This window comes from Somniosus microcephalus, chromosome 26 (genome assembly GCF_052327205.1).
Source record: "Somniosus microcephalus isolate GS21.2 chromosome 26, FLI_Smic_1.0, whole genome shotgun sequence".
In the NCBI taxonomy this organism is placed as follows: domain Eukaryota; kingdom Metazoa; phylum Chordata; class Chondrichthyes; order Squaliformes; family Somniosidae; genus Somniosus; species Somniosus microcephalus.
Genome location: NC_141012.1, coordinates 35,564,379 through 35,636,467, shown reverse-complemented (window position 1 = coordinate 35,636,467; position 72,089 = coordinate 35,564,379).

Genomic DNA, 72,089 nt, shown 5'->3' with positions numbered 1-72,089 from the left:
GGCAGTTGCCATGACTCCTTCATACTGCACCAGTCTAGTGTGCCTCCGCTATTCAGTCCGCCAGACCAACTTAACGGATGGTTACTTGGAGACAAGGGCTATCCCCTGAGGACTTGGCTAATGACGGCATTGAGGAGGCCAGCCAACGAAGCTGAGGAGCGCTACAACTCCAGCCACATTTCCACCAGATCCATTATTGAGCAAACCATCGGTTTGCTGAAGATGTGCTTCAGATGCCTGGATAGATCAGGTGGAGCCCTGCATAACTCAGCAGCCAGGGTCTCCAGAATCAGTGCTTCTGACATGTCTTCCTTTTTCCTCAACTGTGGATTCCCCTCTACCGTGGTTGACATGGCCCTTGACCGTGTCCGTTCTATTTCCCGCACTTCTGCTCTCACCCCTGCCCCTCCCTCCCAGAACCACGATAGGGTTCCCCTTGTCCTCACCTTTCACCCCACCCGCCTCCACATTCAACGGATCATCCTCCGCCATTTCCGCCACCTCCAACGTGATCCCACCACCAAACACATCTTCCCCTCACCTCCCCTTTCAGCATTCCGAAGGGACCGTTCCCTCCGCGACACCCTGGTCCACTCCTCAATCACCCCCAACAGCCCTGCTCCTTCACCTGGCACCTTCCCGTGCAAGCGCAGGAGATACAACACATGCCCTTTTACCTCCTCCCTTCCCACTGTCCAGGGCCCCAAACACCCCTTCCAGGTGAAACAGCGATTTACTTGTACTTCTTGCAATTTAATATACTGCATTTGCTGCTCACGATGCGGTCTCCTCTACATTGGGGAGACCAAACGCAGATTGGGCGACTGCTTTGCGGAACACCTCCATTCAGTCCGTATGGGTGATCCTGAGCTTCCGGTCGCCTGTCACTTTAATTCACCGCTTCACTCCCACTCTGATCCCTCTGTCCTCGGGCTATTGCATTGTTCCAATGAAGCTCAACGTAAGCTCGAGGAACAGCACCTCATCTTTCGATTGGGCACTTTGCAGCCTGCCGGACTCAACATTGAGTTCAACAATTTCAGATAATTATCCCTGCCCCCATTTTTCATGCAGTATGATTTTTGCCATTCCCATTTGCAACATTTTATCTTTCCTGCCTCTTACAAAAGTACAGGATGTTCTTTCTATTTCTTCCTCCCCTCCTAACGCCCCCCCCCCCTGTCTCTGCACCTGCTTAATATCTGTTACATCTCCAGCTTTTTCCAGTTCTGATGAAGGGTCCCAGACCTGAAACGTTAACTCTGTTTCTCTCTCCACGGATGCTGCCTGGCCTGCTGAGTATTTCCAGCATTTTCTGTTGTTATCTCCAGAATCATCGTGGTTTGCTGTGCACTTCACAACATGGCACAGCGTCGTGGCTTGCAGATTCCTGAGGACCAAGTGGCTCCTCACATATCCTCCTCAGATGAGGAGGAGGAGGAGAGTGAAAACAAACATCCTACAAAGGCCCATCAACCAGCGGCAGCATTACGCGAGAACATTGCTGCCCAAGATGCAAGGAACGCACTCATCCTGGCCAGATTTGCTTAGCCTAGTCAATCAAACACTTTTGCCTCGCAGCTTCTTACCAGAGCATTGACATTGTCCAAGAACCAGAGGATTCCTAGCACACTGACCACCATACTGACAGTTGCAAGTATTCCTAAGGCCTCAATGTGGAAGTCCCAATAGCAAAATGACAGACGCCACAATTGCAACATTTGTCATCAGAATTTTTATGCACAATTACGACGTGATGGCATTGTTACACTAAACACAAAATTCCACCCAAGTGACTACCCTGTGACTACTTGTGCTTTATCTTCCTCTTACGCGTGCTGCTACGTAGTGCTTCCCCTGTGGCTTCAGCAGATGTGGAGGCCCCTTGCTCACTTTCCTGCTGCTCCTGTCTTGACATCTTTGGTGGCCGTTCTCTGGGGTGGCGAGCCTGTGAGTGCTCATCAACAGTCTGCTGCTCCTGCAGCTGTGCAGGGGTTGAGACATCTATCTCACTTGGGTGTGGACTGTGGTGGGGCTCTGACCGAGGGCTCTGCAGTGGCATGGAAGTGTGAGCGCTTGGAGAGGAACCCCCATTTCCTTGAGGTCTGCCACCAACCTCCCTCTCATGGGTCAGGTCCCCCTCAGCGCCTGCAAGTGGCTGGAGAGCACCTTGCTACACATCAGGGGGGCGATGTGGACCCGTATCTGCAATGGCAGTCCTACTCAGAAGGACTTCCATGAAGGTCTGGTTTCTCTGTTCAATAGATGCCCAACGCGCCTCAAGAGATGTCATTCTATTCTGAACAATGACCATGTTTTCCATACCCTGGCGACTAAGCTCCTCCATGGCCGGAGCCCTCCTTTTCTCTACCGTAGCCATCCTCTCCTCTACGGTAGCCAGCCTTACCATGGAGGTAGCAAGTGTTTCCACGGAGGTAGCCATCCTTTCCGTGGTGATGCGTTCATGCACCAATGACTCCATAAAGGCTCTGCTCATGTTCGCTATGGACTCCTCCATTCGCTCCACACTCGCAGCGACCCTAGAGACAAAACCTGCCAGAGACTCCTGCATCTGTGCCTGGAGTTCCATCACCTCTGATCTTATGATGGACCCAGAGGCAGAGGGTCGACATACTGCTGAGCCGAGCTGGCAGAGTCCTGCGCCCTCCGACTAGGACTCTCCACTGCTGTCCCTGTCTCCACAATCTGCTGATGCTCACTTGTGAGCTGTGATACACCTGGTGACAACTCTACTCTGTGTCCCGAAGGTCCCACCGAGGTGTGAGTGCTGGTGCTGGGAGCGCTTAATTCTGGTGACACTGCGCCCTCAGAGGTTGCAGCTTCCTCTGAGGAGCCTGGCTGCTCAGCCTCTTCTTCAGGCTAGGGGGGACGGATGCTTGTGATGGTCCTGTGGGGGAGTAAAGGAAAGAGTTAGAGATGTGATTCAAAGGCTACATGCACATAGCTTTTTGCAGATGCTCATAAGTGCATCTGTTACAGCTTCACAATCATTATCAGTGACTCATGCAATGTCAAAGAGAGAGATGGGAAACTTTTCTGTCACTAGCTTGCTGTGTTGCACACGTCTGTCCGTCCCCCACGCGCAAATCATCCTCAATGCCCATAATTTCCAGGACGGCCTCCTCCCAGGGGGTCAGGTGGGCTACTGATGGTGGCCCTCCTCCTGTCCTGGCTCGCTCTCTTTTGTTGTAAGCGCTCTTTTCCTGCAATGAAGGAGACAAGTGGAGGTTGAGTGAGAATGAAGAAGTGAGTGTAGAGATTGCCTAGCATAGATACTTAGAAGGAGACAAAGATGGAGTGTTGTCAGTTGTGTTCAAAGCATCAGAGTGATGGGGAGTGTGAGGGCTGCATGGTCGAATAGTTATGTGAATGTGAGCATAGCGAGAGGGGGAATGGGTAAGGGTGCATGGATGTCAGTGTCAAGTGGGATGTGGAGGAAGAGATTGCTAAAGCTGAGTGCTGGTGAGGAAAGCCAATGGGGATCAAATTGAGGGCGATGGGAAATTCATTCTCACTTTTTCAGTGCGCTGCAGGTCATGAAATCTTTTCCTGCACTGTATCCAGTTTCTGCGGGTGACTCCCAAGGAGTTGACCTCCTCAGCCACCTGCATCCACACAGCCTTGGTCTGAGTGGGAGGCCTCTTCCTCCCTGATGAAGGGAACAGGACCTCCCTGTTGGCCCTAGCCCCATCCACTAATGCCTGCAGTGCCACCTCGTCAAAGCGAGGAGCTGATCTGGCCCTCCCGCTTGTCATTTTTGCTGCAGCTCCCTCACACTGCACAGTCAAGAAGCTTGCAAGTCTGCAGAAGAAGCAAGGCTTGCTGTGGACCTTAAATGCAGTAGCAATGATGACGTAATTGGAGGGGACTTTCAGTCATGAAAAACCCATTTGCAAAGGCTTCCCACATGTTGGAAATCAATTGGCCACTTAAGTTAAAATTGCATCAATCTCGCACATCCATTTAGATTCGTGTGGGGAAACACGAAATTCGGATAACACGGCACCATCCCGCACCTGAGTTAAAATCCAGCCCAATTTATTTGAACTCAAATTTCAACTTCCCACACTGGATAAGGAACTGCACTCTGGAAGTTTGTTTAAACAAAAAAGAAATTGTGCGAAAGAAAAATCACCAAGAAAAGAAATTCGAGTACGTGGTATGATTTTGAAAGTGAATCCTGACAGAATCTCCAGCAAATCACAGAAACATTAAATGAACTATTTTTCTGGTTGTAGAATGATTTTAAATATTTTAATTTAAACAGTGAGTGCTGAGATGTTGTTTTCTTCTTTTACCAATCTTTATACAAATGTAGTTGAAACCTGAGATGATTTATAATGCTGGAACATTGTGTGAACACAAAGTAGCTCACAGGCAGACGGGAGAGGTGCGTAACCAGAGTGTCAAACAGCAAAAACAGTTCAGTGTAGCTTACTCAAGCAACTTTCAAGCTTCAGCAACTCATTAATTTCACAAAAACCAATAGTACTTAAAATAAGCAGGCTCATGGACTATTGCAGCTGAAATCCATTTAGCATTGAATATCTGGAAACCTCACACTAACCCCTTCTGAGCAGTGTGGGTTTGTATTGTTTTGCTTCAAACTAGATTGACAGAGTGATCTAGAAAGAGCCTTTCCTCAACAGATCTTTGAATATGTGTAGACTGAAATACAAGGAAAAGAAGAAATATTAATTGGAGCCTTTTTTGGAAATATTTCTTGCAGAATAGAATATCAATAGGAACATGGGAATTGCTAGATGAAAATAAAAACAAGGTCCATTTATTTTGCTTTCTATGATCCTGATAATTGCATGATGCAATGGTAACATAGAAACATAGAAGATAGGAGCAGGAGTAGGCCATTCAGCCCCTCGAGCCTGCTCTGCCATTCAATGCGATCATGGCTGACCATCCAAATTCAGTACCCTGTCCCTGCTTTCTCCCCATATCCCTTGATCCCTTTAGCCTTAAGAAATATATCTAACTCCTTCTTGAATATATTTAATGAATTGGCCTCAACTGTCTTCTGTGGTAGAGAATTCACCAGGTTCACCACTCCCTGGGTGAAGAAATTCCTCCTCATCTCAGTCCTAAATGGCTTACCCCTTATCCTTAGACTATGACCCCTGGTTCTGGACTCCCCCGCCATCGGGAACAGCCTTCCTGCATCTAGTCTGTCTAGTCCTGTTAGAATTTTATAAGTTTCAATGAGATCCCCTCTCATTCTTCTAAACTCTAGTGAATATAAGCCTAATCGACCCAATCTCTCAATGAATTGTTGATTAATCATAGCGATCAATCTCCATCAATTAGTCTACAACAGACCCCATGATGCAAGGTAAACCCCAGTGATGGAGAGCTTTGGGAACCATAGGTTCAAAGTCACCTCTTCCTCCCGAGCATGCTACACTTACCACATGTCAATTGAACAGTCTGACCAGTTTCTATAATAAGGACATCCTGAAATAAGAAACTGGGAAAATAAAATCAAGTGTTGGAAATAGCATCGTAGTCAGCATCGGTGAAGAGTGCAGAGTATTTTTAAGAAGCACAGATTTTAATTTTCACTTCAGTCATTTCAGTGGTTGATTCTTATGACAAAAGGCTGCAAATCATCTTCGAAGGAATCAACTTACACCAATCACAAAGAATAGGACATTCATTTTAAATTTGAATGCTTTTTTCGGGCCTTTTTTTTGCCAATTTTGTGCTCATCAAGGTTGAGTGATGGTTACTGCTGGTTGGCTACAGCGTGTTTCATAGCTGAGTCTCCAGCACTGTGTTAGCGTCGCCCCCTCAGGCGAATTCTACACTTTAACTTTCACTCTGTCACTAACCTAAGTGCGAGTGGGAACGTCCCTTTCACGGTAAATTAAATAATGGCATAAGCAGTGAAGTTGTAGCGCGAACGTGTCTCAGCGGCCAAAGCAGTACAATTTTAAGAGCGGGATATTGCAGGAGCTGAGTCTGGCCAAATAACCTTGAATATGCTGACACTACCCCTTAAAACCTGTGGCTGATTTTTGACAGTAAAACTATATATTTTTAAATCCTATGATTCTATGCCAAGCAGAGTTGCCTTTAATAGGATTGTCCGCTTAAATCTGTGATGGCAAGTTGGGGAAGTTTCTTAGATGCGCACTGAGTTTGTCCCATCTTGATTCTGGCTAGCCTGTCTCATTCCTCGCTACAGGTATGAGCCGAACACTGAGGCAGGTCACAAGTACAATTTCCTTGGCTCCATTTATTTGCAATGAGAAGAAAAATGATGTATAAACACACGTAGCATCCATTCAATGGAGAATTAGGAGCTAAAGTTTGTGCCCTGTGAATGAAAGAAAGACTTGCATTTATATAGCGCCTTTCACGACCACTGGACGTCTCAAAGCGCTTTTCAGCCAAAGAAGTACTTTTGAAGTGTAGTCACTGTTGTAATGTGGGAAACACAACAGCCAATTTGCGCATAGCAAGGTCCCACAAACAGCAATGTGATAATGACCAGACAATCTGTTTTTGTTGTGTTGGTTGAGGGATAAATATTGGCCAGGACACCGGGGATAACTCCCCTGCTCTTCTTTGAAATAATGCCATGGGATCTTCTACGCCCACCTGAGAGAGCAGACGGGGCCTCGGTTTAATGTCTCATCCAAAAGACGGCACCTCCGACAGTGCAGCTCTCCCTCAGCACTACACTGGAGTGTCAGCCTAGCTTTACGTGCTCAAGTCCCTGGAGTGGGACTTGAACCCACAACCTTCTGACTCCGAGGCGAGTGTGCTACCCACTGAGTCACAGCTGACACTGAATGCTCCATTCTGGCCATCATTCGAGGCACTGTGAGCTGCAATCCTTTTATTGCATTTGGGTTCCCAGCCAAAGGACCAGGGGCTGTGGTATTAAAGGAAGTGGTGTCTAATTTTGTTCAGCTGTGCAGAAATAATTATTCTCAGAAGCCGAGTATTTGGGCCTGAGCCACGAATATGGGCACAATGCTCTCTGCACTTGCTCCAAACATCGTTCTTGATACAGATATAATTTGAATGGCAATGGTGTAGTTTTCATTACCACTATAGTATTTTTCACCCAGTTCATAGCCCTCATTTACAGGTTAAATTGTCCCTTTTGTTCCTGGAATTTGTAGGTATCCGAGAAAGGAGTATGTTTTCATCAATGAAAATCGAAGAGTAGGATCAAAATGAAAGCACTTAGTAAATTTCACATTATCTGATGAACTGTAACAAAGGTTCAATTATACACTGTACTTACTGCAGCTGAACTGTGTGTCTACACGTATGTCTGCAATAAATTTCTGCAGTAAATCCTTCCAGTGCATTCAACTGCAAAATGTGACGCAAGGCTTTATTCCATTGAAAAGCTGCAGATCTTTCTTTGATTGTCCAAATAGGTCCATTAGAGTCTGTAAAATCAAGCCCAAATCGTTCCCTCAAGCACACTTCCAGATCCCAGTACCATCACCAAACCTTTGATTTATTCTGTGCTATAAATCAATAAGGACTTGATGGAAATACAGAAGTGTTTAACTCTGAGTGTCCAGAATTGCCCTTGTAGATGGCTAAGCATGAGTACCGTAAGAGAATGTTGCACACGTGAGAGTTTTATTATTGAAGCACCTTTCACAAGTGTAACAGACTTCAAATTTGAGTTCTCCAGGTTTGATCGAATTACAGTGCCCTGTTCTTTCTGTGGTGAGCACTGTGAATAAATGTGGTACCCTGTAGTGGTTGCCCAGTCTTCCATTGTTTGAACAGAAGCAAGTGACAGTAAAGTGTTTACTTTTGCCATCAACCACCATCTCCTCCAAAAACAACAAACTGGCTAAATGTATCTTTCCTTCATGCAGTGATGGCACACCAATTAAGTAGCATAGGTTTCCAGCCCTGACTTCATACGGAGGATACCCTTCATCATGCCGTGTGGCACTAACACTGTGCTAAGCGGGATGAATTAAGAGCAGATAGGTGCTGTGGGCCAAGAGCAGCCACAGAATTGTATGCCAGCACAATCTCCAACATCAAGGCCCAGCATATCCCACATCCTCCCTCACCATCAAATCAGATGGCCAAACTTGGTTCAGTGAGGAGTGTAGAAGAGCATGCTGAAAATACGGCGCCAACCCACTGAAGCTACAACACAGGCCTAAATATTTGCTAAAATGTTTCCATTAGTGTGATAAGTAAGTATGGTTTCCTCTGCAAATTCTGCTCTTCCTTCTGGAACAAATCTTCCAGGTTTCCACCCAACAATGGGAAGGAATTAAGTGACTGTCCACAGTGGAACTGGAAGGACCAGTATATGAACACCCCAAGAGTTGTCTGACATGTGATTCTTGACACCTATGATGTGGACAAGGATAGAGGCACAAAGGATAATTAGCAAGAGTAACACAAAGGTATCATCAAGCAAGAGTATACCCATGGAGAAAAGAGAGCTATCCAGTGGAGAATTGAGTGGTAGCTAGGTGGGATTCTGTAATTTGGAAGGGTGTTTGGTTTCAAGCAATGAATGATAATCTCAAATGCTACAGATATCAGATATGAGAAATGGTGGAAAAACTTCGGAAAAAGGAGGGAAATCGTCCATAAATCATGGTTGCGTAAGAACCGATGACATAGAAAAGAGATGGTTGACGATCTTGTGGCATTTTAAGGAGTTTGGTTCTAATTTAAATACAAGATCTTAAAAGTAGTAATTTCCTGATGCCATCTGTTGAATGAGGTATGGAGACCCAGGTGGAAAGATTTAGAAGAGACAGTTTCAGATTCCTGGGACATGAGAACAAACTTTGCAGTGTGAGCTCCACAGATCAGATGTCTCACGGGAGCTAAATAGAGCAGTGGGGGATAATTTAAATTTTTAAGGGATGTCCAAATGTCAGAGCATATGGGGAAGCGATTATTAATAAACATAGAAACATAGAAGATAGGAGCAGGAGTCGGCCATTCGGCCCTTCGAGCCTGCTCCGCCATTCAATGTGATCATGGCTGATCATCCAAATTCAGTACCCTGTCCCTGCCTTTTCCCCATATCCCTTGATCCCTTTAGCCTCAAGAAATATATCCAACTCTTTCTTGAATATATTTAATGAACTGGCCTCCACCGCCCTCTGTGGCAGAGAATAAGGATCGTGAAGGGGAAAAGCAATAATAAATTTATAAAATGGGAATGGGTTGATCGAGAAATGTATCTTGCAAATAGGAGAGATGTTAAAGAGATGAATTGCTTGGAGAAAAGAGGAATGGGAAACAAATGACAAGCAAATTGAGGAGTACGAATAGATCCTGGTTTGAGTATTTGTGTGCAATGTGCAGAGCGTTAAAAAAGTAGGGAATTGGAGACACTCATTAGAAGTGTTAAATTGGTTCATCGGAACCATTCTCTGAGTCAGAACGTTGTGGGTTCAAACCCACTCTTGGATTTGAGCAAATAATCTGTCTGACATTTCAGCAGAGTACTGAGGGAGTATTGTATTGTCAGAAGTGCTACCTTTAAGATAAGACATTAAACCATGTTCAGGTGGATATGAAAGATCTCATAGATTAATTGGTAACTTATCTCATTTGTTGTTTGTACAAATTCGCTGCTGTCAGACCCCTAGTGACGACACTTCAAAAGCAATTCACGGATTATGAGGAACATTGGGAGGTCCTGAGGATGTGAAAGGTACAATATAAATTCCTCACTCTTTCCCAAGTGAAAGGGGCACTTGGACTATCCTTTTATTTGTCACTTGCTTAAAGAAGCCCCTATTTCCTTTTATGTGAAAGGTTAGTCTTATGGTAGCTAAATATTCCCAGCTACAATATTTCCAGCAGGGATGGAGAAGGAGGAAAAGGAGAAGTGACATTAATTAAGAAATAAAACCAGAAAATGCTGGAGATACTCAGCAGGTCAGGCAGCATCTGTGAAGAGAGAAACAGAGTTAACCTTTCAGGTCGATGACCTTTCGTCAGTTCTGACGAAAGGTCATCGACCTGAAACGTTAACTCTGTTTCTCTCTTCACAGATGCTGCCTGACCTGCTGAGTATCTCCAGCATTTTCTGGTCTTATTTCAGATTTCTAGCATCTGCAGTATTTTCTTTTTGTATTATTAATTAAGACTATGGTTACAGTCATAGAAAGGGAAGTCCTTATTGACTGTTAGATGGAGTTTGTCTGGTTGAGTTAAGAACCAATCAGGGATCTGCCACCATATTAGAAATATCCTATAGACCACTGAGTAGACAAAGATGAGAATGAGTTACAGGCAATTTAGAGAGCTTTGTGGTCATAAGAGTTATAATTATGGGCACTTCACCTACCCTAAAACAGAAGTTTAGTCAACCAGAAGGTAACTAGGATGGTTTCCTTAAACGTTAAGCTACATGTCCAACAAGGGAGAATGCAGTGCTTGATCTGGCACTGGCTAATGAATCGTGACAAGTAAACAACTTTAAGTTAGGAAATAGTGACAATACCATAATTTGGCTCTCATTCAAATTAGATTAAGGAGAAATTAACTTTTTTATTGGGAATGAAAGGGCACCAAACAAAAAGTCACTGGAAACAAATGACAAATAAGACAGCAGATCTGCAATGAGAGAGACCTAAATACAAGCGCCTGGGATTTCTGTGGGTGTTGATCCAATCTCGGGCCATAACTTGATCAGAAAATTGGTGGAAACCCCAGAGAAATGGCATCCTTGCAGAGATTCTATTCCAAGGTGGATGAGGTATGGGTTAAATGCATTCCAACGAGCTGTAAAGGAGATGTACCTGAGGCTGGGGTTCAATGTATAAATAGAGAGGTCAGAGCTAAAGTGAGGCTTACAATAGTGGCACGATAAATATAGAGAGGATCATACAGCAAAAAGAAACTGAGAAATATTTAAACATGTAGAAGGGACTCATCAAAGGAGATTAGAAAGGTTATGAGGGTATATGAAATGACCTTTCATATAAAAGGAAATTGGGACTTGTGCAAGCACATAACATGATGGTCCAAGGATGGGTGAGACCACATAGAGATAGAAGGTGCTACCTTGTACATTGCATGGGATCTGTAATTGGGAATGAGGTCAAGAAGGAATGAAAGAACCACAACTGGAGATAAATATTCAAAAGAAAACTGTTTTGAAACAATGAATTGGACAGAAAGTAAAACAGTCATCCGGTCTATCTCATATGTACCCTAGAATACTTGGAGTGTGGGGAGGAAATAACAGAATCGGAAACAGGCGTGTCAAGTGCCACACTCCGTTCAAGGGAAAAAGGATAAGCCAGTTAGTTGGTTGTGGGTAAAGTTTCAGAGTCGGTTATATCTGATGAAATTAGTTAACATTAGAGAGGTATGGGCCAATCAATTTCAATTTCAATTTCAATTTTATTGGTCACATAACTAAATACAAGAAGTGTAATCTAGTCAGTGAAATGCTTTTTTCTTGACGAGCTGAAAGCACCAAGCAGCAAGAACACTTAGCTGCCTGGTACGCACGGAGCTCACAAGGACGGCAGCCATCTTCATCGGCGCCATCACAAAAAAACACATACCGACATATACACGCATACATACTTTAATCACTACAATCAGTAGTGGTCAACATGGATTTGTAAAGGAAAGGTCATGCTTTACTGATTTAATTGATTTTTTTTAGGAAATCTGAGTGTATAGATATAAGAACTGCAGTGGATGTAATGTATATGGATTTTTAGAAGGTACTGTTCATTTGTTTTGGACACATGACATTAAAGGTAATATAACTGCATGGGTAGAGAGATAGTTAGAGAACAGAAAGCAGACAGGAGGAGTAATCAATTTTTTTTTGATCTGTAATGGACCCTGCTTTGTTCTCTATTGCTCTAAATGATTTGGATGGAGTCAAAAGATCAATGATACTGAAATTTGCTAATGATACCAAGTTAGAGGCACGGCAAATTGTAATGAGAAATAAGGCGTATATGGTCAGGTTAGCAGAGTGTGTGGATAGAGAGCAGCGCAGTTCAATGTAGAAACTAGCAAAGTAGTACATGTGGGAAAAGAACATGGAAAATATGTACCTACGTCTGGGGAAATAGGACTGGAGTGGACTGGTCCAACTGAAGAGCTAGCAGTGGCACAGATGCCATAGTTCGAATGGTCTCCTCCTGTCGAGTAATTTCTATGGTTCAATGATAGTTTGGTGACAATGTTTGAAATACCACATTGATTGAACCATTGCAGCCTTAGAACCACAGTCTTGATCGTTTGTTGTAGATCTATTGTAATATAGAAACCCCAAATACTGTATACTGACTATGACAATGACTTTGATTGTTAAGCAAAATTCTTAGCACAATGATGAGGCATCATTTAAAATAGATTAAAGCAGCCCGCCAAATTGAGAGGTTTGAAACCCACGGATGTGTGATTATACATCAGTATTTTGAAGTCATTATTGTATCACCGTGTTAAGATAAAAATGTTTTCTAACATTCATGTTGCAGAGAAAGAAACATTTTCATGTTGTTGTGCTCTCTAGCTCACCAGCATACTGTAATGATGCACAATGTGATAATCACTCTGATTGTAGGCTGCAGAACCAATTCTTTATTTTAAACATAGACAAATTGGATATATAACAATTCTTAATGCTAGATAAAGATTGAATTAGACACAGATTGTATTACAATCCTTTTCTTCTCTTCCTTCCAAAGGCTATATAGCTATAGTAAGAGGGAAAATTAAAAATATTCTTCTCCGTTCCAACAGACTCGTCCATCACTGTCCTGGATATTTCCTCTCACACAGCCAGAACAGACCCACCAGAGGTGGAGGCACAGTGGTACACAGTTGGGTGGAAGAGATTGGCCCTAGGAGACCTCAACGTTAACTGTTGACACCATGAAGACTCATGGGTTCAGATTAAACATAGGCAAGCAAACCTCCTGCAGCTTACTACCTACTGCCCTCCCTCAGCTGATGAATCAATACTCTTCCATGTTGAACACCACTTGAAGGAAGCACTGAGGGTAGCAAGCACACAGAATGTACTGTGGGTGGGGGACTTCAATGTCCATCACCAAGAGTGACTCGGTAGTACCACCACTGACCAAGCTAGCCGAGTGCATACTAATTTGCTCCATAGGATGCTTATACACAGTCACAGTGATGGCCACTGGGCATCTGGTACCTTGTTTGGGACTTCCTCTGGACTGATCCGAGTGAAAGCTATGGGAAGCTTCCTGAACTCGAACTTCAGGCTTGTGAGAGGGACAAGCCTCCAGTGAAAACTTTAGTTCAAACACAAAAAATGTTACTGCACGACTTCAACCATTTCTTGTACATTGTGTAATCGCTCATGTCTTTATTGTGTTACAAGCATTATTTGCTGGGTACACTTTGTCATCTTAGCAGAGAAACCAAGATAGTAGCTGAAAGGACTTTCAAAAATATATTTGGGTCAATTTTACTGGTTACCTTTCTTTATTATATTGTTGAACTCTGCTGACAATGAGTCATTTGTTTTTCGGGACTGGCTGTTTTTCTACCCCCTTTCCTTGCATTGTATTGGTACATTTCTAGCCTTTTTAGTTGTGACTTGTTAGTTATGAATTCCATAATTGAAGACAATCAGGTGTAGGTATAACACAGAAATTTGCACATGTACAGATATAACATCGAAGTGTAACCGATAAAACCTGTGCTACATGTAAGACTCAGGCTGCGATTTCCCCTACCTCGGCGGGTCCTGAGCGGGCGACGTCAGTGGCAGGTCGTGACCCTGCTGCTGGCTTCAGCCCGCTGTGTAGAATGATTTTACATTGATTGGGCTTGTTAAGCACATTTGCCGGCCAATTGAAGGAAGTGGGTCTGATGATGTCATTTGATGACGTGTCATCAGCTGGTTTCCTTAAAGGGACCATGCCCAAATTGATTTTGACAGTTGTGCTGTCAGTGTTCTACAGCATTGAGGTGCTGCTAACACTGACAACCCAGGCTCTCCCATGATTACCTCCATATGTTTATGGAGGGAGTCACAGCACGCAGGGAGGTCCTCATCCCTTCCAATGGGCGGAAGACACCTCCCCAGGAGACCAACGCAGCCTGGCTGCACATTGCACAGGAGGGCACAAGCAGGGATGTTGTCAGGAGGACCAGGCTGCAGTTGAGCAAACATTTCAATGATCTCAGTAGATAATGAAACATTACTGCAAAGCCACACTCAACCTCACCCTGCTGTGCCACTCATCACATGCCCATCACTCTGCCTTCCCTACCCTACTCCTGCACATCCTTACTCACACCAACTTAGCTTGCACCTCCACCCATCCCTCTCTATCTACATTATCACTTCCCTATCTCACTAGCCACCCCTCACACTCACCCTCATCCTAGTGCAATCATACAAACTAACAACACACAAGGGTAGGCACTTGGGTGTTTTAGCCAATGCTCATGTAAAGTTTATGTTAATATGGTGTCAAAACTTGAAATCTTCATTTTGAACACTTTGTGTTCTTGGACAGAATTGTATGCACCTTTGGAAGTGGCTTAGTAGTTGCAGTGAATGGTGAGACATAACGGCACCCCCCACAATGGTGATGAGGGTGGAAGGAATGGCTTGGGCAATGTAGGGATGCTTTATGGTGTTGGTGTGGGGTGGCGCCTACCTAGTGCTTCATGTGGCAGCCAGGGTGTACAGCGTCAAGTGCAGTAAATCTGACCATGGTGAGGCCATCCCTGGCGTCCTGGGAAGCAATGTGCTCGGGTGCTGATGCCCTCTGTCCTATGCAGCATCAGTTGATTGCGGAGAAGGTTGGCGATGTTCCTGGTGCTGCTGGTGTTGGGGCTGATCGTGGTGGGATTCTGAGGACCAAGGTGAGATAGTTTCAAGGGCACTGATACTGATGTAATAGATGGCAGGTGAACTTGAGATGACAGAAGGAATCTGTCAACGGTGAGCGAGGCTGTTCCAATGAGGTGACACTGGATAGAGAGTTTGCTCCAAACACCTGCAACCTGCATAAAGCTCAATCTGTGTTCCAAACGCAGTAAGCAACAGCTGCTGTGCTTAGAAAGTGAACAGCTGTGAGACGGGAGCTTTTATAGCACATTTGCAGCTGTCAAGTAAAGAGATGATTCCATGCTCCTACAACTCCTGAACTCCTTACCTGACGTGATTGCCGAGCAGCGTGGACCCCGTGGGCGACCTCGTAAAATGGTAAGGGGAGCTCAAAAAGCTTTTTAATGGACTGTTAACAAGGTCATAATATCTTGAATTGCCTCCCTCGCTGTTGCGTGTCGGGTCTGTTCAGCCCTGACATCTGGGAAAGTCGTGTGGTGGCGGGTTGACAGCAGGTTCTCGACCCACTGTCAAAACATTTTTTTCCCCACCCAACCCGCCACTGAACACACTTGCTGACCCCCCCGCCACCCCGAAAAATTCCCCCCTCAGAGTGGGTGGAGCAGTTGTCAGATTTTCCTCTAATTGTGCTTGGAAATAAAGGCGTGTCTGAGTGCAACATGGAGAGGGAAAAAAGATTGATCTCACACCCTGATTGGAGGCTGCCTGAATTTCCATCCATTTACCGGCATTCGTGTTGTGAAGAGAGACTTGAGAAACTGGGGGTGGAAATTCAGTTGTTTGCACCTCCCATTAGCGCCTTAAGAGGGCGCTAATGGGGCGCAAAGCATCCAGCGCCCGGGCGTGGCGATGTTTCCGCCACTCGCGAAATTAACTAGACATTTTGTGGCGGCGCTAAACACTACCGCCACGATCTCCTGCGCCGGCAGATCGTGACGTCAGTCGAGTGTGCAACGCCCCGGTAGCATCCCAGACCGGATATTGAGTGGCACTCGCTGCCTTACCGCCTGCCGCTAGCAAGGACAGGTTGAGGGGAGCATTCTGCAGTCAGGAAGGGACTGGGGGAGCGCTGTTTAAAGGCGACTGCTTCCTACCTTTTTTTGTTGGTGATATTTTTGCACCACGCATTCAGAGAGAGAGAGAGACTGACTTCTGGAGAGATTCAACGCTGTGTGAAGGAGTTTTGAATACTGAGCAGCACTTTGCAGGTTCATTTTGATTTGCCCTTCCTTGTATCTATTTAGAAGAGACTGTGCGGGCTGCACTCTGAGCTCTTTCCCTGGGTCTTTCCATTGTTCTTTCCAGCAGATTTGATGTACAGGTCGAGATTCAAGGCTGCAATGAGCAGGATGTGGATAGAGAGCAAGATCAACCCTCCCCTTTAAGATAAAAACAGAAAATGCTGGAGGAACTCAGCAGGTCAAGCAGCATCTGTGAAGAGAGAAACAGAGTTAACATTTCAGGTCGATGACCATTCGTCAGAACTCCCCTTTAAGAAATGGCCAGCGCCAGTGTGTCTGTGTTCCATTGCTGACTGACATCACATGAGCTTCGCCAGCGCTCTGAGGTAACGCCTCGCTCCTCGGCCTTTGCGCCTTAAGACAGATGTGAAGCGCCTGATTTAGCGCTCCAATCACCTCCAGGGGCGATAAAAGCCAAGTTTGCTGCCGGAGGCGATAATTAGCGCCAGGCGCTAAACTTTGCGCATGGCCGCTAATGGCGCCCCAAATGGGGCGATTCTGAATTTTTTCCCCTGGGACTCTTATTATTAGAAGAGAAGGTTTAGGTTGATCTCATAGAGCTCATCAAGTTCAAGAAGGGTATGGATAAGTTAAATAGTGAGGCATAGTTTCCACTGGTAAATGAGAGAGACCAAGTTTAAGAGAAATTCAAAAAGAATTAAAGGGGCGGTAAGAAAAAAATCTTAGCATTTAGAACCCTCTGTTATGGTTGAAGAAGTCTATAATTTAGAGAAATAAAAATAGGAAATGCTGGACAACACTCAGCTGGTCAGACAGCATCTGTGGAGAGACAAACAGAGTTAATGGCCTGATTTTTAACTCCAGGCGGATTCCCTGCTTAGGCCCGAGTTAAAATTACAGTCGGATCTCAATGATGTCATCAGGCCGCAACAAGCATACCTAAAGAAAGACCCTATTGGTTCCGGGTGTGTGTCCCATTCGGGTGCGGTGGTGCAGTGATTCTGTTATTATACCAGCAATCCAAAAGACCTGGACTAATAATCCAGAGAACGAGCGTTCAAATCCCACCACAGCAGTTTGTGAATTTTGGGAGCTAAGCGGCAGCACCGAGGAGGCAACAGATAAAAACAGCGGGAGACCAAGACAGCGCGTACCTGAGCGGCGGCGGCGCGGTCCTGAGCGGCGGCAGCGCGGACCTGAGCGGCGGCAGCACCTCCAACAATTTCAACAACAACAAAAACCAAGGAGTGACGTCACAGGACAGCAGGTAGGTGATTGGTGGCTGAGTATGAACGTTTTCTCTCGCTAACCTAGGACAGTGGTTTAAATTAGGAGCGGGAAACTATAATGTACTTTATTAAATTTATAATTTAACTAGTTAAATGAATTAATATAACTATAAATAGTTGTTTAATAAAGACTTTAATTAAATAAATAAAACATGGTTAGACTAAGACATGGCAGAGCAGGTTGTGTGTCTGGACTGCAGTATGTAGGAGTTTGTGGGACAGCAAGACTGACCCGAGCGAACATGTCTCTGTCTCCAATCTCTCCGGCTCAGAGTCATTGAGCTGGAGTGTGAGTTCAAGACACTCTGACACATAAGGGAGGGGGATGAGTATCTGAACAGTTTGCTCCAGACTTTGGTTACACTGTGATGAAATATTCATCATCATCACTGCCTGTGACTGAGATCGGTTTCAGTGTCATTTCCCTTCCCCCAGACCTCATTGTATTGTGTACTGGAATGTGCTGTATTGTATACTGGAATGTGCTGGAATGTGCTGTGTGTAGGGCTCCGCCCATACCTGGCCCCGTTTGTCGGCTGGCTCAGTCTGCAGAAGGAAGACATCACTCTCTTTTACGTGTTACGTTCTAAGTTAATAAAAGCCTTGTTTTTGTTCTGCTAACTTCGAGTCTCGGAATTATTGCGGCACATCAATTTTATTAACTTATTTTTCAACACTATGGATCAACTCCTGAAACCCGAACGTTTGGATTTGGATCAACATGCTCCGGACGCATCAGCACGCTTCGGACACTGGTTTGAGTGTATGGAATTCTTCCTGGACAATTCCGCAGCCGTCAAAGACGCTACGGACGCTGTGAGGATGAGACTCGGAATTCTGCGGAATTGGGTAAGCCACCGGGTTTACCCCCTCGTCCAAGACGCCGAGACGTACCTGGCCGCCTGCGACATCTTAAAGGCGCATTACCAGCAGCCTACGAATGAGGTGTATGCTAGGCACCTGCTCGCTACCCGCGCACAGCGACCTGGGGAATCGGTGGAGGAGTTCCTAAGCACCCTGAAAATGCTTGGCAAAGACTGCAAGTGCCGAGATGTAAAAGCCGCAGTGTACACTGACGAGCTTGTTCGCGATGCCTTCATCACAGGCCTCAGCTCCACTTACATCCGGCAAAGACTGCTGGAAAAAACGGGGTTGGACCTGAAACAGGCTGCGGACACCACGCGATCCCTGGATGTGGCCCAGAGAAACTCGGACGCCTACTCTTCAGCCCGCGCCGTCCACGCCGCCACGTGTGCACCGAGGGCGCCGCCATCTTGGAAGGCATCTTCCCCGCCCGACAGCCCGACACCGGCTGGGCCCCGCTCTCCCCCCAGAAGCCCTACGACAGCCGCGACGCGTCAGGGACCCAACTGCTACTTCTGCGGGCAGCCAAAGCACACCAGAAACCTGTGCCCGGCGAAAGGCACCACCTGCTTTAAGTGCGGTAAGAAGGGGCACTTCGGGAAGGTGTGCAGAGGGAACCCCGCCGGAAAGCCAACCGCCGGAAAACCCGCCACCGCCGCGTGTGCGCCGTGGGAGCGGCCATCTTGGACGCCATCTTGCCCGACCTCGTGGGGTCCGCCATCTTGTGAGCAGACAGCGTGGACGCCATCTTGTATCGATCAGGGCCCTACAGTGGCATCGGTCACAGTGGACCAGACCAGGCCGCACCCGCTATCCAGATCAATGGTGGACATCGAGGTAAACGGGTGCCGGGTTAAATGCTTAATTGACAGTGGAAGCACGGAGAGCTTTATCCACCCAGAACTGGCACAACAACTCTCCCTAAAGGTGGTCCCTACTCAGGGTACCATCTCTATGGCTGACAAAACCCAGACATCGACCATTCTGGGTTACTGCACGGTACAATTGTGCGTTAACGGAACTGTATATGATAATTTTAAAGTATTAATCATGAAGAACCTATGTGCGAGCGTGATCTTGGGCCTGGGTTTCCAGTGCAACCACCAAAGCATCACGCTCAAGTACGGTGGGTCCCAGCCGCCCCTCACAGTGTGCGGTCTGGCTACCCTGAAGGTAAAGCCGCCTTCGCTATTCGCGAACCTTACCCCTAACTGCCGGCCAATAGCGACCAAAAGCAGGAGGTACAGCTGGGAGGACAGGCGGTTTATCGCGACCGAGGTAGACAGGCTCCTGAAAGAGCGCATTATTGAACGCAGCAACAGCCCGTTGCGCGCCCAAGTGGTAGTGGTAAGGGGTAGCGAGAAGAAACGGATGGTGATCGACTATAGTCAAACGATCAACAGGTACACCCTACTAGACGCCTACCCGCTACCCCGCATATCAGAAATGGCGAACCAAATCGCCCAATACCGGGTGTTCTCCACCATCGACCTCAAGTCAGCGTACCACCAGCTCCCTATCAGACCAGAGGACCGCCCGTACACCGCCTTCGAGGCGAACGGACGCCTCTACCAATTCCTCAGAGTCCCCTTTGGGGTGACGAATGGGGTCTCGGTCTTCCAGAGGGAGATGGACCGCATGGTCGATGACCACCACTTGCAGGCAACCTTCCCCTACCTCGACAACGTCACCATCTGTGGCCACAATCAGCAGGATCATGACTCGAACCTCGAGAGGTTCCTGGAAACCGCACAAAAACTCAACCTCACCTACAACGAGGACAAGTGCGTTTACAACACCACGCGCCTCTGCATACTAGGCAACGTGGTGGAGAATGGGGAAATCGGACCAGACCCCGACCGATTGCGCCCCCTACGGGAGCTGCCCCTGCCCAACACTCCCAAAGCCCTGAAAAGGTGCCTGGGGTTATTTTCTTATTATTCCCAATGGGTCCCCAACTACTCCGACAAAGCCCGCCCCCTCTTGAAAGCATCCTCTTTCCCGCTCTCTGCTGAGGCCCACGCCGCCTTCAAAAGCATTAAGCAGGATATTGAGCGGGCCACGCTACAGGCAGTGGACGAGAACACTCCATTTCAAGTGGAAAGTGATGCGTCTGACTTCGCCTTGGCGGCCACCCTCAACCAGGCGGGGCGGCCCGTAGCTTTCTTCTCGAGGACCCTCCAAGGGCCCGAGATCAGACACTCCTCCGTGGAAAAGGAGGCCCAAGCCATCGTGGAGGCAGTGCGCCACTGGCGCCACTACCTAGCCGGCAAACGCTTCACCCTACTTACCGACCAGCGGTCGGTAGCGTTTATGTTCAATAATAAACAGAGGGGGAAGATTAAAAATGATAAGATTCTTAGGTGGCGGATCGAGCTCTCCACCTTCGAGTACGACATCATTTACCGGCCAGGGGCCCTTAACGAATCCCCTGACGCCCTCTCACGAGGGATGTGTGCCAGCGCCACCGGGGATCGGCTACAGACCCTCCACAACGACCTCTGCCACCCAGGGGTCACACGGCTGTTCCACTTCATAAAGTCCCGTAACTTACCCTACTCGATTGAGGAAGTTCGGTCCCTGACCAGGAACTGCCGCACTTGCGCTGAGTGCAAGCCTCGGTTCTACCGCCCAGATAGAGCCCACTTAATCAAAGCTACACGGCCCTTTGAGCGGCTCAGCTTAGATTTCAAGGGCCCCCTCCCGTCCGTCGACCGCAATGTTTACTTCCTGAACATTGTGGACGAATACTCCCGGTTCCCATTCGCCTTCCCCTGCCCAGACATGACCAGCGCCACGGTCATTAAATGCCTCAACAGCCTGTTCTGCCTGTTCGGTATGCCGAGCTACACCCATACGGATAGGGGGGCGTCCTTCATGAGTGAAGAGCTACGCCAGTACATGCTGTCCAAGGGGCTCGCCACGAGCCGTACCACCAGCTACAACCCCCGGGGTAACGGCCAAGTGGAGCGAGAGAACGGGACAGTATGGAAAGCAGTCACTCTAGCTCTAAGGACCAAGGGCCTCCCTATCTCCCGCTGGCAGGAAGTCCTCTCGGATGTGCTCCATTCGATACGGTCGCTATTGTGTACGGCCACTAATACCACGCCTCATGAACGAATGTTTGTCTTTCCCCGGAAATCCACCTCGGGCGTATCCATGCCGTCATGGCTCTCCACCCCAGGTCCGGTACTCGTGCGAAGGCATGTGAGGGGCCACAAGACGGACCCTCTCGTGGAGCCAGTACACCTACTCAACGCCAACCCCCAATACGCATATGTCCGGCACGCCGACGGAAGGGAGGACACCGTGTCCATAAAAGACGTCGCCCCAGCTGGCATCGACAACAACCACGGCAATAGCGGCAACGACGATCACAGCAACTCTTACCCACCCACTACTCTTTCATCACCCCCGGAAGAACACCGACCAATGGCACCCCCACCAACTACCCCTTCAACAACCCTGGCGGCACCCCCGGCAGAGACCCAGGAGGCTACCGGGGACACCCAGCCGACACCCGCGGCACCGCAACAGCCACGTCGGTCGCAGAGGACTATCAAACCCCCGAACAGACTAAATCTATAGAAGGGGTGAATGTGATGAAATATTCATCATCATCACTGCCTGTGACTGAGATCGGTTTCAGTGTCATTTCCCTTCCCCCAGACCTCATTGTATTGTGTACTGGAATGTGCTGTATTGTATACTGCAATGTGCTGGAATGTGCTGTGTGTAGGGCTCCGCCCATACCTGGCCCCGTTTGTAGGCTGGCTCAGTCTGGCCTCAGCCTCCAGAAGGAAGAATTACTCTCTTTTACGTGTTACGTTCTAAGTTAATAAAAGCCTTGTTTTTGTTCTGCTAACTTCGAGTCTCGGAATTATTGAGGCACATCATACACCTCGTAGAGAGGTGTAAGGTCAGAATAGGGCTGGCATGACTGATAGTGTGCAGAGTAAGGGGAACCCAGGTAAGAAAGGGAACGAGGATCCACAGAAACTGATCCTATCCAACAGGTACAATGTACTTGCTACCTGTGAGGATAAGGGTAAAGACTGTCGGAAGGACAGCCAGAATGCAGACCATGGCACTTTGGAGCAGGAGGCTGTCCAAAGGGGGGAGGAGAGGAAGTGTAATGTGGTAGTTGTCGGGGATTCTATAATTAGGGGGACGGATATCATCCTTTGTAAGCAAGATGGAGAATCCCGCATGGTATGCTGATGCCAGGGTGAGGGACATCTCAAACCGGCTTGGAAGGATACTGCAGAGGGAGGGGGAGGATCCAGTCGTTGTGGTCCATGTTGGAACCAATAACATAGGGAAGAATAGGCAAAAGGTCCTGTTTGGGGAGTACTAGGAACTAAATTAATGAACGGAACCTCAAGGGTTATAATTTCAATTAATACCTGAGCCACATGCAAATTGGTGTAGAGATAAGCTGATTAGGGAAGTGAACACGTGGTTAAAGGAGTGGTGTGGGAAAGAGGGGTTCCATTTCATGGGGCACTGGCACCAGTATTGAGACAGGAAGGAACTGTACCGTTGGGACGGGCTCCACCTGAACCAGTCTGGGACCAGGGCCCTAGCGGTAAGGATAAATAGGGCAGTCACAAGGACTTTAAACTAGTAAGTTGGTGGGGTGGGGGGGGGGGGGGGCGGCGGGGGGAGTGCTCAGGGGGAAATTGCAGTACAAATAGTAGATCAAAAACAAACGAAAGGGAAGAGAGTAGAGCAGCAGTCAGAAATTGTACTTTAGGCACTACAGGTAAAGGGAAAACTAAAAGATGTAAAGTGATTAAACCAGGAGAGAGAAATAAGAAACATGTGAATAAAGCATCAGAGCTGAAGGAGAGGCCAGGGTGTGTGGCCCAAATAAGTGTTCCTTATACTCCGTGCATTTGTATAAAGAACAAATTATGTGAACTGCAGACACAAATTCAAATTGGAGGCTATGACATGGTAGTCACTACTGAGACATGCTGCAAGACAGTCAAGACAGTTCGCAGATGACATGAAAATTGATGGAGTGGTAAATAGCGAGGAGGGAAGCCTCAGGCTACAGGACGATATAGACGGGTTGGTTAGATGGGCAGAACAGTGGCAAATGGAATTTAACCCTGAAAAGTGTGAGGTGATGCATTTTGGGAGGACTAACAAGGCAAGGGAATACACAATGAATGGTCGGACCCTAGGAAGGACAGAGGATCAGAGGGACCTTGGTGTGCATGTACATAGATCCCTGAAGGCAGCAGGACAGGTAGATAAGCTGGTTAAAAAGACATATGGGATACTTGCCTTCATTAGCCGAGGCATAGAATATAAGAGCAGGGAGATTATGATGGAGCTGCACAAAACGCTAGTTAGGCCACAGCTGGAATACTGTGTGCAGTTGTGGTCGCCACACTATAGAGGGGATGTGATTGCATTGGAGAGAGTGCAGAGGAGATTCACCAGGATGTTACCTGGGCTGTAGCACTTCAGCTATGAGGAGAGACTGGACAGACTGGGGTTGTTTTCCTTAGAGCAGAGAAGGCTGAGGGGGGACCTGATTGAGGTGTACAAAATTATGTGATGCATAGATATGGTAGATAGAAAGGAACTTTTCCCCTTAGTAGAGGGGTCAATAACCAGGGGGCATAGTTTCAAGGTAAGGGGCAGGAGGTTTAGAGGGGATCTGAGGAAAAACTTTTTCACTGAGGGTGATTTGAATCTGGAACTCACTGCCTGAAAGGGTGTTAGAGGCAGGAACCCTCACAACATTCAAGAAGCATTTAGATGAGCACTTGAAATGCCATAGCATACAAGGCTACAGACCAAGTGCTGGAAAATGGGATTAGAATAGACAGAGGTTGATGGCCAGCGCAGACATGATGGGCCAAAGCGCCTCTTTCTGTGCTGTATAACTCTATGGGCTCGAATTTCCAAGCCACTTGGAGGCGGGTTTGGAGGCGGGAGTGGTGAGAAAATTGCAGAATCGGGGGGGCAGGAACCCATCCCGCTCCCAACCCGCCTCCGTGCCAATGTCCCAGGAGGTGGATATCTGACCTGTGCTAGGAGCCGCCTCCCCAAGGCGGGAAGGGGATTAGTGCCAATTAACTGCCTGTTAGCAGGTAGATAACAGGCAGTTTTTTGCCTAATCCCTATTTTTAGCCCTGAAGTGTGGGCTTCCCGGCGGCTCCGAACCACGCCAAGTTAGCGAGGCGGACCGTCGGTCTGAAGGGGTTGGAGGGGTCGAGTTGTCCGTTGTGCAGGTGAGTGATGGGTGCATGTGTGCAGAGGTAAGTGTGTGAGGTAAGTGTAAAGTGTTTTAATAAGTTTTACTTACCTTTACTTTCTCCTGCAGGCTTCCTTCCTTCAGTTCTCGGGAGTCCCTCAGTTCACCGGCACAGAAAGCAGAATGACCGCTGAACTGTCAAAAGCTGCAGCCTCTGCTTTCTGGTCTGGAGAGATCTCTAACTGAGTCTGAGTAGAAGGACTCTAGTTAGAAGACAGATTGTCAGTGTTTGACAGCTTCACAGAGCTGTCAAACGATGATTTTTCATCTGTCAAAAGCTCTTGACAGATGAAATGTCAATTGCTGACGTCACCAGTAACCAGGTGTCCCTTAATTGGCCTGCTGAGCCTGCTGGGCGGGCTTAACCAGGTCAATCAAGGGAAAATAGCATGGGTTGGCCACAAGTCGATAGAGCCGGGACTACAACCCAAAAACTGGGAGTCCCGCCTCCATCACGTCCCCATTGATAAATTCAAGCCCTATGACTCTATGACTGGGAACTGAATATACCAGGTTATAAGGTCTACAGGACAGATAGGGAAAATGGCAGAGGGGGAAGAGTAGCCTTAATGCTCAAGGATGAAATCACTTCACTGATGAGAGAGGATTTAATGAGAGGTAAGCAGCTCGTGGAAACCTTATGGATTGAATTAAGAAATAGGAAAGGATCTTAGACTATGGTGGGAGTTGTGTATAGGCCCCCTGGTAGCAGCTCTGAAGTGCTAGATTTTAGGAATGCAGAGATTGGACAAGCATGTAGTAAAGGCAGAGTGGTTTTACTGGGGGATTTGAACTTTTATCTTGATTGGGAAAAGCAGACTAGCACCTGTCTGAAAGGTAGATAATTTTTTGTGTGTGTCCGGGATAGTTTTCTACAACAATATCTCCGGGGGCAACAAGGAGGCAGGCCATATTAGATTTAGTAATGAGTACTGAGCCAGATTTAGGTAACATTAGTGAACATTTATCCAATAGCAATCATACCATGATCAAGTTCAACGTAGTGTTTGAAAGGGAGAAACGTGAAACAGCTACTAAGATTCTAGATTTGGGTAAGGCCGACTTCAACGGGATGAGGCAGAGACTGTCCACAGTAAACTGAGCAAACGTGTTCATGGGTAAAAGGACAGAAGATCAGTCGGAGATGTTTAAAAAATAATTTAACATGATACTGAATCAGTTTATACCCCTGAGGGGCAAGAACTCTACTTGCCCCCAAAAAAACAGCCATGGACAACTAAAGAGGTAAGGGACAACATAAAACTAAAGGAAAGGGTATACAAAAATGCAAAAAAAAGTACAGATCCTGGTGAATGGGAAAGATACAAGTAACAGCAAAGGGTCACAAAACAGATAGTAAGAGCTACAAAAAGGGAGTATGAAAAGAAACTTGCAAGGGTTATCAAAATCAATATGAAGAATTTTTACAGTTACATTTGGAAAAGGAGGGTGGGGTCAGGAGCAATGTTGACCCCCTAAAAACTGAAAGTGGTGATATTGTCAGTGACAATGGGGAAATGGCGGACATGTTGAATAATTGCTTTGCATCAGTATTTACAGAAGAAGAGGATAGCAAGCCGGCAATCCCAAAGAAACTAATGTTGAATTGGGGACAGGAACTCAATAAAATTAACGTAAGTAAATTAACAGTAATGAAGAGAATAATGGCACCAGAGAGTGACAAATCCCCAGGGCCAGTTTTAAAGGAAGTAGGTGAGCACATTGCAGATGCCCTAACTATAATCTTCCAAAGTTCTCTTGATTCGGGAACCGTTCTTTTAGATTGGAAAATTGCACATGTCACGCTGCTTTTTAAGAATGGGGAGCGAGAGAAACCAGGGAAATTATAGACCACTTAGCCTAACATCTGTTGTCAGGAAATTACTGGAGTCTATAATTAAGGATAGAGTGACTGAACACCTTGGAAAAATTTCAGCTGATCAGAGAGAGCCAGCATAGATTTGTGAAAGGTAGGTTATGCCTGACAAACCTGATTGAATTTTTTGAGGAGGTGACTAAAGTAGTGGACAAGGGAATGTCTATGGGTGTTATTTATATGGACTTCCAGAAGGCATTTGATTAAGTCCCACATAAGTGACTGTTATTTAAGGTAGAAGCCCACAGAATTGAGCAGCAGGAGACAAAGAGTAGGGATAATGGGTCTGTACTCAAATTGGCAGGATGTGACTCGTGGTGTCCCGCAGGGATCTGTGTTGGGGCCTCGACTATTCACAATATTTATTAACGATTTAGATGATGGCATAGAAAGTCATATATCCAAATTTGCATTGTGGGCAGTGTAGATAAAGGCATAAAATTACAAAGTGATATTGATAGATTAAGTGAATGGGCAAAACTGTGGCAAATGGTTTTCAATGTAAGCAAATGTGAGGTCATCCACTTTGGACCTAAAACAGATAGAACAGGGTACTTTCTAAATAGTAAAAAGTTAAAAACAGTGGGTGTCCAAAGAGACTTGTGTGTTCAGGTATATAGATCATTAAAATGTCATGAAAAGGTACAGACAATAATCAAAAAGACTACTGGGATGCTGGTCTTTATATCTAGAGGACTAGAGTACAACGGGGTAGAAGTTATGCTGCAGCTGTACAAAACCCTGGTTAGACCACACCTGGAGCACTGTGAGCAGTTCTGGGCACCACACCTTAGGAAGGATATATTGGCCTTGGAGGGAGTGCAGCGTAGATTTACGAGAATGATACCCGGACTTCAAGGGTTAAGTTAAGAGGAGCGATGACACAAATTAGGGTTGTATTCTCCAGAATTTAGAAGGTTAAGGGGTGATCTGATTGAAGTTTTCAGGATATTAAGGGGAACAGATAGGGTAGATAGAGAGAAACCATTTCCGCTGGTTGGGGATTCTAGGACTAGGGGGCATAATCTAAAAATTAGAGCCAGACCTTTCAGAAGTTTGGAACTGTCTTCCGCAAAAGACAATTGGTGCTGGATCGGAGATTGATAGCTCTTTGTTAATCAAAGGTATTAAGGGATATGGGCCAAAGGCGGGTATATGGAGTTAGGCCGCAGATCGGGAATGATCTCATTGAATGGCGGAACAGGCTCAAGGGGCTGGACAGCATACTCCTGTTCCTATGTCCTTGCTGCTTGCTCAGGAGAGCAGGTTAAAATTGCAGATGTTGTGATCATGGTGGCTTTTGGACAGCTAAGAACCAGGGTGATTTTAACTGCCCGCCCCCCAGGTTCCTGCTGAGCGAGTAGGGTTAAAATCACCCCTAATGTTTCAGGTCGATGTGCTTTCATCAGAATATATTTAAAACGTGAACTCTGTTTCTCTCTCCACGGACGCTGTCTGATCTGAGTGTTTTACAGCATTTCAGCTGACCAGCACCCGCAGTATTTTGCTTCTGCTATAGTTTAGAGTTCTTTGAAAAGGAGGAATAGTAAAGGAAATATAGTACAAGTAAGAGAATAGGATTACATTAAGTGGCTCGTGGAGAAAGCACTGGCACAGAGTTTAATAGGCCATGTGGCAAGTTTTGTGCTGTAACTTTCTACGATTTTATAAAATGAAGGAGCCTTCCAGATTCCCTTGGCTCGTCTCCTCTGCTGTCTGAGTAATGTTTACTGGGCAAGTGCCGTGCAGGGCAGGACATGTCAAACATTCCTGACTCCAGAAAGCCACCATATTTGTTTCATTGAGAAAGGTTCCACTTGTCCTCAGCTGGCTGCCTCATCCTGTTTGGGTTTTTATTTTGAGCGAGGGGGCAAGGCTGATTTCTAAACCAATCTATTTCCAGTAGCTCTATATATGGTATCTCACTTGTCTACTGGGGTTCTTCTATTTCTTTCACTGCTTACTGTCTTTCAACCTTCATAGCCATAATAATGTATATATTTGAGCTTAGGGATTGCATCTCTCTTATTTTAAAATAGAATAGGCTTAGTCGCTGAGTTTACAACAGTACATTATAACTCAGAATTGTTTATGCATGAAATATTTTCTATAACCCATTCTTAAGTGTGTCGTCTCCTTTGCATCTTAGGGGGAAAAATTGGGTTGCTAACAGGGGGCACAAAGCTTCCAAGCGCGGCGCTGCTAATGACTCCTGTGAATTTCAGCAGGAGGTTAGCGGTAGCCGGTAGCGCCCCGTGGCGCTGCGCCTCCGGCGATCATGTCGTCGGCGTGCACAGCGCCCCGACCGCAAACTTTGCTCGCGCCACTTGACCTACCGCTGAACACTATGGCCGACAGGGTCAGGGTGCTGTGTTTGCGGCCGAGGCAGCGATAATTAGAGGGCAGGTGCCGGGCCGGCTTTTTATTGACCCGCCTGCCAGCCCCCTTTCACCTCCTCGTGGGGATGCTGGCCGCGATCGGTCAGCCTGGCACTCCTCTTGAGTGTTTTCCTGGCAACCCGCTCTGCGGAGGTCCAGCAGGGCCCTGGCGCCCGCTGCACTAGGCCCCTCCCCTTTAATCAGGGGAGGGAGGGCTGTAATACTGCGGCGCTACTGTTGCACGTAGCACCGTGATATTGAATGGTAGCGCTTCCAGTGGCACACCGCATCCTGCTTGGGGCACTACCGTTGAATGTCCAGCGTGGGGGTGCTAATATTTTTGGGGCGAAGTTAGCGCCCCAGAGGGGGCGTGACCCAATTTTCCCCCTTAGAGTTTTTGTACGGCACTACTGTACTATAACAATTCACCGGCTACCGATCTAAATCAGAAACTGCATACCAGGTATAATGTTTTAGGGAATATTTTGTTGCAGTGTAGAGAAAGTAGGACCCATAGAGCACTTTCAGGATTTCATAGCTTTCTAACAGCAAAAATTCTCTTTCAATATTGAAGAGCATTTGGACAGATTAGGAGAGCCTGTGCAGCACATAATCTAACCAACTTGAGAATGCTTGATGTTGATGCTGGATGAACAAACAAGAAGAGTATTCCATTCGCCAGGATGGCCATTGCTCGGCTTTCATGAGCACAAACCTCGAAAAAAATGAAGTGTCTACTTGCCCCATTTGAACTTCTGCCGGATTGCTTTTCCAACATACGTTGGGCTTAAAAAAAAAAAGATGGCCCTTCAATAAATATCATTTCAGTGTCCTGCATTTTCATTTTATTCTATGCTATTACCTCTCATAATTCTATCCAGAGTCCCTGCTAATCACACAAAGCAAGCCCAGAGACAAGGAATGACAGCCAGCACTGCATGAACACAAGCCAGGCATTTGTGAGATTGATGTCCGCTGCACAAACCTGAGTGTCTCACAGTGAAAGGGAAGAACACAATAAAATAGGTAATCTCCTTGAGTTCTACAAATTCAAAAGAAAAATTCAATTAAGGGACAACTGAGGATAGTGCTGGTTTTAACACTCCAGACAAAAGCCTCATGCTCTGGTGTATCTTAAGTGCAGCTGGTGAGAAATGTAGATCATTCAAAATGATGCATTTTACCAGAAAATGTTCTTGAAAGTGTAGCTCCCTGAGCAGAATGCTGCACCACACGAAGGGCAGGTCTAAATTGCCCAGTGGCTTGCTTTTTGTCTGAATGAAGGTGTCAGCTTGTGTTCCCGCTCTGGTAGTTGGGCACTCAAGCAGACTAATTACATTTGCCAGTAGAATCAAGCGAAGCCCTGAAAGTGGCCTTGATTCCTCAGTTTCAGATAGGCTAACTGGAAAATATTCATTCTCTCTTCCCCTCCTCTCTGCCCGCCCCCCGGGGCTGTGCTCCCCTCCCCTCTGCCCGCCCCCTGGGGCTGTGCTTCCCCCCCTCTCTGCCCGCCCCCCGGGGCTGTGCTCCTCTCCCCTCTGCAGCGAGCATGAGTTGCAACATTCTTCACATTTAAGAGAATTACAAAGTTACATTGGTTGTGAAAGTACTAGTCGAGGCAGGCTCGCCTCTGATTTATTCTTGACTAGGAATTGCTTGACCATTATAAAGATTTTGTAAATGCTATTTGAATTCAGATTACTGTGGAAACAAAGCTCTGGGCATATCTTTTATTTTACCCAATACCATAAATGGTCTTACATTATCTCAGCATATCCAGAGATTTCTGATTTAAGGTAATTTGTATTAATTTGTCTTCCATTTCCAATCTTTTTACCTTCCTACCGAGTTGCTTGAAAGAAGAAAGAAAGACTTGTATTTATATAGCGCCTTTCACGACCACCGAATGTCTCAAAGTGCATTACAGCCAATGAAGTACCTTTTGAAGTGGAGTCACTGTTGTAATGTGGGAATCATGGCAGCCAATTTGCGCACAGCAAGGTCCCACAAACAGCAATGTGATAATGACCGGATAATCTCTTTTTGTTATGTTGGTTGAGGGATAAATATTGGTCAGGACACTGGGGATAACTCCCCTACTCTTCTTCGAAATAGTCCCATGGGGTCTTTTACGTCCACCTGAGAGATCAGACGGGGCCTCGGTTTAACATCTCATCCGAAAGACGGCATCTCTGACAGTGCAGCACTCCCTCAGCACTGCACTGGAGTGTCAGCCTAGCTTTATGTGCTCAAGTCCCTGGAGTGGGACTTGAACCCACAACCTTCTGGCTCAGAGGCAAGTGTGCTACCCACTGAGCCACAGCTTGGGTGCAGTATTGCACTTCATTTGGCAATTCAGTACTGTATTGGGAGTGTTTCAACTGAGCCTGATCTTGTCCACATGTGAGCAGTTTCCAAAAGGGAAATCACTGGATATTGATCAGGAACATGATCCCTGACCCATTTCCATTTACAGCCCAAACTCTTGACAGGAGACTAAATATTGCACTCCGACTATTAGCAGCTCAACACAGGCCAGAGAACTTGATGGCTTGTGTACCTCAATACTGCATCGCACAAGACATTTATTCACTTAGGCACTGGGATAGCAAATTAATTCAGTATAATCACAGAAATCACAGAAACCCCACAGTGCAGATAGAGGCCATTTCGGCCCATCGAGCCTGCACCGACACATATCCCACCCGATCCCCGTAACCCCTACACCAACATATATCCCACTCTATCCCCATAACCCCACGTATTTAATCCCCCTAACACTAAGGGTCAATTTATCATAGCCAATCAACCTAACCCGCACATCTTTGGACTGTGGGAGGAAACCGGAGCACCCGGAGGAAACCCACGCAAACACGGGGAGAATGTGCAAACTCCACACAGACAGTCACCCGAGGCCAGATTCGAACCCGGGTCCCTGGCGCTGTGAGGCAACAGTGCTAACCACTATGCCATCGCTGATATTGGTAAGAGGTAGCATCAAATGCTATAGAAACTGTGCAGTCTCATTGTCATCATCAAATACCAAACCTGCACTCTGGCCTATTAGACAGATCTCCTTCTGGTGAACTGTACTTTAAACTATTCAAAACCAAAAAGTAGCTTAATGGGTTACAGTAGTGTTCTTTCAAATCCATCACAAACAGAAGTGTACAGCATAAGTGTCTACTGCAGCACATAATAGAAGATGCATGATACTAGAGCATTCAAACCCAATAAAAACAAACAACCTCTCAGCTTTGGCTCCGAGACCAATCTGGTCAAAAGCACGACCATTGGTGCTTGTAGCATGCTATCTTCATCATCTGTGACCTCTCCGTGGCCTTCGCTACAGTCAACCAATCTATTTCTGCCATCCAAACATTACCCGGTTCTATTTCAGACTGTTCCTTTTGCAATCAGATCACCTTCTCCAATATTTATGCTCCTGTAGCCATGCAGTCACTTTTGGTGCGCCTTCACTGAAACTGTGTCCTTGCTGCAAGGGTAAATAAGGCAGTGGGACAGATTTAAACTTGTTAGGGGGCTGGAAGGTAGAAATCCATATAGTCGTTCAAAGTGTGAGTGAAAGACCAGCAGGGTATATGGGTAGTGTGGAGACAGTTACCCACATGAAATGTCTATACACAACTGCACATAGCATAAGAACTTAAACAAATAAGTTAGTCAGCTGGAGATGTAGCGTCCATTACAGAGACCTGGCTACAATTTGGGCAGGAATTGGAGCTAAATATCGCAGGCTGTAGGATCTTTAGGGAATTTTGTAAAAGAGAGGGAGTAGCAATATTGATAAAATACACAATTGCAGCAGTAGAAAGGAGTGATTTCAGTATGGGTGATCAGACAGTAGAGTTAAGGAACAGCAAAGGATGATTCTGATATTTAAGTAAGGCAAACTTTGAAGGGATGAGAAATTAATTGATCACAACTGGGCAGAGCTGTTGATGCCTAAACCTACAGATAAAACGTTGAATGTATTGAAAGAAGTACGTGGTCTGATACAAAACAAGTAAGTACCCCTAAAAGACAAAGGCTCCACTTGTGCAGTTAAGCAACCATGGTCAAGAAATGAGGTAAGAGACGACATTGGCTGAAAGAAAAGTCTTACACGATAGCAAGGGAAAATGTAAATCCAGTGAATGGGGAAAGCTGTGCAAAGCAACAACAGGATACAAAGAAAGTAAGAAGAGGTGCAAAAAAGATAATATAAAAAAAATAACTTGTAAGGGATATCAAAGTTAACAACAAAAGTTTTGATACATATATTAAGAGAAGGAGAGTGGTAAAGGGGAATGTGGGTCCATTAAAGACACTTCCAGATGAAACTATAATAGAGAAGGAGGAAATGGCGGACTTGTTAAATGTGTAGTTCACATGCAATTTCACAGTGGATGACCGGGACAAAATACCAGCAGCACAAGAGAACCTAAAAATAAGACATGGGGAATAACTAAGTGGATTTAACACAAGTTTTTAAAAATGGTAATGGAGAAAATAACATAAGATAGACAAATCCCCAGGTCCTAATGGCTTCCACCATTGCGTATTGAAAGGAATAGGTGAGGTCATTGTAGGTGCATTCGTCACATGAATTGAGCAGTTGAATTGGAAAATTGCAAATTTCTCTGCATTATTTGCGAAGGGAGGGAGAGAAAAAAAACAGGTAATTATAGACTTGTCAATTTACAGTAACACAAATTGTGGGGAAGGATGAGGGATGATTTGAGCAAAGTCTTTAAAATGAAAAAGGGATTTGCTAGGGTAGATTCCGAGAAACTAATTTCAGATGTGTGTGAAGAGAAATATCTTTTTCCAGTATGCAAAACAGTAACAAATTTAATGTCTTCAGATTAGCCAATACAATGATGTGTTTGTAAAATTGGAGGTAACGGGATATCTCGGGTTTTTTTGGTGCCAGAATCCATTTTAAAAATCACTATGTAAATTAATTGAATCATTTCACTGGGAACTTAATCATTTTTGTCTAAATTAAGATTATTTTTTTAAAATGCTCCAGTAAACTTGCCAGAAATGTACAATAAACAACATTGTGTGCTGGTTTTGTTGTCTCATAAAAGACTTTTATAAACCTATTTTTCTCTTCCTCTACGATTTCGGTGATAAATGTGGTTTAATTATGGTTCTATTATCATAGGCTTTTACACAGCAGGATGTGTTGGCATGTTATGACACTTATGATCTCTGAACTATTTAAATTTAAACACAAACCAGCTGAGTGAACCAAAAAAAACCTGATTTAGTTGTCAATCTTTGAGATGGTTTTAGCAATTATTAGAAAATTGACTCAAATGAATTCAAAGAGAACAAATCAATTTTTGTCAACGTAGACAGCCTGCACTTTATAACTGCACTCGACTGCTTCCAATTGCGAATAAACTCCCCCTCCCCGGAGACACACGATCGCCATGTAAACCTCTCCTCCTACTGACTGACTTCCCGCGGGTCCCCGGCTTCGGCCTCCTGCCCACTGGCAAGGTAGTAAATTTGGCCAGATGTCGGGCGGGAGTCTGCAACGTTTTATTTAAATGGCCTCCATGGGCGGTGCACCTAGAGAATCCCAGGACACTCTGGGTGCACCGCCCGCTACCTGGCCCCCGTGCAACTGTAAATTTTCACGGTTATGTGACCCCCCCTCCATTGCTTGTTTATTTAATCATGGACCCCTGTGATGACCTTTTGGAAGCCTACCTGGCTGCCATGATCCACTCCCCATAGTCCGAGTGCCCTAACATAACGTTTTGGATGTACACTTCATCACATATACTGAACAGGACAAGAATGTTTCTATTAGTTTTGTGATGAGACAGTTAATTATGACATGTCTATGAGTTTAATTGCAATATTCCCTTCACTAACTACAAGAAGGGAAGTATGTCACATTCACCGTATAGTTGCAGAGATAAAAGGTACATTTCCCTGAAGTGGTAGATTGGGTAATTTGCATATGTATATAAGCGCCACTATAAATTAGAACTGTCAGGTTTGATTTGTATATGCAAATGATGTGTGCATTACACACAGGCAAAGTATCACAATGTCAATATTGGGTTACAATAGCAAAATACTGCGGACGCTGGAAATCCGAAATAACAACAGAAAACGCTGGAAAAACTGAGCAGGCCAGGCAGCATCCGTGGAGAGAACTTCCAGTTCTGACGAAAGGTCTTCGACCTGAAACGTTAACTCTGTTTCTCTCTCCACGGATGCTGCCTGGCCTGCTGAGTTTTTCCAGCGTTTTCTGTTGTCAATATTGGGTTAGTGGCTTACTGTGCCGCACCTTTGTTTTAACTATCTTTTCAGAGAACGCAATGCTTCAAATAATTCTGCCTGAAACACTAGCATTTCAATCGATTCCTATACACTGTCAAATAATCTGCCTCGTGTTTAAATAGTGACTAAACTGACTGTGCAGGACAGTGACCATTGATAGCGTACCATTGATAACCTCAGCGAATTAATGTTCCTTGTAGGCAATGTGAGGGATTAATCTGATATGCCTTGATTTATATCTTATTACATACACAAGTCTGGAGGGAGCAGGGGTTTGGATGCATAATTGAGTTGTGCATCTTGAGAGCATTTAATTATAGGTCAGAGGTTATTTTAACCATATAATTCATTGGTAAGGCAGAGTATTGTGTGGAATGTTGTACATTCCTGCTTTATAAAGATGTTGGTCCATCTAAGAGCATTCTGAGGTGAGACAAGGATGACTGTAGGTTATGAAGCGAGACACACAAAATTGAACATTCTTTTACTGACGGAAGACTGAGATTCACGAGTAAGAGAATGGGTAACGGAGATGCGGAGATGAAAGCAGGTTATCTAATTTGAACTGTTATTACAGAACAAAAAATAATATTAGCAGATCTCGATTGCATTGTTTTTTTTTGCTTCGCATGGAGTAGAGGATATCAGGAATTGGCTGCACGGAACCAATTCATTCTTTAAAAAGAAGGGCCTAGAAATTGGGTTCTGGTCTTGCCAGGGCTGTAGCGCCAGAAAGTTTGCGCCAGCGGTAATGCGGCAGCGCCCGACGAAAATTCGGGTGCGCCGGGCCCAGACGGCGGCGGGCGCTAAAACCCTCCTTTAGCGCCTCAAAACGGGCGTCAACTTGGGTTTCCCGGCGCTAATCCCCCGCTGCGGCACCCGATGCGGTGCGGCAGGCGGGGGAACTGCAGGCCTCCTCCTCCTGTTAAGGAGGAGCTGCCTGCAGCCGACAACTGTCCGGCGGATTGACCCGACATCTGAGCCCGGCACCTCGGGGAAGTGCCGGGCTCGCATGAGACACTGATCAGGGCCGCGGGGGGGGAATGCAGGAGTCCGGGAAGGGAGGTGCGGGCAGGCGGCCGCCGGGAACGAGGCCGGTCGCCGCTCCACCTTTATGCGCCGGCGCACACTGGGGGAAGACTCTGTTGCCAGAGTCTTAGTTGCGCCTGCCACGGGCGAGGCGGGCGCAACTGAATTTCGGCTTGGGGCCGGGTTACCACGGCAACCGGGACGCTGCGCACACCGATGACGTCATCGGTGCCGGCGCAGCGCTACTGGTCTACCGCCGTGGAAGGGCCCCAGGCAATTTAGGAACCGGCGCCAATTGCAGCGCTAGGCCCTCTAGCGCCGCAAAATCGGTGCTAAGGGCACTGAATTTCTAGGCCAAGCTGTCTGAATATTTATTTTAGATTAGACTGATCGTTACACCATAAACATGGAAGCAACTGGTCAGGTGCCAGGATGATGGTTCCTGAGCTGCTGGGACCAGGGGTGAGTCTCGTTGTGCAATGGAATCGGTCCGGATTGAATCATGAATGCACGGTCGATTGATTATCCTGGAATTATTCCTCTGGATTTTGCTGAGCTTTATCCACTTGGACATTTTGCCTGCTGTTTTTCGTTTCCCTCGGGCTATTGAAGTGGGCCGAGTTCAGGCTGAGCAGATTTACATGTTCTGTTGGAAGAGGTGGGCTGAATGGCCTTTTACTCCAGATATGCTTCATGTTCAGTCACTGTCTTGTTGAGAGGTAGCGGACCTGATGTAGCTGGGTTCCTGTCAGCATTTGCTGGGAATTTCTGCCTGAGGTCTCTCTCGGTTCCTAATTAGGACCATTAATGTTCATTCTAAATAAATGAAGCAAGTTCCAGCCAGTGGAGTGCTGGCATCGGCATCACAAGGCTATCTTTTTATTGCTTGTACAGACACTATTCTAACATGAAAGGAATAAATACATTTTCAAAGGAACCTACTCGTTGGCTGTTAGCCCACAGACTGAACAAGATAGCCTACAGCAGCAATTCAGCAGTTCCGCGGTAATAATGTTATCACTTACTGTTCAAACAAATCTGTTCAAAATGTTACAGTTGGTTGAAACAAAATGAAAGGGTGTTAATGGTCTAAGTTTTTTTTCATAGATCCATAGAAGTCATAGAAATTTACAGCACAGAAGGAGGTCATTCGGCCCATCGTGTCTGTACTGGCCGAAAAAGAGCTATCCGGCCTAATTGTACTTTCCAACTCTTGGTCCGTAGCCCTGTAGGTTACCAGAATTTTATCAGAATTTAGTTCTTAAAAGGGGTCCTTGATCATGGGGCTCTCTCCTAAAGAGGGGCATGATTCGAAGTTTTGAAATAATTCAGTATCTACCACACGTGATTTCTTCCATAAACACAAAAACATCATTTTAAGCTATAGAAACCAAGTTGATGAATAGCTTTGTATAAGAGGAGCTTAGGGATATTCAGGACAAGCACTGGCTCAGGCCGGTATTTCTCTTCTGGAACCTTCCTTGTAATACTGCCGCTCTTATGGCATATTAGCAATTTTGTTCTCGGGACAAGTGAGCGGATGAGAGATGTGCAAATGGTCTCCAATTAGATGAAGTGTGAAGAGAAACAGTGGCTGAAGCATTTAGTTAATGCAATGTGGGGAAAATAATTGCATTTATTTATTAACTGGAATATTAACAAAAACACGCAAAAACAAAAACAGTAAAAGGGGCACTCGAGTAAAATGTTACAACAAGAGCAACTTTATATAGTGCCTTTAATGTAGTCAAATGCTCCAATGTGCTTCACAGGAGTGTTATCAAACAAAATTTGACACCGAGCCACATATTAGGGCAGGTGACCAAAAGCTTGGTCCAAAAAGTAGGTTTTAAGGAATGTTTTAAAGAAGGACAGAGAGGTGGAGAGGTTTAGGGAGAGATTCTGGAGCTTAGGGCCCAAGCAGCTGAAGGCACAGCCGCCAATGGTGGAGTGATTCAAATTGGGAATATGCAAGAGGCCGGAATTGGAGGAGTGCAGATATCTTGGAGGGTTGTAAGACTGGATGTGGCACAGTGACAAATGGTTTATGACATGTAGGACAGCAACACGATAGTTGGAACATTTTAAAATTTACCATCTTGGCAGGGGCTAAATTTCTTGTTGAGTCAAACCTTCAAATGCTGCTGCTTTGTGGAATCCAAGCTGAACTTTGTTAAAGGTGATGGGCAGGAGTTTCCGCGACGTTGCGCGGGGTTTTTTTTCAGCGCAATTTGGCCACAATTGGCCAAACCAAAAGATCGCGGAATTTTAAGAGTAAATTACGTTCAGGCCAAGTAGAGTTTCTGTGATCTTTTGCGCTAATTTAAAAAAAAAATCCTGCTAGAAGCCCCGCCCACAAAACTGGCCCTGCCCCCAGATTGCATTAATCACCATGGTGAGGTTCCGCGAATAGTGCTCATTTGCGGGCCTTCGAGGAGGCTCTTAAAATTAAGCTTTTGTTTTAGGCGCAAGGACACTAATATGCACGTTTTAAAAGCTTTTCAATATTTTTAGTTTACCGTGAAATTCCAACGTAACTAATATATGGTTCTGTATAGCTTTTTAAAATAATTTTCAGTTATTTAAAATTGGGTTACTCAAAGTTGGTGGACGAGACACTCTGATTGAAATGTTTATTTTTTGTGACGAACCCATTTCCAAAAGCTTAAATATATCAAAAATAGTTTTTAATGCAATTTTTTTTAAAGTTACTTTCTAAAACACTGTCCGATTGTGCTGGTTCAAAGCAGATTTTACATTTGGAAATATGCAAATGAGTTTGAGCAAAAACTTGAGAAAAAAAAAACTTCTCAAAACGGGCGCTAATTTGAGTGCAATTTGCGCCCGGCTCGCCGATTGCACCCAAAGCAGAAACTCTGGGCCGATTGATGTAAAAAGATGTTTTGAGCTGTAATAGTTTTGAAATGGGTATTTTTTAGTGCTGATTTAGTGGTCTGACAAGACGCCACACTGTGTAAACAACATTACCAGAGTCATTGTTGCTCTCAACATTAAAACACACTTTTCCCATTTTGTTTGAGTCGATTGAGAGAAACGCTATTAAAATGATCGTGTAAAAAGCATTGTTTGAAATAAACATTTTGGCCGCAATTTTGCAAAATAGATGTGGGTTGGGAGCGGGTCAGGTGGTTTCCGGCTTCCAGTCCCGCCCCCAACTGCATCCAGCCCACAGACGTGATTTTCCCTTGATTGACCTTGTTACGCCCGCCCTGCAGGCTTGCCGGCCAATTAAGAGGAAGCCGGTCAGATGACGTCATTTGATGACACGTCACCTGCCGGTTTTCTTAAGGGACCAAGCACAATTTTTTTTCTGACAGCTCATTTCTCTGTTTGACAGCATTGAGGTGCTGCAAACACTGACAATCACTGTACAAAGGTGTGCTCTTGCACCCAGACTCGCCAGTGACTCACTCTTTAGGCTAGAACAGATGGCAGCTGCAGGTGAGATTACAGATGCGATCTGTCACTGGTGAGAGAGGTTCTCCCAATGAGGTGGGACTAGACATCCAATTCAAAACTTGTTACGTACAAAAAAGTGTAAATGGATTAAAACCGATTTTCCCAACATTTTCTTACCTCTGAAACTCACCAGTGCACCATTGGATCCTTCACACCACTTCAGCTGTCATCAATGCAGAAACATTACAGCAGACTCACACTGTACAAGTTTATATGTGGACGTATGGATGTGTGACATAAATGTGATAATAGGAAGTCAAGTTGTGCCGGTAGGAAGTGTGCACTGACTAAAATTAATAAGATATAGATAATGTACTGATATTCATAATTATCTAATTCAACAAATCTCTTCGTTTTTTTTTTTAAATGCTATTATCATCTTTGAACTTCAAAGTTCACACTTACCTGGCATGGTGTCCGGACATCGGGAAACCTGCGGCAGAAGTGTCAAAATTGAAAAAGAGCCTTTTAACTACTATCAAGTACTTGTTAACAGGCAGGTAAGTGGCTTTAATCCTCTTCCCGCCGCTAGGTGTCGGGTCCATGCGCAAATCGGGGACCCGACACTTGGGAAGATTGATTGGAGGCAGGTTGACAGTGGGTTTCCTACCCACTGTCAATCTTTGCGATTTTGACAGCGGACCCGCCTCCAAATCTGCACTCTGAGCACCGGCAAAATTCCGGCCTTTGTCTCTACAACGTTGAGTCAGATTCATACATTTCCAAATCTCCAGGTAACATCAACTGTTCGAACCATCTTTGTTTAGAATGCGGCTTATTGATAAACATAAAACCCAATCATTTTCTGTACATATTAGGCTGGAATTCGCAGTAGAAATAACAGTGATGCGAACAGCGCTCACCTTTATTAACGTGTAAATTGGACAGCAACTTGCAGCAACCGCACATGCGCAATTAAACGCGGAAATCAGGAAGTTGCTGTCAGAGATGCCCTGCTTCTGCAAAAGCAGTGTGTGAATGGTATCTCACTGAGAGACTCACCATTGAAATACATGGAACGGCGTGAAGTTGCTGCACTTAACTGAGATATAACACTAAACTCAGCAGAAAAAGCTAGGGCTTGTCCATTCTAGTGTAAGTACCCTATTAATGGAGTGATACATCTTAATTGCTGCCAAACAACCTCTCTGGAACTGAAAATTAACTTTAACAAGTGTGGAATCTCATTCCTTTCACTTTTAATTATTGTTGGAAATTTAAAAAATTGTAAATACATTTTGTTTTTACTTTTTCTTTCGGTCTCTTTTATCTCTCTTAATTCCGTCATTCTTTCCCTTTCTTTATTTTGCTTTCTGTACCTGATTTAACATCGAATAAAGTATTTTAACTGACACTTCCTGGTTCAGATTGTGCGCTGCTCATTAACAATTCTTCAATCGGATTGGTTACGGACATACACAGTTGCTGATCCTATTCACACAGGTCCCAGATGCTCTGTAGAGGGCGCTGTGCTTTTTGGATAGTTGGCTGTTCGGAACTTCCAGTGCAAAAGCTCATAGAAAGTGTATGGGCAAGTGTAATAAAACGGCTGGCACCATGAGTTCACCGCTGAGAGCAATATCTGGCTCACTTAGTTACGTATATGCACACCTGTGTACTTTGATAGTGAGCCACCAATGAACCTAACAGTAAGTCATCCATGACTTGTGAAAAATTGTACCATAAATTGTCAAGATTTTATTTATTTGTTCGAGTCAGGTGTTCAAAGATGCTGATAGCATTTCAAAAAAAAAATGAGATTTGTTGAATTGGATAATTATGAATATCAGTACATTATCTATATCTTATTAATTTTAGTCAGTGCACACTTCCTACCGGCACAACTTGACTTCGTATTATTACATTTATGTCACACATCCATACGTCCACATATAAATTTGTACTGTAGTTACACCCTCTTACCAGTGGTGGCATTGTAGCGCCTTAGTTTTGCATCTTCCAACTCTTCTGTCTGGTCTGCAGTAAAACTTTTATCCTGCAATCAACTTTACTTCTTTGCTTCCCAAATTGCTAAGGGTTTTGCTATTTGACTATCTGTTAAATTTGGTATGTGGGGCACACATTTCATTGCGAATACCCGCTTGACCTGTGGGTGGCATTCTGGTTGGCCTTTTCATTGATCCACCATAGCTGCTATTTTATAGTCAGAATAGACATATTGAAGACTTCGGCTTCTCCTAAAAGCCTGGGCTTGGACTTGATATCTTTGTCCAGAACTGTACCTCTGGGAGCTGAATTTGGCTTCATGCAGTCTCGACATGTGCAGTGTACCTAACTTCCCTGGATGCATCAGTATCATTCAGTCAGTTGAACTGATCGGATAATTTTCTTCAGCAGCTAGTACTTTCTATGCAGCAACTTTTCTTCAAATCGTTTTGAACAACAGGATAAATTTCAAATGTTTTATTAAGGTAAAATTTATCGCACGTTTGTTAAGAATAACAGCAAGGCTATGTGTTCGCGCGTGTGTGTAAAATGTTCTGATGACTCATCTGTTGTTTTACTTCAGCTTGTGTTTTCTTGACAGGAAAGGTCAAGGCTAATTGCAAACAGCTGTAAGACAGAGGTTCCAATTTCTCGCACCTATGAGACAGAGGGTTCCATTTTGACTGGTGATTGATGGTCTGTTGGTCACCTAACAATCAACCTACAGAGAGAAACATCAATCACCAAATGCACACTCCATCCAGTTTCAATCTAAAATGGCAGTTAGGGTCAAAGTGGGCAGCACGGTGGCATAGTGGTTAGCACTGTTGCCTCACAGCGCCAGGGACCCGGGTTTGAATCCGGCCTCGGGTGACTGTCTGTGTGGAGTTTGCACATTCTCCCCGTGTTTGCGTGGGTTTTCTCCGGGTGCTCCGGTTTCCTCCCACAGTCCAAGATGTGCGGGTTAGGTTGATTGGCTATGATAAATTGACCCTTAGTGTTAGGGGGATTAAATACGTGGGGTTACGGGGATAGGGTGGGATATGTGTTGATGTAGGGGTTACGGGGATCGGGTGGGATATGTGTCGGTGCAGGCTCGATGGGCCGAAATGGCCTCTATCTGCACTGTGGGGTTTCTGTGATTCTGTGATTCTGTGAAAATGGCGCTGGCTGCATTGTCAGGATTAACAGAGCGGTAAGGCTTTTGAGGCCCTTAATGCCCTGTTAATGTCAAGCGCAACAAGTTCAAATCCCTCAGTCACAGAAACCAAAAATAGACAGTTTATTTCCTCATTCTAATTTGATTTTTTTTTTTAATTGAAAGCAAACAAACAAGAGGCCTCTGCCCTCTTCCCACTTTTACCCTTGGAGGGAGCAAGTGGGAGTTGGGGAGTGGACAGAGAAATGAGGGTCAGATGAATGATAGAGCTAGGGGGAGGGGAGAATAGAGGGTTGAAGGAATAGTTCAGAGGGCAAGAGGTCAGATAAATGAGCCAGTTGTGGGTAGGAGGAAAGGGAATGGGGAGTGAGAAGGTGAGGAAGTAATGTACACAACAATGTGAGCTAGGAGCAGGAGGAAGCACAAGTAGTTGTAGGAGAGATGGGAAGGGAGCTGCTGTGGTCCACATTATTCCTCATATCCCCCACCCCATATGCAGTACGCAGCCATTGGCAGTTCCTTTCCCTGCTACTCCATGCCACACCATCCACCAAAAAGGAAGACGAGAAGGGAGAGAATGAGATGAAGACAGAAAGAGAAGCAAAACAAAACAAAGAGTCATGTGGAGAAAAACAGCATAGAAGAGAAGGACAATAGCAAAAGAGGAGAGTTGGAAACAGCAACACAGAAAAATCAGGGACAGCAACAAGTGCTACCCTATTCTACTTACTCTGTGCAATGCTGCGGAAATTCGACTAGTAGAAGACAGAATGTAGGACTTTCATAGGGGAACTGAATTACGTATGTGTACTTTGGTTCAAATATCCCGTCACTCTAACCCTGCTTCACCTGAAGACTACACTCGATCATGATTACCCGAGGAAAATCAATTAGTATTTTTCTAAATTTATTGATATTGAAAAATCTCACTTTGTCGTGGAGTCCTTGGGTATTAAAGTCTGTTGCACATTATGAAAAAATGACAGATAATCAAGGGTCTGCTGACAAACTGAGGAATCATTAATGAACTCTGAGTTGATTTAGGAGATCTGTGTCCAGCTATGTTGTTTATCAAAGTTTATTATCCAATTTTGGAAACCAATCTCTGAATTGCCAGATATCGGACCCTGAATTAAACTGCAAGCCAGAAGAGGGACACACAAAGCTGGGTTTGCAGCATTGATGTGTATTAAAATGTTCCAGACAAATGTGAGTTATATTTATTTTTCACGAGAAACCCTCCACCAGGTGAATACATTGGATCGGTTGGAGGGGAGGGTGGGAGTATTGCTGTAGATCACATTACATCTGCTGTACCACAACTGCAGTGCTGCAATAATGCTCTAGACCTGAGATAATGGGTTTTGGAAAGAATTCGAGCAGCAAGGGCTTCAGCCGGCAGTGAGACAGTTCAAGCAGCCAACCTTGTGACAATCCTTCTGCCCTGAATGGACTGAAAGCTTGTGAGTGCACAGAAGAAAAGTTGAATGGAAACCATATTACTTGCAAAGATGAATGATGCGGTTAGCCAAAATACATGTGCTGTTGCTGTGTAAAAGTAATACACCAAAAAGTGTAGGTGACGATGTTTGCCTCAGTAAAATGTTATCCCTGGCTCAGGTCCTGGGCACAGCTGTTAGCAAACTAATGTGGCCATGAGAACTACTAGATCCAAGCTTATGTAGTACATGCAGAATATTCTCTATTGACTTTAGTTGAGTAGATTGGGCCTATACGCTCTGGACTTCAGAAGAATGAGAGGTGATCTCATTGAAACCTATAAGATTCTGAAGGAGATTGACAGGGTAGATGCTGAGAGGTTGTTTCCCCCTGGCTGGAGAGTCTAGAACTAGGGGGCACAGTCTCAGGATAAGGGGTTGGCAATTTAAGACTGAGATGAGGCGGAATTTCTTTGCTTAAGAGGGTTGTGAATATTTGGAATTCTCTACCACAAAGGGCTGTGGATGTTGAATCGTTGAGTATATTCAAAGCTGAAATAGATAGATTTTGGACTCAAGGAGAATCAAGAGATATGGAGATCGGGCAGGAAAGTGAATGGCGGAGCAGGCTTGAAGGGTTGTATGGCCTACCTCTGCTCCTAATTCTTATGTTCTTGATAACTCTCATCCTCAGCAGACAATACAAAATTCTGGAGGGAATGGCCCACAGGTAGGCCTGTGGGCAGACATTCTCGTCACAGCACTTAAGAAAATAGTTGTGTGGGAGTATTAGAATCCACCATATCCAGCAATTTGCATATTTAATTGGCACTGTTAATTCTTGTACAGTAATACTTTTGTGCTTCAGCATAACAAGGGGCTGTTAGTACTGACATAAATGGGGCACCAGATGTTCAATACCAGCTTTGAGGCTGGAATATCACAGAGGACCCATTAACTATCAACATTACAAAAGCTGGAGATTTACTTCAAGCAAAATATCACCCAGTTAAACCTCTTAAAGGTGACTATTGAATAGTAGTGTTTGGTCTGATTTTATTTTTAATTCAAGAACCAATGCTCCTTAGTGTGCATTTCTTAAAACAGCATACGCTGTAGAATATCGCTTGATGCCATTTTCTGGAATTGAGAAGAAAACAGGAAATTATTACGGTTAATTTCCCTACTCCCCCTTCCCATACAAACTTGTAACATTAAGGGCCCTGCAATCGAATCACCAGAGACCCAAATCTTATTTGAATAGAAAGTTACATATGGGCAAGAGTATATTGATAAGATAGCAAAATACTGCGGATGCTGGAAATCCGAAATAACAACAGAAAACGCTGGAAAAACTCAGCAGGCCAGGCAACATCCGTGGAGAGAGAAACAGAGTTAACGTTTCAGGTCAAAGACCTTTCATCAGAACTGAGAAAACAGCAGGAAATGAAACGGATGAAAAAGCAAGTTTGGGGGCTGGGAAATGGGGGAGGGGATGAAAGAACAAAAGGGAAGGCCTGTGAGAGGTGAAGAGACATTGAGAGATATTCAAGGCGAGACGAGGTGGTATATTGATAAGTGTCCGTTTGTACAGGCCTATCTCTCGGCCAATTCATGTAGGACTCCCCCGCAACCCCCCCTCCCAGCTGACTTGCTCAGACCATCAATGAACTTCTGCCTCTTCTCAGGAGCTGCACTTGCTCAAACGTTATGCAGGTACCGCTGCCCCGTTGTTGCTCAAAGCCGTGCAGTCTGCCGTCGAATGGAACTGTCTCAGTTACTGCACTTTTTCCAATGAAGGAGTGTGGCATGGAGTACAAGTCGTTTCTGTGCTCGTTGCTGATGCTGGGTTTTTCGTATTCCTAATCACAACTGAATGCATTTGTTGAATTTCACTCTCATGCAAATGTGCTTCTTCAGTAATGCAGTGAAGACCAATTCATGCAAATTGGATTGAGGCACATTGGATGGTCAGATTGCTCCCTCGGTCTTTCAACGCTCAGTTATCACTTCAAATATGCAAATTGTATTTATTATACAGGTCTAAAACTACAGATAGCAAAATGCTGCAGATGCTGGAAATCCGAAATAACAACAGAAAATGAAGACAAGTTTTGAAACAACAGTTTTGAAAAAGGGTTCACCCGAAACGTCGACTCTAATTTCTCTCCACGGATGTTGCCTGGCCTGCTGAGTTTTTCCAGCATTTTCTGTTGTTATTTCTAAAACTACAGAGAGCTGTTAAGCTCTGCCTTGGGGCTGGTTATATTTGTGAAATTACCCATGTGTTGCTGGCTGATGTGCTTCTTTTCTTGTTATTGTCATTTTAAGAAACATGAATTGTCATTAATTCCCCCCTCCCACCTCTATTTGCTTTAATACGACGTGTGAAATGGTAGTGCCTGAGTGAGGTGCGGAGGCTTCACATTGACACCCCCCTGTGTTGCTTGCTTCCAGTAGTGCGTGCCACCAGCAATTAAAACACAGACCCAGCAGCCCTTTTCAAGCTCAGTTTGCTTTCATCACACTAATCTTTATTAATACACTTTCTCATCTGGTTCAATCGTGCTGTTTGGGTTGATTATATCTGCTCTTGTCTGTTGTGTTATTACTGACTTGTCTGTTTTCTGGCCTGCTGTCAGTCTTGGCTCGATTTCAGGATTTGATAAATTTCAAACCTTCCTGTGCCCTTGGGGTGTGGATGTTCTGCAATAGTGTGGTATTGGTGCTCTTTTCCAGTGTCAATCTGATTCATGTTTCTTTGAGGTGTGATGCTTCAAAGTACTTGTCTTCATGCGCCATATAGCGTTTGCTGTTGAACCCCTAAAAAAAAACATTTGCATTTCTATAGCGCCTTTCACAGCCACCAGACGTCTCAAAGCATGTCTAAAACCACGACATGCTGTGGAAAAGCAGCCTGGAGATGATTGGACATGTGGGGCAGCAACTACTTTGGTCTACTCGACATCAGGAGCTCCATGGGTGCAAATGGTGTACATGAGCCCACTCCTTCGCACTGTACTGTTTTCTTAGTTTGCCCAAATACTCCATATAATACATGACGGAGGCATAATAATTCCCTCTGTCCAACTTTAGATTATCCCCTCAACTTCCCAAGGACAAATGAACTGGCATCACACTTGTGCACCTTCTAACACGGTAATTCTACATTTTGATGTCTAGGGACTTCACCTCTGTCAGGCTTTTCCTTGAAATGGGCGAGCTGAGATTGGGAACCGTGTAAGGAACAGAAAATGGGGACAAAGTCCTCCCTGTCCAGGATTGGTGCATTGAATTAGGCTACCAGCAAATCTACAATCAAAAACATATTTAGTCTGAATGATCCAGAGGGATTGTGATGATCTTGCATTCATTCGTATGCAGAGGCCTCTACTGACAGAAGCTGTGAGATAAATAGGGCAGCACTTCTGCCTCTGGAGGTGCTGAGACTGACCTAAAAAGGTGGTCTTTTCCAGTGTCCCCAGTGGCAAAAATAAATGTTCTTGCTAGAGGAAGAAGTCACCATTTTTGGCTGCAAGTGTGCTGAGTATTCAGTCTACTTGTACAGGCTCCCTCCCCTCCCCCTGCCCCCTCCAACACCCCTCCCCTCCTCTCCCCCCTCCTCCTCCTCTCTCCCCTCCCCCTCCTCCTCTCTCCCTCCTCCCACACTCCCCTCCCTTCTCCTCCCCCTCTCCTCTCCTCCCTCTCCTTCCCCTCCCCTCCCTTTCCCCCCCTTACTGCCTCCCCCTCTTACTGCCTCCCCCTCCCCTTGCCCCTCTATCCCTCCCCCTCCCTCCTTCCTCCATCCCACTCACTCCTCCCCCCTCCTCCTCCCCCTTCCCCCTCCTCCTCTCCCCCACCATGCCCCCTCCACTCCTCCCTCTCTGTCCCCTCCCCTCCCCTTCCCCCCTTACTGCCTCCCCCTCTTACTGCCTCCCCCTCCCCTGCCCCCTCCCCTCTATCCCTCCCCCTCCCCCTTACTGCCTCCCCCGCTTACTGCCTCCCCCTCCCCTGCCCCCTCCCCTTGCCCCTCTATCCCTCCCCCTCCTTCCTCCATCCCACTCCCTCCTCCCCCCTTCTCCTCCCCCTTCCCCCTCCTCCTCTTCTCCTCCCCCTTCCCCCTCCTCCTCTCCCCCACCCCGCCCCCTCCACTCCTCCCTCTCCTTCCCCTCCCCTCCCCTCCCCTTCCCCCCTTACTGCCTCCCCCTCTTACTGCCTCCCCCTCCCCTGCCCCCCTCCCCTCTATCGCTCCCCCTCCCTCCTTCCTGCATCCCACTCCCTCCTCCTCCCCTTTCCTCTCCTCCTCTCCCCCACCCCGCCCCCTCCACTCCCCCCTCCCCTCCCCATCTCCCCTCCTACCTCGCCCCCTCCCCTCCTCCCCTCCTACCTCTCCCCCTCCCCTCCCCTCATCACCCTCCCCTTCCCCCTGCCTCCCCATCCCCCCTCCCCCCCGCCTCCCCTTCCCCCCTCCCTGCCTCCCATTCCCCCCTCCCTCCCTGCCTCCCCTTACCCCTCCCCCTCCCTGCCTCCCCTTACCCTTAGCCACCTCCCCCTCCCCTTCCCCATCTCCCCTCACCCCTCTATCGATCCCCCTCCCTCCCCCTCCTCCTTTCCCCCTCCCCACCCTCCCTCCCTCCCCCTCCTCCTCCCACCCTCCTCCTCCTCCTCCCACCCTCCTCCTCCCCTCCTCCTCCCACCCTCCCCCCTCCTCTTCTCCCTCCTCCTCTCCCCTTCCCCATCCTCCCTTGCCCTGCCCCCTCCCCTCCCTCCCCCTCCCTCCTCCCCCTCCCTTCCCCTCCTCCTCCCCCTCCCTCCCCTCCCCTCCCCCTCCCTCCCCCTCCCTCCACTCACTCTCCCTCCCCTCCCCCTCCCTCCCACCCTCCCCTCTCCCTCCCCTCCCCCTCCCCCCCACCCTCCCCTCCCCCACACTCCCCTCCCCCTCCTCTCTCCTCTCCCCCTCCTTCCCACTCCTCTCCCCCTCCTTCCCACTCCTCTCCCCTCCTCCCCCTCATCCCCCTCCCCTCCCCCTCCTTCCCACTCCTCTCCCCTCCTCCCCCTCCCCTCCTACATCTCCCCCTCACCTCTTCCCCTCCCCTCTTACCCCCTCCTGTAATGATCAGTAACATGTCATTCTAGAATGGCACACTAGGTGGAGCTGTATGTATATAAGAGTGGGCTACCCACGATGCACTAGGTTACCCACAAGGCAGTAGTCAAGATGGATGCCTGTACATGGTCCACATGGCTGAATAAATGACTAGCTCCAAGCTAGCTGTTCATAACAAGAATGTTTATTTATTTATGAACATAACATGGTACCAGGATTGGTAAAATCTGCTGCATATTGTGAAACGCGACATGGAGACTTTGAAGCCACCGTAGGGTTTGAAACTCACGGGGAATGTCGACTGCAATTGGCGGACTTTCAAACAACAATTCGAACTCTATATTGCTGCCATCAGGTTCGGTACGAAGCCAGACGCAAGGAAAATAGTGTTGCTGCTCACGGTTGCAGGCCCACAGGTGATAGAGGTATTTAATACATTTGTATTTGATCAAGAGGAGAACAGAGAAAAATTGGAAGATGTGCTAAAGAAATTTGATACACATTGTTCTCCCAAAAAGAACGAAACCTATGAGAGGTACATGTTCCGTTCACAGACACAGCAGCAAAATGAGACTTTTGATAGCTTTGTGACCGATCTGAAACTGAAAGCACAGACATGTAATTTCTCTGAGCTGAAATCATCCATTATTCGTGACCAGATTGTGTTTGGTATTCATGATAAAAAGGTCAGGGAACGTTTGTTGCAAGAAACCGAACTAACATTGGAGGAAGCTGTGAAAATATGCCAAGCCAGTGAGCTAGCTCAAAAGCCCGCGAAGACTTTCAGTGAAATTAAGAATGAGGCGACAGTAATGAGTGACTGTGCTGCTGTCGGTGCTGTGTCCTACAAGGGGAAGAAACATGGGCAGAACAGAAATGAAAAGCAATCGGAGGATGGAATTTTTAATTGTAAATGCTGTGGTTACAAACACCAGTTAAAACAATGCCCAGTGTTTGGGAAAATGTCATGGAACGAATCACTTTGCCAAACAATGCTTTTCAAAAGTAAAAACAAAGAAAGGGCAACAAGTCCAAATCAGTGTGATTGAGGACACTGATTTAAGTGAGACATTTTCTGTAGGAATGGTGTCATGTGACAATATCAAAAAGGATACAGAAAATGTGCAGCCCTCAGGAATGGACAATGCTGAACATAAAGTTAATGCAGTAAAAGAGGACAAATAGATGATCCCACTGCAGGTAAATGGAGCATTAGTTACATTGAAACTAGACACTGGGGCAAAAGCAAACTTAATCAGTATGAGTGACATTAAAAATATGAAAGAAAAGCCCAAAATACAGAAAAAGTCAGTACTACTGAAGAACTATAATGGACAGAAAATAGATAGCTTAGGTGTATGCAGACTTAAAGTGACAGTCAAAGACAAAGTGCATCATCTCATGTTTTCTGTTGTGGCTGAAGGACTTGATTCAATACTAGGTGACAAAGCTTGTGAGGACTTAGAACTGGTCAAGAGAGTCTACCGTATAAACTGTGCCATAAGCAGACCAGATGACTCGGTGGATTCTGTAGTGAGTAATTTCCAGGATGTGTTCAAAGGATTTGGAGTTCTACCATTCACTTACAAGATCCAGCTAAAGGAGGATGCTCAGCCAGTGGTACATGCTCCACGGAGAGTTCCAGCACCCCTGCGTGACCGGCTCAAGAAAGAACTGGACAGAATGACCACACTAGGAGTCATCAGGAAAGTTGAAGAGCCAACAGACTGGGTTAACTCCATGGTATGTGTAAAGAAAAAGAACAATGATCTAAGAGTATGCATGGATCCAAAGGACTTAAATGCAAACATAAAACGTGAACACTACCAGATTCCCAAGCGAGAAGAAATCACCAGTGACATGTCAGGTGCCAGATACTTCACAAAGCTCGATGCCTCACGAGGATTTTGGCAACTAAAACTGGATGAAGAGAGCACCAAATACTGTACCTTCAACACACCATTTGGCAGGTATTGTTTCCTCAGAATGCCTTTTGGGATAATATCTGCATCTGAAATCTTTCATAGAGCGATGGAACACATAATTGAAGGTCTGGAAGGAGTTCGGGTCTATGTTGATGACATCCTCATCTGGGGCTCCACACTGAAAGAACACAATGAGAGACTGATTAAAGTGCTACAGAGCATACGCCAGAATGGACTGAAGCTCAACAAAGCCAAGTGTCAGTTTGGCGTCCAGGAAGTCACTTTCCTAGGAGATAATCTATCTGGTAAAGGAATAGAGCCAGATATGGAAAAAGTAAATGCCATACTCAACATGCCCCGACCCACTGACAAAAAAGGAGTGCTATGTGTGGTGTATGTGCCTTTAAGAGCCCCAGGTGTGCTGTAATGCCGGTAATTGCTACTCGGGCTATATAAGCCTGTATATTGTGTATATCTGTTAGAACCCCCCCCAGACTTTGTTTAGTAAATACCTATGAACCAACTCCTGTCTTCAGTGTCTTTATCAACACACGGACACTACAGTGACGACGAAGTGGAAATGGACTTACCTGCAATTCGGCAGCACCTCAAGGACATCGATTCCTCGGGCGTCCAGAAGACTCAAAGAAGTGAGAGAAGCTGTGGTTTCACCAGCTGGCCAAGCTGGTGGCAGGTACTGCGCTAATCCTTCCTGGGCATCAGGCTGGGGCTCCAGCAGCTGGCTCTACAGCTGAGACAGGCAGCGAAATCGGAGGCAAGCAATAATGGACTGGGAGGGAGCACTCGGGAGACGGCCGGCGCGGCAAGCAGGTCAGCGTTCAGACCTCCGGCGGGAACGAGTCTCCAACAGTAAATAAAAAAAAAAGAGAACGGAAACCGCAGTAAACAGCGTTGTTACCGGCAGCAGCGGCGGGAAAGCGCGGGAAGCGCCATATCTTTGCTACAGAAAAGAAAGAAAAGCGCGGGAAGCGCCCTATCTTTTCTGAAATGCCTAAGTCTGGCAATATTGATGCTTTTGATAGCGAAATAGAGGATTGGCCCACATACGTGGAAAGAGTAGAGGTATATTGCACTGCAAATGGAATAGAAGATGAAAAAAAAGCTTCAGTACTTCTGAACTTAATGGGCGCAAAGACATACGGGCTGTTACGAAATTTAATCACTCCAGCCAAACCAAAGGACAAGACTTTTAAAGAAATTGTTGATACCCTGCAGGAGCACTTAAACCCAACGCCGCTGCTGATAGCGGAACAATTCAAGTTCTTCAAGAGAAATCAACACAAGAATGAAAGTAACGCTGATTACCTAACCGAATTAAGAAAGCTATCAAAGTACTGCCAATTCGGGGCAGGACTATCAGATTATCTTCGAGACAAATTCGTTTGCGGTCTCTTAAGTGAAGGAACACAAAAAAGACTGCTTTCTGAAAAAGATTTAACATTGGACAAAGCTTTCAGTATGGCTGTATCATACGAAGCAGCAGCAAAAGGAGCTGCAGAGATACAACAAAAGACACAGGACTTCGGCACCCATGAAATGACACAGGGTTTCGAAAGATGTTATCGCTGCGGCAGATCCACCCATAACCAGAGGGACTGCTGGTTCAAGGACAAAGCATGCAGGCAATGCGGAAAGATTGGACACATTGCACGGGTATGCCGATCTGGACAAAATAAATACACTGACAGAAAAAAAATCAATAAAGAAAAGTACAGGAAGGTACAAATGATGACGGACAGTAGCTCCGAAGACCAGAAGAGCGACAGCGACTTCGAAAACAAGAGACTAAGCTGTCTCAAATTACATAATGTACTTGCCAAAGATGATTACCAAACCATTTGGGATACCCTCACAATAGCAGGGTCCCCAGTTAAAATGGAGCTAGATACAGGATCAGCTCTAACCGTAATAAATCGACGGGATTACGAGAGGCTATTTTCGCATATACCTCTAAAAGACACATCCATTATCTTAAAAACATATACGGGGCAGAAAGTATACCCCAAAGGAAAAATAAGGGTGCCTGTTGTATACAACGGCAAAGAAATACAAAAGTTGTATTTATACATTCTGCAAGATGGTGGTCCACTGTTGTTGGGACGTGAATGGATCAGGAAGATACGTTTAGACTGGCACTCCATTCAGGCACTGACGGTGACCAGTAAGGAAAAAAACAATGATGACATCATACCTGAACGATTAAAAGACATCTTGGCCAACGCCAAAGAAGTGTTTCAAGAGAAACTAGGAACCTTGAAAGGCATCACCGCCTCAATAAAAGTGGAAGATGCAGCAATTCCCAAATTTTTTAAGGCAAGACCGGTGCCATACGCAATACGTCCAGCAGTCGAGGCAGAGCTGGAGAATTTGGAAAAAGCAGGCGTATTATCCAAAATAGATTGGAGCGAATGGGCAACACCCATCGTTCCAGTCATGAAAAAAGCATTGAATAAAGATAAATCTGAAGAACAGAGAAAAATTCGCATCTGTCGTGACTTCAAGGTGACTGTAAACCTGGTCCTTCACACAGTACAGTATCCTCTTCCGAGGATAGAAGATATTTTCGCCTCACTATCCAGAGGGAAACGTTTCACCAAAATTGACTTGGCACAGGCATATCTACAAATGGAGGTTGAGGAGGCCTCTAAAAAGTATCTCACGATAAACACACACAAAGGCCTGTACCAGTACAATCGACTGGTTTTTGGAGTAGCATCAGCTCCAGCTATCTGGCAAAGAGCTATGGAGCAAGTCCTGCAAAGGATTCCGGGGACTCAATGCTACCTAGACGACATCCTTGTAACAGGAGAAAACGACAACGAACACCTTGCCAATTTGGAGCAGGTGCTCACTAGGCTGAAAGAACGGGGCCTACGAGCGAATCGCCCCAAGTGTGAATTTTTCCAAAATCAGATATCATATTGTGGCCACATAATTAATAATGAAGGGTTGCATAAGTCACCTGAAAAAATTGAAGCGGTTATAAAAGCCCCAGCACCTGAAAATGTTTCACAATTAAGGTCGTTCCTGGGATTAATAAATTACTATCATAAATTTTTACCGAACTTATCAACTCTTCTACACCCTCTTAATGAACTTCTACAAACAGGAGTGATTGGAAATGGAACAATGACTGTAAACGTGCCTTCCATAAATGCAAAGACTTAACCACATCCGAAGAAGTTTTGGCTCATTACAACCCATCACTGCCAATCAGACTGGCGTGCGATACATCCCCTTACGGCATAGGAGCAGTATTATCCCATAAATTCCCTGATGGCTCAGAACGGCCGATAGCTTTTGCGTCACGCTCATTAAACTCAGCTGAGCGTAACTATGCCCAAATCGAAAGGGAAGCACTCAGCCTGGTATGGGGAGTGAAGAAATTCAACCATTACCTACACGGACAAAAATTTACCTTGTTGACTGACCATCAACCCCTCATCTCCATATTCAACCCTAAAAAAGGTGTTCCCATTATGACAGCGCAAAGGCTACAGAGGTGGTCCCTTTTTCTAGGGGCACACCAATACAACTGAGAATACAAAGGGTCAAAACAGCATGGGAATGCTGACGGTTTATCGCGCCTACCTTTGCCAGCGGTAGAAGAGGCACCTACAGTAGACCCAGTAGAGATGTTCCACTCTACCATAGTGGAATGTCTACCAGTGACAAATTCTGCCATTGAAAGGGAGACGAGAAATGACCTGACTCTCTCACGGGTCTACGATTTAACAGTGAAGGGATGGCCAGCACATGGCGAACCACTGTTGCCAGCATTCTCGCAAAGAAGAGAACAGCTGTCAGTGTGCCGAGGAACCTTGATGTGTGGATCCAGAGTGGTGATTCCACCCAAACTCCAGGATAAAGTGCTAAAGGAGCTTCACGAGGGGCATCTGGGTGGAGTGAAAATGAAGAACCGAGCTAGGGCGTTTGTATGGTGGCCAGGTATCGATGGAGACATCGAAGAAATGACCAAGAGCTGTCTAGGATGCCAGAAGGTCCAAAATGCTCCACCACAAGCCCCTCTACATCCATGGGAGTGGCCCTCGTCTCCCTGGCAAAGGGTGCACATCGACTTTGCTGGTCCATTTATGGACTCCATGTTCTTAATCGCGGTTGATGCACACTCCAAGTGGCCGGAGGTAATAAAGATGTCCTCCACCACCACGGAAAAAACCATCACAGTATTAAGGACCATATTTGCCAGGAATGGGCTGCCGGAACAGATATGTTCTGATAATGGACTGCAATTTGTGTCCGAAGAATTCAGAAAGTTCTTAAAAAACAATGGGGTTAAGCACTACACGTCCGCCCCATACCATCCCGCCATCAATGGATTGGCTGAAAGGTTTGTCCAGACCTTCAAGAAGGCCATAAAGGCCATGGGTAATGAAGACATAAAACTTCAGCACAAGGTGGATAACTTCTTTTTCGCATACAGGAATGCAACACATATGGTTACCAACCAAACTCCCGCCATGATGTTCTTCAATAGAAACCTAAGATGCCGGCTGGATTTGGTCAAGCCCAACATCAGAAGGGACGTGGAGAACCAGCAGTTTCAAGGCATGAATGAAAGACCAACTAGAACCTTCCAGATAGGTCAACAAGTTTTGGCCCGGGACTACCGTACCGAGAAATGGCAGCCTGGAACTATCTGCACACGACTAGGACCACTGATGTATACCGTGGACATCGAAGAAAGCATAATAAGGTGCCATGCTGACCAAATCATAAAGTGATCCGAAAAGGGACAACCTACACCACAACTCTATACATCTAACGATGAAGTAGAGATACCCATATCTGCCTCCGATCCAGTGATAGAGGAACCCGATGAACCCGACACTGGCATTCAAGCCAAATCAGCCTTGCCAGAAGAACCTACTACACCACCAGAAACTACTACACCCCCGAGGCGTTATCCGGACTGAGTCAGGAAGCCTCCTGAGAGACTAACTTACAATTAATTAACTACAGCAATGTATATTATTTTGCTTATAACATGTAATTAATAATTACTTAAAATATGATGTACTGGTTAGCTGAAAGGGGAGGAATTGTGGTGTATGTGCCTTGAAGAGCCCCAGGTGTGCTGTAATGCCGGTAATTGCCACTCGGGCTATATAAGCCTGTATATTGTGTATATCCGTTAGAACCCCCCCCCCAGACTTTACTTAGTAAATACCTATGAACCAACTCCTGTCTTCAGTGTCTTTATCAACACACGGACACTACACTATGCATCATGGGGATGATAAATTTCATTGGAAAGTTCATTCCTAACTTGTCAGCCAAGACAGCCTGTCTGCGAGACCTGCTACATAAAACAAATGAGTTCACATGGACAGAAAGACATGAACAAGAGTGGATGAACCTCAAAACAGTGCTGACAACCACACCTGTACTCATCTTCTTTGACCCAACAAAGAGAATCAAAGTGTCAACGGATGCATCAAAAGATGGCCTCGGCGCGGTCTTGCTACAAGCAGAGGGTGAAGATTGGAAGCCTGTTGCCTATGCCTCCAGGTCTATGACTGATACTGAGTGTCGATACGCCCAGATTGAAAAGGAATGTCTAGGCTTGGTAGTTGGACTAGAAAAGTTCCATGGCTACATATATGGACTTCACACCTTCACAGTTGAGACAGACCACTGCCCACTGGTTGCCATCATAAAAAAAAAACCTGAATGAGATGTCTCCAAGGATTCAATGACTCATGGTGAAGCTGCAAAGATATGACTTTGAACTGATCTACACACCAGGCAAACACATAGGCCTAGAAGTTCAGTTGGTTGCGCCAGCCGCTAGCACCTTAGGAGGAGTAGATGTCGGGCGCTAGGCGGGTAGCGCCCGGGCGCAGCGCGAACTGCGCCTCACCCCAACTTCACTAGAGATTTAGCGGCGGCGCAAAGTCTTTGCGCGCGCTCAGCTGCGCGCGCAGATCATGACGTCATTTCCTCGTGCAACGCCCTTTGTGCGCCCCCAACCGGAACTTCAGTGGTGACGCCCCATTGTGCACCTGGTGCCCCTAGCGACTGTTAGAGTGGAACGGTGCTCAGCCGATGCGGGGCGCGGGGGGCGCAAATTAAAGGGCACTCCTCCTGCAATATAAAAGGCTGCCATTTCGCAGCACACCTTGCGAAATGGATCTTTGGAGAGAGACCAAGGTAGATAGCTTTCTGCTTTGGCCCAACACTCGGACAGGTACTTCTGGCTTCAGGCCACAGCTTTCCACTAGTCTTTGCCTTCATTGACATCTCATTGTTTGCCAGCATATTATGGGGGCTGCAATGGGTGTCAACGCTGGCTTTCTCAATTACATCCAAAGGGCTCACAGATGCCGTGAGAGAGTGGCAGCCCTGGCTAGACGGAGAGGGGGCAACAGGCGTCGGCAAAGGAGGCCTTACCCACCCAGGGTATACCGCCAGCAGTTCTCCTATCTCAACATGTCTGACGAGCAGTGTGTTCGGAGGCTGCGATTCAGAAGGGACGTGGTCACAGAGATCTGCCAGCTGCTTGGCGGTGATCTGCAGCCACAGCTGAGGAGCAGGACGTCTCTGCGGTGGCAGTGAAGGTGACGGTGGCTCTCAACTTCTATGCCACCGGCTCCTTCCAATCCGCTACTGGGGACATTGCCAACATCTCCCAGTTCGCCGTGCATTGCTGCATCCGCCAGGTTACCAATGCCCTTTTCAAAAGGAGACGTCAGTTCATCTCCTTCTCCATGGCCCTTGCCAAGCAGCAACAGCGTGCAATGGGCTTTGCAGCATTCGCAGGCTTCCCCATGGTGCAGGGCGCCATTGACTGCACGCATGTGTCTTTGCGGGCACCTCCGGAGAATGCCGAGGATTACCGCAACCGGAAGGGCTACCATTCGCTGAACGTCCAGCTGGTGTGTGACCACAGGCAGCTCATCCTAGCTGTCAATGCCCGCTTTCCAGGCAGCAGCCATGATGCCTTCATCCTGCGACAGACTTCTGTGGCAGACATGTTCCAGGCACAGCCTCACCCACGAGGATGGCTTATCGGGGACAAAGGCTATCCTTTGTGTACCTGGCTGATGACACCGCTCCGTGTGCCCAGCACCCCTGCTGAAGAGGGATACAACGAGAGCCATCAAGCGACCAGGAACATCATCGAACAAACAATCGGCGTCCTGAAGCAACGGTTCCGCTGTCTGGATCGTTCCGGTGGAGCCCTCCATTATTCGCCGGAGCGAGTCTCCCATTTCGTGGTCGTTTGCTGCATGCTGCACAACCTGGCTATCCGCAGGACTCAGCCACTGCCACCACAGATTGGAGGACCACCTGAGGAGGAGGAGCAGGAGGAGGAGGAGCAGCACAGGAGGGAGGCACAAAGTGCAAGGGCCGCCCGTCGCCAGCTTATTGAACGTCGGTTCTAGGCCCCCTCTCAGGGACTGGCTTGTGCCAATGTCAGCAGATGAATGTAGCCGCTCCACAAGCCCTCAGCCGAGCAGGGCAACCAGGACTTAACCAAAAAACCATGCACACTGCAAGTTTACAACAATAATTTATTGAAAACCTCTGCCCTTCCCACATTACATGCTCATGTGGAGAAGCCCCCTCCAAAAACACAAAACTGCCAGTCTCGGCCTTACAAAAAGAAAGAAAGACACCAGTCTCGGCCTTACACAAAAACAACTGCACCACTGTCGGCCTTACAACAAGCACCAGGCATTTGTGCATACCTCTACTTTTTGCCCTGCGAGGGCGATGCCTTGCGCATCCTTGCCTGGCCCCTGCCCGCCCTGCTGCTCCTCAATGGGAGCCCAGTGGCTGCAGCAAGGCTGGGGGAAGGCTGCTGAGGGGCAGATGGCGAGACGGCAGATGCCCTTGGGGGTCGGCCTGCACCAGCTCTGGCCTTGGAGTGGCCAGCTGCTGACTGCTCCAACTCTGGCTGGGCGGCAGCAGTCTGTCCAGCAGCTCGTGGCAGCTGCAATGGCGGAGTGGCAGTGTCGGCTGCAGGAATGGTGGCAACCTGGCAGATCGCAGGTGCTCGCTGGTCGCCTGACACATTGGCACTCGCACGGGCCAGCACTGCAGCATGTGCAGCAAACAGCTGAAGGACAGACTGCTGGGCTGCTGCTGCGCGGCGAGTGCCCTGGCGATGCCTGGCTGATCCAGCGAGGGTGGCAGCAGTTAGTGCCCGTGTGGCCCTGGTCTGTGTCCGAATGACACCAGCCAGTGAATGGACGGCACGACTGAGCACTTGGCTAGAAGCCGACTGTGCTGCCGCGAAGTCCTGCTGACTCCTGGCCTGTGCTGCCGCAATGTCCTGCAGACTCCTGGCCTGTGCTGCATTGAATTGTTCCAGACTCCTGGCCTGTGCTGCACTGAATTGTTGCAGACTCCTGGCCTGTGCTGCCCCGAATTCCTGCACACTCCTTGCCAGTGACTCTATGGAGTCAGGCATCCTTGCCACTGCAGGCATGAGCTCAGTGTGCCTGCGCTCAGCCTGGACGGCCATTTCCTCTAGGAGGCGCACCTCCTCTGCGCTGACCGTCGCAGGACTGGAGGCCGCACTCACCCTCTGGGGAGAAGTCCGCCGAGCTTCCCCACCCCTCCCGCGTTGCTGCAGGCCGCTGGGCCCCGGAGCTTCACTCTCCTCCGACCCTTCCCCCCGGCTCCCCTCCAGGGAAGACGTGTCCCCTACATCGCCATGGGCTGGCGCGGCTGAGGGTGGCACTGATGGACCGGCTTCCTTTTCCTCCTCCTCGTCTTCCGAAGGGCTGACAGTGGCAGCTTGAGGGCCCGCCTCCTCACCTGGTGATTCACCATCTGAAAGCAGGAAGGCACAAGAGTAGCTTTAGAGTGAGGACAGGGCGGCAGCGAGGGAGGCATGAGTGGTGCCATTCACCGCATTGGTCGGACAGTGGCAAAGGATGCTGATCTGATTCGCAAGTGGAACGAGAGAGGTCCAAAAGGTGATGCCCTTACCATTGGTGCCCAGAACAGGGTCGGCATCTCCACTGGCGACGGGGCCAATCAGCCGGCCTCCCATAATGCGCTCCACACGCAGGTCGAGGTCGGAGAGCTCGTTGAGGTCAGGACGGCCTCCCCCGGTCTCAGTTTGGTTGCGCCGGTTGTGCGCAACCTTGGCCTGCAAGAGAAAGGACGGCCTCTAAGTACAGTGTGAAGCCCTGATCTTGTCTGCTCTGCCTCCCATGGTCGAATAGCTAGTACAGTATGTAGCCCTGATCTTGTCTGCACTGCCTCCCATGGCCGAATAGCTTGGACAGTGTGTAGCCCTGATCTTGTCTGCAATGCCTCCCATGGTCGAATAGCTTGGACAGTGTGTATAGTGCTGAATGTGCAATTGATTTTCATGCCAGTCCCATAGCTGCTGGATGAGGGCTGGCCATTAGGGCTTTCAGGTCCCTTTGCCCATAATGTGAGGTGCACATGCAAGGATGAGGAGGACACTGGAAAGGGTACTCACCCTGACAACCCGAGTGAGGTCGTTGAACTTCTTCCGGCATTGCACAGGAGTCCTGGCAACCACGCTGTTGGAAGACACCCTGTTGGACACCTCCCTCCAGGCTTTCCGGTAGGCGCTGGGCAGCAGCCTCTTGCCACCTTCTGGGTACAAAACATGGCGCCTGCGCTCCACTCCGCCAACCAGCACCCTCAGGTCACCGTCGCTGAAGCGCTGCGCTCTCTCCCTGGCCTTCTCCATAGTCCTGGGCGTTGTACAGGTGAAGCTGAAGTGGTCAGGCCTAGGTTGAGGGCTGCAGTGTGTAGGGCGTGGCAGGCAAACAAATCCACCCTCCCCCTTTAAGAGATGACCGGTGCCAGAGTGTCTGCCGTCAATCAAGAACTCGCCGCACCTGCGCTGCGCCCGGCCTCGGGGCTATCGCTCAGCACCGCCGGCTTAGCGCCTAAAGATAGTCATGCATCGCCTGTTTTTGCGCAGCAGCAACCTCTTGGGGCGATGCGACTGAATATCGGCGAAGGGGGCGCGACTTTGCGCCGGGCGCAAACTTTAGCGGCCGCCCGACTTTACCGCCCCAAAAGTGGCTATACTGAATTTCTAGGCCATAGTGTTAGCAGATGCACTATCCCGAGCACCCACAATGAGTCATGTGAGCTCTACTGAAGAAGACGTGGATGTTCATGTGAGTATGGTCACTGCTGCGCTGCCCGTGTCAGACACAAAATCAAAGCAAATAGCAGAAGAAACAGTAAAAGATACAGTGTTACAAACAGTAATAGAGAACATTCACCATGGTTGGCCAAAAGGTTCCTGTCCAAAGTACTTTCACATCGGGTCAGAATTGAGTGTCGCAAGTGGACTGTTACTAAAACAGAGCAGAATAGTCATTCCACAGGCTCTACGTCAAGACATGCTCAAAAGGATTCATGAGGGACACCTCGGAATTGAAAAATGCAAAAGGAGAGCAAGAGACACTGTTTATTGGCCTGGCATAAATAAGGACATTGAGAACATGATAGGCAATTGTGAGACATGTCAGAAACACCAAAACAAACAAGCAAAGGAACCAATGATAGTAGCTGACTTACCAACAGCACCATGGCAAAATGTTGGTATGGACCTTTTTCATTTGAATGGTAAAGAATATCTATTAGTGATTGACTACTATTCTAACTATCCTGAGATGGCGCTGCTCTCAAGCACCACAGCAAGCAGTGTCCTAATGCATGTGAAATCCATCTTCGCCAGACATGGAATTCCCAGGATTGCCGTTAGCGACAATGGTCCGTGCTTCAACTGTAAGGGGTGGCAACAGTTTGCAGCACAGTATGGCTTTCAGCACATCACATCCAGTCCTTTGTATGCTCAGTCGAATGGTAAGGCGGAGAAAGGTGTTCAAGTTCTCAAGCAGCTACTGAAGAAAGCGACAGAAAGCAAGTCTGATCCTTATCTCGCCCTGCTGAGCTACCGAGCCTCACCTTTAGACTCTGGTTCTTCACCTGCTGAACTCCTAATGGGTTGCAAGTTGCGCACCACGCTACCCTGCTGTGCAAAAGAAAAGCAGAGTAAGGAACTAAGACAGAGACTTCAACTGTTAAAGCTGAAACAGAAATCAAACTATGACAAGTCATCCAAAACTCTGAAACCATTGACAAGGGATGATGTTGTCAGGATTGAGGATCCAGATGCATGGAACAGGAAAGCTACAGTTCTTGAGGAAGTAGGACCAAGGTCATACACTGTTAGAACTGAGGAAGGACAGATTCTCAGGAGGAACCGCCGTTCCCTCCTAAAAACACAAGAGACTATCCAAGAGCAAATCGATGACAATGCCGCAACTGAATCTTGTCACTCACCACCAGAACAATCTAACACAAACACACATACAGGCTCTCATGAAAACACACCAGACTTACCCGTGCTGAGAAGGTCCACACGTGAAGTAAAAAAGCCTGATAGACTTAATCTTTGAGTATAAAGTAAAGCAATGAAAATGTATTGACTGTTGTGAAGATGTTTATGTTGTTATGATTGATTGATACTAATTTTGTTTAACCTCAAAGAAAGGGGGATGTAATGATCAGTAACATGTCATTCTAGAATGGTACATTAGGTGGAGCTGTATGTATGAGAGTGGGCTACCCACGATGCACTCGGTTACCCACAAGGCAGTAGTCAAGATGAATGCCTGTACATAGCCCACATGGCTGAATAAATGACTAGCTCCAAGCTAGCTGTCATAATAAGAATGTCTATTTATTTATGAACAGAACACCTCCCTCTCCCCTCCTCCCCTCCCCCTCCCTCACCCCTCCCTCACTCCCTCCTCCTCCTCCCCTCCCCCTCCCTCCCTCACTCTCCCCTCCCCCTCCCCCCTCTCCCTCCCTCTCCCTCCCTCTCCCTCCCTCCCTAACCCCTCCCTCCTCCTACCCTCCCTCCTCCTCCCGCCCTCTCTCCCCGCCCCCTCCCTCCTCCCACCCTCTCTCCCCCTCCCTCCCCCCTCCCTCCCTCTCTCCCCCCTCCCTCACTCTCTCCTCCCTCCCTCTCTCCCCCCCTCCCTCCTTCCCCCTCCTTCCCCCTCCCTCTCCCCCTCCCTCCCCCACTCCCTCCCCCTCCCTCCCTCTTCCCTCCCCCTCTCCCTCCCTCCCTCCTCCCTCTCCCCCCCTCCCTCCTCCCCCTCCCCCTCCCTCCCTCCTCCCCCCTCCCTCCCTCTCCCTCTCCCCCTCCCCCCTCCTCCCCCCTCCCTCCTCCCCCCTCCCTCCTCCCCCCTCCCTCCCCCCTCCCTCTCCCTCTCCCCCTCCCTCCCCTCCCTCCCTCCTTCCTCCCTCCCTCCCCTCTCCCCCTCCCTCTCTCCCCATCCCTCCTTCCCCCTCCCCCTCCCTCCTTCCCCTCCTCCCCCTCCCTCTCCCCTCCCCCCCTCTCCCCTCCCTCCCCCTCCCTCTCCCCCTCCCTCTCCCCCTCCCTCCCCCTCCCTCTCTCCCCCACTCCCTCCCTCTCCCCCTCCCCCTTCCCCCATCCCCCTCCCTCCCTCCCCCTCCCCCCTTCTCTCCCTCCCCCCTCTCCCTCCCTCCTCCTCCCTCCCTCCCTCCCTCCCTCTCTCTCCCTCTCCCTCCCTCCCTCTCCCTCCCTCCCTCTCCCCCTCCCTCCCTCCTCCCCCTCCTCGCACCTCCCCCTCCCTCCCTTCCCCCTCCCCCCTCTCTTCCTCACTCTCCCTCCATCCACCTCCATCCCTCCCTCCCCCCTCCCTCCCTCCCTCCCCCCTCCCTCCCCCCTCCCTCCTCCCCCCTCCCTCCCCTCCCTCCTCCCTCCTCCCCCCCTCTCCTCCTCCCCCCTCTCCCTCCTCCCCCCCCTCCCTCCTCCCCTCCTCCCCCTCCCTCCCTCTCCCTCCTCCTCCCCTCCCTCCACCCTCCTCCCCCTCCCTCCGCCCTCCAACCCTTTCCCTCCCTCTCTCTCCCTCCCCTCCCTCTCTCCTCCCTCCCTCCGTCCCCTCCCCTCTCCCCTCCCCTCCCTCTCCCTCCCCCCCCTCCCTCCCCCTCACCCTCCCTCTCCCCTCCCCCTCCCCTCCCTCTCCCCTCCCCCCTCTCCCTCCCCCTCCCCTCCCTCCCTCCCCTCACCCCATCCCTCCCTCCCCCCTCCCTCCCTCTCCCTCCCCCTCCCTCCCTCTCCCTCCCCCCCCTCCCTCCCCTCTCCCTCCCTCTCCTCCCCCCTCCCTCCCTCTCCCTCCCCCCCTCCATCCCTCTCCCTCCCTCCCCCCCCTCCTCCTCCCCCCCTCTCCCTCCCTCCCCCCTCCCCTCTTCCCCCTCCCCCTCCCTCCCTCCCCCTCCCTCCCTCCTCCTCCTCCTCCCCCCTCCCTCCCTCCTCCTCTCCCTCCCTCTCCTCCTCCCCTCCCTCCCTCCCTCTCCCCTCCCTCCCTCTCCCCTCCCTCCCTCCTCCCCCTCCTCCTCCCCTTCCCTCCTCCCCTCCTCCTCCCCTTCCCTCCTCCCCCTCCTCCTCCCTCTTCTCCCCCTCCCTCCCTCCCCCTTCCCTCCTCCCCCCTCCCTCTCCCCTCCCTCTCCCCTCCCTCTCCCCTCCCTCCCTCCTCCCTCCTCCCCCCCCTCCCTCTCTCCTCCTCCCTCCCTCTCCTCCTCCTTCCCCCCTCCCTCTCCTCCTCCCTCCCCCCCTCCCTCTCCTCCTCCCTCCCCCCCTCCCTCCCCCCCTCCCTCTCCTCCTCCCTCCCCTCCCTCCCCCCTCCTCCCTCCCCCCCTCCCTCCCCTCCCCCTCCCTCCCCTCCCCCTCCCTCCCCTCCTCCCTCCCTCCCCTCCTCCCTCCCCTCCTCCTCCCCCTCCCTCCCCTCCTCCCTCCCTCCCCTCCTCCCTCCCCTTCCTCCCCCTCCTCCTCCCTCCCCCTCCTCCTCCTTCCCCCTCCTTCCTCCCCCTCCCTCCCCCTCCTTCCTCTCCCTCCCTCTCTCCCCACCCTCCCTCCCTCTCTCCCCCCACCCTCCCTCCCTCTCTCCCTCCCTCTTCCTCCCTCCCTCTCTCCCTCCCTCTTCCCTCCCTCCCTCTTCCCTCCCTCCCTCCCTCTTCCCTCCCTCCCTCTTCCCTCCCTCCCTCCCTCTTCCCTCCCTCCCTCCCTCTCTCCCTCCCCTCTCTCCCTCCCTCCCTCCCTCCCTCTCTCCCTCCCTCCCTCCCTCCCTCTCTCCCTCCCTCCCTCCCTCCCTCTCTCCCTCCCTCCCTCCCTCCCTCTCTCTCTCTCTCTCCCTCCCTCTCTCCCTCCCTCCCTCTCTCCCTCCCCCTCCTCCCTCCCTCTCTTCCCCTCCTCCCTCCCTCTCTCCCCCCTCCTCCCTCCTCTCTCCCCCCTCCTCCCTCCCTCTCTCCCCCCCTCCTCCCTCCTCTCTCCCCCCCCTCCCTCCAGCAAATAGTATTCATCACACAGAGAATGAATGAAAACCTAATCATGTTCTCTTTCTAATGAGCAGTCACAGTTTAGCCTGCTCATTAATTGGGAGAAGAACCTCTTCAATGGAGTTTGGTCAGTTTCTGATTCCTTACAGAGAAGGAGGAGTTGGACAAATTTCAAATGTGTTTATCTGTGAAGCTCGTAATTTTATTTCAACAGTCCTTGATACATGCTGATCGTGGCTATGCTTTCAGTTTTACTTACAGTGGGGCAAATACAACAAATTAAATTCTGAATGACCCTATGGAAGTACATAATGTTTGAGAAAATGTACTTAACTTTTTTAAATGATCTGGTACAGGTACTTAACTTCATCAAAATGTCTAATGGAGTCACTGCTTAGCAACTGGTACTTGATATTACAGAAGTGATTCCCTTTTTTCTCTGAAGCTGGTGCTTGTTTTATGCAGAATGGTAATGGAAAACATTGATACTCAGGTTCATTCAAGTTGCAATTTATGCATAATTGCACTTATTAAATCAGCAGTCATGGCCCTTAGAACAACAGTGTGGGTTATTATCTATTTATTTGTAGGAAGTCAGAAAATACAAAGCTTAAATCCTAAAGGAAATTTATCCTTGCGGGAATGCAATGTCGAAAGATTACAAGATGCTGGAGTTGTCGTCCATTAGAAATCTTGTCCTGTCCTTGTTACAAACTCTTGTATAATGAAGTATTCGGTTATCACTGGCATGTTAATGTTGTTTCTGTTTTCATTCCTTATTAATCTCTGTGTGGGAGTGCTCTCAGCACTAACTGGTCTCACCATGTAGCTGGCTTCATTAATAATCATTCCTCTTGATTTCTTTCTCAAGAGAGTTCCAGCTCCCAATCTGTCCCAATCTGTCAAGGCATTGACTTCAATTCCCGTCGGTCTACTTGGCCATAACCAGCATACATCAAACACTGGATTCATGTCATTTATCCTTGTTTTTGTTCAGGCAGGCAAGGTTAAGGACAGTGCACAAAGGTGAAAGGCTTCTGCTTCATTTTTGGTCAGGCATTGATGTTGGATCACTTTGAACCATTGACTGTTCTTTTTCCCAAAGGCTGTTAAGTCATTAAAAATGAATGTCATCTGGCTTTGTGCTCGTGTATCTGTCTGGATTGAAAATGTGGATACGATTGTCTTTTCGTTTATTTTTTGTATGGTATGTTAATCAGTTGAAAAGTCCAATGACTAAACCATTGCGATGTTGCAGCATATTAATCCAGATGATAAATACCGTACGTGGGGTTGTGCTGCAGTCTGCAAATGGCTCTTCTTTTTGAACCAGTTTCCAAGAGAATATTTTTCAGTGAATGTTGTTGATGCTGAACTGAGATGTGGAATTCTTTCAGCAAAAGTTAAAGATTTTAACTGTTAAAAATGAAAGCGGATAATTATGTAAAATCTATAACTCCATACTAGTTACTAGCCCAGCTTTGAATATCAAGAGGGGTGATTTTATCAATGGAGAAATGATGGAGGCGGGAAAGTTGCTTGTCGGGTTTTAGTCCCACCTCCATCGATGTCTGGCCAACCCACGCTATTTTCCCTTGATTGGCCTTTTAAGCCCGCCCAGCGGGCTTAGCCAGCCAATTAAGGGAAAGCCGGTGACACAGGATGTCAGCGAATGACGCTTCATCTGTCAAGATTTTTTGACAGATGAATTGTCATCGTTTGACAGCTCTGTGAAGTTGAGGCCTTGGACACAGGCTCACTTAGAAAGCCTTCCTGAGCAGAAAGCAGAAGCCTGCTGCATTTAAGAATGCAGTGGCCAATCTGCTTTCTCTGCCGGTGAGATGAGGCAGCTCCGCAGCCTAAAGGGACGAAGCCTGGAGGAAGAAGCAAAGGTAAGTAACCTTATTGAAACACTATGGACGGAGGCGGGATGGGTACCCGCTCCCAGATTCTGCCATTTTCCCAGCTATCCCACTTCCATACCCGCCTCCCCAGGGCTGGGAAAATCGCCCCCCAATTTTTTTTCCTGTTTGAACTGAAGCTCCCCACAAGACAAGGATTTGAAGGCTGAGGCCAAACCATTTAGCGCAGCATCAGATGTAGCAATACTGTCTTGTCAAGGGGAGGGAGAAGCACTGGCAAAAGTTTCTGGAAGTTTCCATAATTGCCTTTGCTGCATCTTAGTAGGATTCATATTCTGCAAACTGGAAGGTAACAAGCTGCTAAGAAGCAGGTTCAAAGCTGTAACCTACTCTTGGGATCATTGTGTTATTTATAAATTGGTTAAGCATTGCATTAATAGTTTAAGAGGTGGAATTTTTCAACTGAACTGTAATGCAATAAGGAAAAATAGCAAGCACCATGTCAACGGAACTCCATGATAACTAATTAGCATTGCCCGCAGTAAACTGGAGGTTAGGAGCAAATAACAGAAATATTCTGCTGCTAAACTGCAGTGGTTTGTGAATTGTTGTCTCTTTCAAGCTACTTAATCTCATCGTTGTACCTTCCTGAGGTCATTTGGAGGCTAATTGCTGTTAAGCAGATTCTAAACTCAATTAGAGATCAGAAGAAGCCAGCAGCTTTTTAAGAAGTGTGACACCGGAGGTCAATTAAAAAGGTTTTCGGTTCCTGGGGAACTTTTTCTCTAGAATGGAAATGTGACTGGCTTTCTTTCTCCCAGGATGATAGCAAAACTTGCTTGTCCGCCAGCTGAGTGTGATGGACATGCCTCAAAATGCTTCAGTTGTGAAGTCAGCCACTTAATTATTCCACCAGTAACTGTGGTTTGCTCACAATTACAAACATATTTTGCTTTTAGCAGAATTTTGGTTCATTCAATGGGAATATTGTGTGGGAACGATGCTTTTTTAATATTTTAAGATGGCTTTCAGCTAAAGGTATGCTTTCATGAGCTTGTCATATGGGAGCGAATTTCAATTTCAAATGATTTTAACTCTGTCCATCCTTTATTGTAAATCATTGCTATGGAAGCTGAGTTCCTTAACAAGAGGGAGAGTATTAGCAATGTATTTATTTTTTAAAAATCAAGTCAATGTTTTGATTTGGTGTTACTCAAGTCTTACTGTGTGCCTTTACAGATTCATATACAATGCCTTTCGTATGGCACTGATGTGTAACAGTAACAAATGATTTCTTAGCTCATGAACAGGGAGAATATTGAACACCCTTCATAGAAGATGTCCTTAACATGTTGTACTACATTTTCACATCATGGCTGTCCTTTTGATTGCAATCAAAGTGGTAACAGAAACCTCCGATCAGATTAAAGAAAGACTTACATTTATGTAGTGCCTTTCATGACCACTGGATGTCTCGAAGCACTTTACAGCCAATGAAGTACTTTTTTGGAGTGTAGTCACTGTTGTAATGTGGGAAACGCGGCAGCCAATTTGCACACAGCAAGCTTCCACAAACAGCAATATCATAATGACCAGATAATCTGTTTTTGTTATGCTGGTTGAGGGATAACTCCCCTGCTCTTCTTCGAAATAGTGCCATGGAATCTTTTTCGTCCCATGGTTTAACGACTCATCCGAAAGACGGCACCTCCAACAGTGCAGCACTCCCTCAGCACTACACTGGAGTGTCAGCCTAGCTTTACGTGCTCAAGTCCCTGCTTAACAGCAACTCACCTTCTGACTCCAAGGCGAGTGTGCTACCCACTGAGTCACAGCTGGCACTTAATGTTTGTGTTCTGTCGTATGTACATGCGCAGATGACTCTTGTACCTGATGCATGTGTGGAAAAACACAACTGCATTTGAGGCTTCAGACACGAACAGCAGCTGACTTTCAAAGTGAGTCGCCCTAAACAAACACTGACGCACCAGCCTGCTTGGTCCATGGCAGCACACTCCCAGTCCTCTACTAGCTTGAACATTGATCTCACTTTGCTCATGAGTGACCTTGAGCCATTTATGCTGACCACCTTTCGCTTAGATTCTCACATCTATTGCTTGCAGTTCACTTAATAATGAGGAAACCATATGGAACACCCTCTGAACACTACATCCAACAGTATATTATGCTAACAGAAGCAAAATGATAGAGAGGGTCCAGCAAACATCAATCATACGTATGCCACAGATAAGTGTGTATTAAAACACGTAATTGGAAGAATATAAATTACATACTTAACAGGATTACAGATGTACACCATCAGACAAATAGTTTTTGTAAAGGTTATCGTAACTGGAAGCATTTATCAAGAGCACAGTTAGGGGACAGCAAGATTGCTTCCTCCCACACAGGTCAGCAGGTTTTAGCGCTCATTATACCAGTGCATAGTCACTCTACTTGAAATGTCCTAATCTGAGTGAATAATTAACTTCAGCAGGACACTTGCAGTGTGATTGACTGACTCATTCACCAACATTTAAATAAAGTTGTTAACTTGAAATAATCTCCACATATGTATTCTATTCCCTCTGTGTTCACATTTCAGTTAATATTTTCTTTCAGTTTTGGGAGTGAGTTGGAGGGGAAAGTGATTGATCCGTGATACATTTATTCAGACATTAAAGGTTGAAAGTTATTGTATTTTATTACTGGGCCATGCAATATTCCTAACATTGGCAATTTAAATGCAACTGTTTGATGATTCTTGATTCCGGATTTATGACTTTTGGACCAAGATTAGAATCTTTGCCATTCTCAAGGGGACGTTTACTTGGCAAACTCCCTGAGGTAATCAGCAGATTGCAGGTTATATAGGAATATACCAGACCAAAAGAGACCATTTTAGTCCGAAAGTTTGAAAAATACAACGGCCCGTATTTTCTGATCGGAGGCTTCCTGTGTGCGGAGGCCTCCGAAAAATCTACGGACTTACCTGAGGGTTCCCGAGGTCCGGACACTTCCGATCCTGGGCCTCTCCAACTCCAAGTGCGCAGGGCCCACGTATCCCAGGGGTGCATGCGGTTCGCAAGCGCCCCTGGGATCACGTGGGCCATGGGGAGCCAATCAAAGAAGGGAATCTCCCTTCATACACTTGAGAGATAGACCTGTCAAATATATGAATGGAGATCACCTCAAAAACACTGTAAAACATTAAATAATTTTTTGTAAATCACATTTTTAAAATGAGTTGAAATTACAATAAATATTTTAAACAAATTTAATTTTTTGAAAAAAATAATTAAAGTTTTTTACAGGGCTAAAAATAAACTTACCTTTTTTAAAAGTATTTTTAAATGATAAATGAGTGAAAACATTTTTTAAAACTTTTTTTCGTCTCTTATGCTGGTACTAGGCGTAAGATTTCTAAGGGTTTTCAGCGGGCGGAGGTTCTGCAGAAAGCGGAACTCTCCACCCGCAGAGGCCCTTCTCCAGGGCAGGCGTCCGATCTGTCAAGAGCATTCTTGACAGATCGGAAATGCCGGTTTTCAGCGCATGCGCTTGGCATTCCCGAAACCGTCATTTCCGATGTCCCTACGGGTGTGTACACAGCGTGTACCCACCCGTAGGGATCAGAATATACAACCCATAGTCTCACACATGCTCTCTCACGTAAGAATTTAAGAAATAGGAGCAGGAGTAGGCCATGTGGCCCCTCGAGCCTGCTATGTCATTCAATAATATCATGGCTGGTCATTTACATCAACTCCACTTTCCCACCCGATCACCACTCCCTTGATTCTCTTAGTGCACAAAGAGCTATCGATCTCAGTCTTCAATATACTCTTCGACTTAGCATCCACAGCCCTTTGGGGTGGAGAATTCCAAAGATTCACAACACTCCGATTGAAGAAATTTCTTCTCCTCTCAGTCCTAAATGGTCAAACCATTATCCTGAGACTATGCCCCCTAGACTAGACCCCCCAGCCAGCCTCTCAGCATCTACCCTGTCAAGCTCTCGAAAAATTTTATACATTTCACAAACCCCTCAAATAATTTTCCCTCATCAAATATCTATCCAGTTTTTCCTTCAATTTTCCAACAGTATCTACTTGCACTGTAGCCCTGGGCAGTACGTCCCATATATTCAATATCATAGGTATTGACTAGTTAAACCTGAATTATCTATTCACCCTCCCATTTCAAAGGTTGAAGTACTGTTGTGGTCATTTTGGAGATGGACTTAAACTTTCTTTGCCAAACATAGAAATTGATGACTACCATTTTGACTGCTCTCCAGCCGGGATTTTCTGATGAACATTACTTTAATGCCATTGGTAACCCATTTATTTTAATTATTGGGGTACTGGGCACCAAGAACGTTCAGGCCCCACCTACACACTCCCCCCTCCCCCCCTCCGGACATGTACCTCCCCAAACCATTGAAACACAAACCTGTAATAAACTGCATGAAGAAATAGGCCCGTAGAATGTTTAGACACTGCATTAATAATAAAGCAAATCATATCGCAATATTTTGTACTTAAATGAAACTGCTTAATTTTGGCACACTTGCAAAAATAAATTAGAATGACAATGTTTGCTTTAGGGAAAATGGTTACCAAATATGCTTATGATTTAAAGCAATAAAATAAATATAAATGACTTGCTCTTGTTACTTTCTTTACCGTAGTCGTTCTGAGGGACATGTGCTGTTTTAACTTT